This window comes from Symsagittifera roscoffensis, chromosome 5, assembly GCF_963678635.1.
Source record: "Symsagittifera roscoffensis chromosome 5, txSymRosc1.1, whole genome shotgun sequence".
NCBI lineage: Eukaryota > Metazoa > Xenacoelomorpha > Acoela > Convolutidae > Symsagittifera > Symsagittifera roscoffensis.
Genome location: NC_087066.1, coordinates 12,282,244 through 12,354,332, shown reverse-complemented (window position 1 = coordinate 12,354,332; position 72,089 = coordinate 12,282,244). Strand labels below are relative to the sequence as shown.

Genomic DNA, 72,089 nt, shown 5'->3' with positions numbered 1-72,089 from the left:
TTGATTCTATATAAGAGGCATACTGTGATGATTTCATTAATTATAAATTCTGTACCGTTGTCTGTAACTAGGATTTCGGGTAATCCGAATTTGGCTATCCAATGTTCATAAAGTGTTGTGTAAGCATAATAAGCATTACAATGTGGTAATGGGTTGAGTGCTACATAATGTGTGAATGCATCAACAATGACCATAATGTAGGAGTTTCCTTCAGAGGATGGTGAGATTGGTCCTTTTGTGTCGAATGAAATGCGATGGTTAAAAAATAAACTTTATTCTTTAAAATCTTGTTTCTGTGCTATTTGTTTTTGATTTGGATAGGGTTTGTTCAATTGACATATTTTACAATCATTGCTTAATACTTTTATCCAAATTGGTGCATTTGGGAAATAAAAATTTTGTGTAAAGTTCGAGTATGTTTTTTTTCTGATCCGGAGTGTCCCTTTGTATTTTGTGTATGGGAGATGTTAAAAGCTATTAGTATCATACTTAAAGGTAGACAGGGAACTTTAGAATCATTCAATTGATATTCTAAAAGTTCTGTTTTTTCATTGATTGATGTGTTATTAAATTTTCTGAAATATCGGAGCAGTGTTTTGTTTCCTAAAATTGTGGTATCAGCTTTTACGGGCTTAGTTTTGTATTTGTGCCATGATTTTAGTTGTCTAATTACTGGATCGAGATTTTGATATTGTTTTTATCCATTGTGAGTATGGAATTGGTTTAAAAGTTGATGTTCCTTGTAAATCAACTTGATAGTGATTATTTTGGCAATCTAAGTAGAGTGGAAAATGTTGTAGATTATTTATTTGTGATTGATCAATGTCAGTTTTTACTGCGTATTTGCATTCTAATTGGGGTGATGTTTCATCTTTTGCGAGATAGAATTTAATATTTTGTGGTATTTCAACTGTAGTTTTTCGTGTGAGTAGTTCAGGTGGCGTATTTCTACTTAATGTATCTGGTAATGCAAGGTTTTTTCCTGCTGTCCAAACTATATGTAAGTTTGGAAATTTCATTAGAATTATTTGAAATCTATAAACTCTATGATTTGGATTCGACTTTTGTGTAAAGAGAAAAATAATTGGTTTGTGATCTGTAAATAGAACTGTTGGGTGTTTTGATCCAAGTATCAGAAATTCATATTCTGTAAGTGTATAAATTATAGCTGTACATTCTCTCATTAGAGTTGAGAATCGTAGCTCTGTTTGTGTGAATAATCGTGAATTTGCTGATATAAGATTCATTTTATTTGTTCCATTATGTGATTGTAGCAATGCTGCGCCGATGCCAAAGTTTGAAGCATCGCACATTGCATAGAATGGTTGATTTGGATCTGGAATTGTGTTTGAAATTTGTTCTGTCAAAATATTTTTAATTTCTTCAAATCGTGATTGATGTTCAGTGGTCCATTCAAAATTATTTTGTTGTCTGAGGATGTTATAGAAAGGTATCAAGTATAATTGCATTTTGTAAGCATATTTACTTAAGAAATTCAACATTCCAGGGAATTCTTGGATTTTCTTTTTATTTGTAGGTGGCTGAAGTTTTTGGATTGCATCAATGCGTGATTTTAATGGAGTGATATTGTTTCGTCCAATATCATGTCCTAAAAATTTAACGCGTGTTAAAAAGAAGTGTGATGTATCAGGGGCTGCTTTCAGATTTTCGTTCTGAAGTATTTTATGATATTGTTCTAAAACTGTAATCTTTTCGTTTTTGGTTTGTGATTGCATAAAAACATCATCTAAATAGATGATTGCATTTTTCTTGAGTTTTAATGGTCTAAAAGTTTTACTCATGAAAGCTGAAAAAGCTGCTGGTCCTGTGCATATTCCATAGAATAAGCGATTAAATTCATATTCTTGATTTTCAATAACAAATTGTGTTAAACGTCGTGATTGTTCATCTAGTGGCATTTGATTATAAGCACTATTCATATCTGCGGTTGTGAAGTATTTACCCTTTATCTTTGTTAAGATAACTTGTATGGGTTCAATAGGCCAATTGCATTTTGATTTGTCAATTAGTTAATTGAGGTATCTAGCGTCTAAAACTATTTTTAGTGATTAAACTTTTGCTAGAATGATAACAGGGTTAATGAAGGTGTTACCTTTTGGTTGTTCTTCTTTATTTACTGGTGAGATAATTTCGTATTGTTCTAAAATACCAAGTAATCTATTTACCTTGTCGTGTAAATGAATCGGTGCTTTACTTGCTCTTTGTTTTTTGAAAACTGCGTCAGGTTTTAATGGGAGTGATGAATTGATTTTTCCAACGTCAAATTTTGATGTTGCGTAGACTGTTGCATATTTTAACAGTTGTTTTGCTAATTTATCAAATTCATCTTGTGTGATTTATAGTGTTGAAAATTAAACCTTGTTAAAAACTTTTCTTGTTCTTTTGTGTAATTTGTTATATTGAATGTCGGTTTAAAATATGGTGTTTTTGTGAAATATTCTATATTTTTTTTCCATTAGTTATTATATTTTTTATGGATAATTCTTCGTCAAGAATTGTTGATTGGCAAATATCTAATAATTGTAGTATATTATTAACTCGGTAGGCTATTTCATTTACAGGTGAATTTGTAGCATTTGTTTCGCAATATCCTAAAAGTCCTAGGAGTAATGTTATTTGATATGGTCTATTGTTATACACATGTAACGAAATATTATCGGAATTCGTATTTTTTGAGTATTTTATGGATGAGATTGTAATTTTGAAAAATTTGTGAATAGATTTAAATTCGAAATCCGACATGAAAAGCTGTTGTTTGTTTTGACTTTTGTCATACTGATGAACTTGTTTTATTGAAAAATTATATATATTTCCTGATAGTGGTTTCAGGTGTTTCCGTTTTTGATTATAAATGGGGTAAAATTTTGAGAAAAATGGTGGTTGTTTGTTTAATCTTTGGAAGAATGTTAAGGCTGTGTTTTTGTTTTTGTATATTTGTCTTTGATATGGATTTTACTATTTAAGATGTTTATTGTTGGTATATATTTAGTAATAAATGGTATGCCAGTGAAATTGTGCTTAATATCAGTAATATGAAATGTTTGTTTAAATGGCTTGTTCGGAATCTTGTTTTGTTTTATTGTTCTTGTGGGAACAAGGAATAGTTGGATTTTTCCATAGTTTACTAATGTTGATCTTTGTGCTATTGCCAATTTACAAGATGTTTCAAGAGGTGTTAGATTTGGGTGCAGTGTTTTAATTTCATTCCATGTGGAAATATTAATTATATTTGATTCTGCTCCTGAGTCGATTAAAAAATCAATTTCAAGATCTGGTGGTTGAAATTCTTTACTTCTTGGACTCTCTAAGAGAAATGGAATTGTCCAATTTGTTTTCTCTTGGTTGTTTTTTTTGTATATTTTGATAAAGATTTTTTGTGTTTGATCATTGTGTTTCATCTTTTTTATTTTTTTATCAGGTTTAATTGCCGTGTTAATTTCGTTTACTTTTTGTGTAAATTGTGTATTATTAGTATTGGGTCCAATGTAGTAATTATGAAGAAGTTCCAATTGATTTTCAAATATATGTGAAGTAAAAGGTTGTTCGTATATGATAGGTTCATAGTCGTTTTCGACTGTTATCATATTTACAGAGGTGATATTATCTGTATCACTTTCAGTATCCGATGATTCAAAATTAATGTGCTTTAGTTGTAGTTCATTACTTCCTGTGTCATCAATACCTGGGGGGTCTGAAGTTGTTTCTTCATTTGTTTGCACTTGATTAATGTGTCTTTGATGTTTCGGTGTGTTACTTCTGTATCGATGTTTAGAATCGGGATAACGGTTATTATTCCTATGTGGTGACTGGGAATAATTTCTGTATCGATTATTGAACTTGAGTTTCGATTTTGTGAATTATTTCGTGATCTGTTTTGATAGTTATCATTTAATCTGTGATAATTCGATCTATTGTATGAATTATTGTTTGATCTATTGTTTGAATAGTTCTGATTTCGATTGTTTGAATAACTTCTGTTTCTACTGTGTGAATAGTGTCTATTTCTGTTGTATGATGAGTTTCGTGATCTACTATTGGAATAGTGATTATTCCTTGGGTTTGAATGGGAACTGGATGCAGAAACAAACTCTGTTGTGTTTGAATTCGATCGCTAATAGTTATTTTGGTTATTTTAGCTATTCGATCGGCTATATCTGTTTTGTGAGAAATTTCGTGAATTTCTTCGTTCGGGCGATCTATCTCTATAACTTGAGTTATATGGTGATTGATTTCTTGAATAATTTGAGTTACTTGGAAGTGGTTTTCCTGAACTAGTATTACTATATATATTTTTGTTTGGTAGATATCGATCTTTTTTCATGTATTGACAGAATGATTTATTTGGTTCTTTGTGCTTTTGAGGTTTGTTCTGATTGTCTTATTGTTTTTGTCTACATTCGGCGATACTGTGTCCGTATCGTCGGCAGTAATTACACCATTTTTTGAAAGATGGTTTGCCTTTAAAGTTTGGTTTTCGATCGTAGATGTTTATTATTCCAGTAATTTTTTCAATCAGGTCTGTGTCTGATTCTTGTATAATATTTATATGTGTAGTATTTGTTTCAATCCGATTAACATATTGTAGTTTTAGATTTTCTGTTTCTTCGAGTTTCATTGTGATTTCTGCTTGTTCTAGTTTATCTACTAAGTTTCTAAATTCTAAATCTGGTTCTCGAATTGAGGAAGGATGAGATGCTCTCTTTTTTCTAGCTATTTTCCTTAATTGAGGTGATAGGGTCATCATTAAAATTTCTGTCATTTTTGTGTTTTTGTAGTCATGTGTATTAAGTGAATATGCTTTTCGAACTAGTGTTTCGATTCGAACTGCTAATTGTTTAATTGTTTCGATTGGTAATTTGCGTATTTCGTTGCATAAAACTCTTTGATGTTGTTTGTTTCTTTCAGAATCAAACATTTTTGAAAATTGTTGTGTAAATTTTTTCCAATCTGATTTTATTTCTATGGGTAATACTGAAAACCATTTTTGAGCTGCGCCGTCTAGTGTTGTTTGTATTAACGCTGTGCGTCTATGTATCCAATCTTGATGGAGTGGTGTATTAATTGGTTCGGGTCATATTATTAAGATTAAATTTGCTGTTACTGCATTTAAATAATCTTCTATAGAATATTCAGGGTTTGATCCTGTGAATACCATTAATGGTTTTTTCGATATTATTGACGATCCACCCATGAGGTATGGATTCATAGTCATCTGTAGTGATTCTGCGGCATTTGGCATTTGTGAAAAGTTTGAAAGTTGATTTTTTGTTGTTTCATGTTGCTGAAGGTAATATGGAAGCGGTATTTCATTTTGCATTTGAGTCGGCTGATAAGAATGCATAGTCATTGGGTTTTGTGGCTGTATAGGTTGAAAAGATTGTGTTTTAAATGGGTTTTGTATATGCATTGGCTGTTGATTTTGCATATCTGTTGGATTTTGTGGGTAAATTTTCAAATTTTGGGATGGTTGAGAATGTCGCGGTCTCTCTGTGCGATATACTTTAATATATGGTGCAAAGATATCTGGGTGATGATAATCATCATCATCAGATGACAAATAGTTTGTGTTATATGGTGTATGTTGTTTATTTCTATTTTATTGAAAAAATGGATAATTTTCACTATAATCCTGTGGAGGGTGTAGATTATCTGGAAAATTTACTGAATTGGTTGATGTATTTGGGAGATTCGAAATGATGGGAACATACGTGATTTAAATTTTGTGTGTTTTTTTGGGGGGGTTGATTTGTTTTTAGTTGGTGTGCATAATTATAATTGTGTTCTGCAAAAATGTTTCTTGTGAACGTTTTTCGTGTTTTTGACGGTTTTGTCATTGGTCTATACGTCTGATAGTCCAAATGTGAGTATTTTGGAGCAACCGATGGTTCAACGGTCGATTGTAAGGTTACCTGTGTTAGTGATGCATTTGTATTTTTTGGTGTTGTCAGATTTGAGTGTATTGGTGAAATACTTTGTTGTGTAGTTGTTACTGTTGTTTGGACGATTTCTTCATTAATGAAATGTGATGGTGTTTGAATGTCTTGCTGTGTAAGATTTCTGGTTCCATTGACATTTTCATTATGTATGACTGTTGAGTTTAAGCTGTTATTTCGTGTATCAGGTAAAAATGTATTATAATTTAATGGTGTTGCGTCAATCGTTAATGGTATTACTTTTACACAATCTCTGTGAAAAGATATTGTACTTATTGCTTGACTCGAGATATCTTGTGGAATATTTATAAATGCTGGATGAGACCATTCAGGGTCCCAAACGTAATCTGATTGTTCTGCATTGACAGTGTCGTCATTGGTACTTTGGTGTCTGAAATTTTTTCCTGCTTGTGAAATTAAATCTAGGTTGTGGGTAAAATAATCTATTATAAATCATGCTAAAATTTTTTGCGGATTATATGTAAAAATGTTGAAAATATTGTGATTTCGTTTCTTACTTTTGTATGTTTGGATGTTTCGGTTGGAACTTCAGTTTTTTCTAATATAGATATATAACTATATATTATTGCAAAAACTTCGTTAGTGAATATGGAGTTTGCTCTTTGTGAATTATGATATTGTATGCTTTTGATATATTCTATGAATACTTTTGAAAATTCTAAATCAATATCGTCTGTTTGAATTACATATTTGTTATGAGCTGTTCGTGGTGTGCTGAGTTCTATGGTGTAGATTCCGTATTGTTGTGTTAGGTTACATATGTTTTTCAGATAATGTTCTATAATTTGTCTTTTGATTTTTACATCAGGGAATTCTGCTTTGCATGGACTGATTCCTGGTTCAAACAAATTTACGAGTAAGTTTTTACAAAATTGTGTTTGTCCTCTATCATTGAGTGAATCTATAAGAAAGGGAAAAACTGTTTCTTCATCTGGACTTTCGTCACTTTGAGTGTGGCTCATTTTTTCGTTTGATGACTGTTAATATATAATTATCAATATGCCTAATTGGTTGATTCCATTTATATAGGTGTACAGGTTTGTGTTTATATTGCTTTTTTATTCTTCTTTTTCCTCTTTTTGATGAGTTTGAAGTTGTTTCTGAATCGGAAAAATATAATTGGTCATGAATGGGGCAATTTTTATTTATTGATTCCTTTAATTTGTATAGTTCGTCTAAACTGCTGGCTTCTGATTCGGAAAATGCGTTTCTACTTTTCGAAAACCTTTTTTGGGTTATTTGTCTTTGTTTGCTTATAATTTTTCTTTTTATTGTTTGTCGTTTTGTTCGAATGTATCCAACTGTTTGTGTATGTGGGGTTATTACAAGATCGTATTTTTGGTTGTTTGTTTCACAATTGTGTAAAACGAAGGTTTGTTTATTTCCAATTTTTTGATTGACATAAGGTTTAGGATGAGGGATGCTAGAAGTTGCTAGTGATTTCTATTTTCCTAGACTGTTAGTCCTTACGATTTTTTGGTTAGCTTAACCTTGGTCTTTTTGTTCAGGGTTGGAGAGGAAAGTATATCAATTCCGAAGAATGATTTTTTATTTTCTCGTGGCTAGTCTAAGTTAACGTGTTAACTTACTTAATCTTACTTAGGGGTAGTGATTGTGTTCAAGGGTTGGAGAATAGTAAATTGATCCACAAGGTTCAGGTATAATTAGAACGCAAGTAGTTCGTTAGATAATATTTTAGACTTACTAAGTCTAAGATCTACCTGGGTCTGGTAAGAGGAGGGTTCAAGTGAAGGATGAATAACCGAAGTTCTTCACTGTTTAACCTCATTTGAATGGTTAGTGTTATTAAAAACTTCCATTAGCCGTGGGTCTTTTGAAAAGGTTGGGTAGTGAATCGACGTTTGAGGTCGTTAGACACTTGATAAGTGGGTGGGGGAGAACAAAATTGTTCTTTTTGATCCAAGGATAAGCCATGATGATCAGAATTTAAAATTAATAAGATAGAAAATTTATTAAGATCCAAGGATAAGTCTTGATTATCTGGTTTAAAATTAAGCAAATTTAAGTTTAAAATGGTTTAAATTAATTTAATAAAAAGTTTTAGTTTTTAATGATGTTAGTTAGCTTATGATTGCTGTTATGTTTAGGTGATGCAGCTGGAACAACAGGATGATTTATAATTACTTACTATTTATTGTCATGCTACTAATTTCTATTTTTTTTTCAATAATTATTTTTCAAATATGTTTTATATAATACTGCAGAAGTTGAGAAAACTATTCGAGATCTTTTTATCAATCGTTATTGTACATTAATATCTTGTTTAGCGCCTGAAATAATCATGAAGGTTTTACTTTAAAATTTTACGTTTGCAAATGAAAATCTAAATTCATTGCTAATAAGATTCTAAATATAAAAGTTTGCGTTGGTTTTTGCCGTACAACCAAGAAACTAAATGGTAAGTTTCTACGTAGTCGTATGTCGTCTCTTGTCCGAGATCTTTTTCCAATACCGAGTAGTTCTCGTGTTGTGCAGAATATCGGCTCTGATCTATTAAGTCGTAGAGACATTTCAATTAAGTTATTATCGTGTAACATTTTGAAAATGTTTTGTCTATTTTCTAATCTATATTTGGTTAATTCTAAGCTATTAAGATCTTATTCGAGACTTATGGTCGCACCAGATGAGTTATGTCCTTGTGGTTAACTCATAGAGTAATTTCGGATATGGTACACCGTCTGCTCGTCACGCTATCTTATTTTCGGCCGGATAGATTCGTGCAACTTCTTAGTCTAATACCGGTCCTAATCTTACTCTTATATCTACTAGTCTCAGGGTGTTTAACTAGTCTCTGCTAGGATCAATAGATCTAGAGTATACTGGCTTATTGCGACTGCTGAAGTTCTCTTGGAGAGGTAACTAATTTCTAAGTTAAATTCAAATCTCTCTGGTGCTGAAATTACAAGTAATTTCAGCACTTACAAATAAGTGGGTTGTTAGTTGGATGGATTATGATTGGTTAATTTTAAACATCTTACAGTGGTAAAATATCTAATTTATCCAATAATAAAATGTAGTTTAGATCAGGTTCCGTTTTTCAAAAAAATGAGATACTGGAAAAAATCCAAAGTCACCTTATAGAATTATGACAAACTTCATAAAAGTGCAAAAACAAAAGACAGCTCTCTACTTAGGTTGGTAGCTGCAGTTGTCTCAAAAGGCCAATTTTCCATATTGCATTTTCTCATGGTTCATTAAGCAAATTCTGAAACGTTTTCACAAGGATGTTTATGAAGAACAAAGTACGTTTGTCTTTGCCTTCTTAGTCCGCATGTTGGTTTTGATAACAATCGGTTAATGTGAACAAATTTTCAACTTAAAATATTTCAGGGAGGAGGAAATGATTTCTAATTGATTTGATTTTGTGGCTTTGTTCCTCTTCGTCTCCCCAAAAATTTAAACTTCATTTTTTGTAATTTTGTGATTAAGCCCAAAATGTCAAAAAACGGTGACGCAGAACTTGCTCAGCTATTAAAGGCTTAAGCATTTATTTTAACTCAAAACGAAACACCAAGAAAATGGCTCAGTTCAGTCGTCACTTTCATCTACGTTTTTTTAACCCACTGAATTAGTTTGGCACAGTTTAACGCTTATTTCACTATGTCATATAGGCATATAGGCATTAACAGTCAATGTCTCTCTATAGCTCAATTAAACTGATAATTAAATACTTACCGTGACATATTGGCGCAGTTATTGTTGTCAAAGCTATGGAACTGATGTTGAATTCAAAAACCAATCTAAGCCCTTGATTACATCAAAAATGAAACATAATTTGTTAATCAAAAAAATATAATGCTGAAAACCCGTTTCTCAAAACAAAAGCAAAGCAGCTTTATCAAGAACACACCATTATTATAAAAGTCCCATTGACATTTTTGTGCTTAGATAAAAAATGAAGCAATAAAAAGAAACATAATCATAAAAAGCGAAGAACACAACTCAGAAACAAAATAAAGGAATAGAATAATGATGATAATAAGCAAAATTATGAAAAAATGATGCACCCGCATTTAAACAAATATTCTATTTGAGCATTGAAATTAAGGTTTTATTTGTTTCCTACTTTCAAACTTAGGTTAAAAGTAAATTGCTGTGATCACGATAGCTTCAGTCATTTTTTTACTTAAGATATACTTTTAATCTTAAATTTACTGTTCGACCTCTTAGGCTAAGTAGGAGCAGTAACGTTCTGACGCATGTTTTCTTTTTTTCATCATATTTATTCCTCCGTATTGTTTCGAAAGCTTCAAATCGAATTGATTTTTTTGCCTCGGTGTTATTGCACAGGGGTTGACTCACCTTTCGTTTCTTTGTCAGTATCGAAACGGATTCCTCATCTCCTCAAGGTGTCAAAACAATCCCTCGCAGCAACTAGTGACATGGCACAGAAAAAAATCAACTCTTGGCTGGAGATGAACTAGTGACAGAACAAAAGATGCAACATAATTACATCAAAGAAGTTATCGAAAAGAGCCGCTGCGATATGAAACTGCAGCAGATATGTAATTGCAAAGAATACTTTCAAAATATCGCCTCGAAAAATGAAAAAGTCATTGAAAATAGAGCTCAATTTCATTATCAAAGCTATAACTTGTTCCAAACAAATACAGTGAGACATGATGACCTTTCGTCTAAAAAAGTTTTGTACAAGTAAAAAAAAGCCAATGAAAGAAAGGGAAAAAGTTATAGACACTCAATCACCTGAATGATGTGCTCTTTACATTAATGTACGACTGGTAATCTCGTCGATTCAAAAAAAAAATTATAAAGCAACATGAATATCAGATAAGTTTGCAGAAATACTAGCTGGAGCTCGAAGAATTGGCAGCAGAAAAGAGATTGAAATAAGCCCAATGCACTCTTAAAAAATTGAAGAAACATAAATCGGGCTTCGAGTTGAAGATTTCGAGATCGAAGTTAAAAACATGAAACTTTGGAGTTTAACGGTTTTTATAAAAAAAACTAATTTTTACCTTAATTCACTGAGATAAAACTGTTGGGGCTGCTTTCACGGCAATCAGGCACCGTTCTTCATGTCTTAAGTATAATTGAAAGTTCTTGAAAGTAAGAAAGGTCTTCAGTATAATTGCATTTTGTAAGCATATTTACTTAAGAAAATCAACATTCCAAGGAATTCTTGGATTTTCTTTTTATTTGTAGGTGGCTGAAGTTTTTGGATTGCATCAATGTGTGATTTTAATGGAGTGATAGTGTTTCGTTCAATTTATGTCCTAAAAAATTAACGCGTGTTAAAAAGAAGTGTGATTTATCAGGGGCTGCTTTCAGATTTTCGTTAATTCTGTATCGATGTTTAGAATCGGGATAACCGTTATTATTCCTATGTGGTGACTGGGAATAATTTCTGTATCGATTATTGTAACTTGAGTTTCGATTTTGTGAAGTATTTTGTGATCTGTTTTGATAGTTATCATATGATCTGTGATAATTCGATCTATTGTATGAATTGTTCATTGATCTATTGTTTGAATAGTTCTGATTTCCTTTGTTTGAATAACTTCTATTTCTACTGTGTGAATAGTTTCTACTTCTGTTGTATGATGAGTTTCGTGATCTATTATTGGAATAGTGATTATTCCTTGGGTTTGAATGGGAACTGGATGCAGAAACAAATTCTGTTGTGTTTGAATTCGATCGGGAATAGTTATTTTGGTTATTTTGGCTATTCAATCGGCTATATCTGTTTTGTGAGAAATTTCGTGAATTTCTTCGTTTGGGCGATCTACCTCTATAACTTGAGTTATATGGTGATTGACTTGTTGAATAATTTGAGTTATTTGGAAGTGGTTTTCCTGAACTATTATTACTATATATTTTTTTGTTTGGTAGATTTTGATCTTTTTTCATGTTTTGACAGAATGATTTATTTGGTTCTTTGTGCATTTGAGGTTTGTTCCGATTGTCTTGTTGTTTTTGTCTACATTCGGCGATACTGTGTCCGTATCGTCGGCAGTAATTACACCATTTTTTGAAAGATGGTTTGCCTTTAAAGTTTGGATTTCGTTCGTAGATGTTTAGTGTTCCAGTAATTTTTTCGATCAGGTCTGTGTCTGATTCTTGTATAATATTTATATGTGTAGTATTTGTTTCAATCCGATTAACATATTGTAGTTTTAGATTTTCTGTTTCATCGAGTTTCATTGTGATTTCTGCTTTTTCTAGTTTATCTACTATTTTTCTAAACTCTAAATCTGGTTCTCGAATTGAGGAAGGTTGAGGTGCTCTCTTTTTTATAGTTATTTTCCTTAATTGAGGTGTTAAGGTCATCATTAAATTTTCTGTCATTTTTGTGTTTTTGTAGTCGTGTGTATTAAGTGAATATGCTTTTTGAACTAGTGTTTCGATTCGAACTGCTAATTGTTTAATTGTTTTGATTGGTAATCTGCGTATTTCGTTGCATAAAACTCTTTGATGTTGTTTAATTCTTTCAGAATCAATTATTTTGAAAATTGTTGTGTAAATCTTTTCCAATCTGATTTTATTTCTATGGGTAATACTGAATACCATTTTTGAGCTGCGCTATCTAGTGTTGTTTGTATTAACGCTGTGCGTCTATGTATCCAATTTTGATGGAGTGGTGTAATAATTGGTTCGGGTCCTATATTTAAAATTAAATTTGCTGTTACTGCATTTAAATAATCTTCTACAGAATATTCAGTGTTTGATCCTGTGAATACCATTAATGGTTTTTTCGATGTTATTGACGATCCACCCATGAGGTATGGATTCATAGTCATCTGTAGTGATTCTGCGGCATTTGGCATTTGTGAAAAGTTTGAAAGTTGATTTTTTGTTATTTCATGTTGCTGAAGGTAATATGGAAGCGGTATTTCATTTTGCATTTGAGTCGGTTGGTAAGAATGCATAGTCATTGGGTTTTGTGGCTGTATAGGTTGAAAAGGTTGTGTTTTAGATGGGTTTTGTATATGCATTGGCTGTTGATTTTGCATATCTGTTGGATTTTGTGGGTAAATTTTCAAATTTTGGGATGGTTGAGAATGTCGCGGTCTCTGTGTGCGATATTCTTTAATATATGGTGCAAAGATATCTGGTTGATGATAATCATCATCATCAGATGATAAATAGTTTGTGTTATATGGTGTATGTTGTTTATTTCTATTTTGTTGAAAAAATGGGTAATTTTCCTTATAATCCTGTGGAGGGTGTGGATTATCTGGAAAATTTACTGAATTGGTCGATGTAGTTGGGAGATTCGAAATGATGGGAACATACGTGATTTAAATTTTGCGTATTTTTTTGTGGGGGTTGATTTGTTTTTAGTTGGTGTGCATAATTATAATTGTGTTCTGCAAAAATGTTTCTTGTGAACGTTTTTCGTGTTTTTGACGGTTTTGTCATTGGTTTATACGTCTGATAGTCCGTATGTGAGTATTTTGGAGCAACCGATGATTTAACGGTCGATTGTAAGGTTACCTGTATTTGTGATGTATTTGTATTTTTTGCTGTTGTCAGATTTGGGTGTATTGGTGCAATACTTTGTTGTGTAGTTGTTACTGTTGTTTGGACGATTTCTTCATTTATGAAGTGTGATGGTGTTTGAATGTCTTGCTGTGTAAGATTTCTGGTTCCATTGACATTTTCATTATGTTTGACTGTTGAGTTTAAGCTGTTATTTCGTGTATCAGGTAAAAATGTATTATAATTTAATGGTGTTGCGTCAATCGTTAATGGTATTACTTTTACACAATCTCTGTGAAAAGATATTGTACTTATTGCTTGACTCGAGATAGCTTGTGAAATATTTATAAATGCTGGATGAGACCATTCAGGGTCCCAAATGTAATCTGATTGTTCTGCAATGACAGTGTCGTCATTGGTACTTTGGGGTCTGAAATTTTTTCCTGCTTGTGAAATTAAATCTAGGTTGTGGGTAAAATAATCTATTATAAATCATGCTAAAAATTTTCGCGGATTATATGTAAAAATGTTGAAAATATTGTGATTTCGTTTTTTACTTTTGTATGTTTGGATGTTTCGGTTGGTGACGTGCTTTGAACATCTGTTTTTTCTAATATAGATATATAACTATACATTATTGCAAAAACTTCGTTAGTGATTATGGAGTTTGCTCTTTGTGAATTATGATATTGTATGCTTTTGATATATTCTATGAATACTTTTGAAAATTCTAAATCAATATCGTCTGTTTGAATTACATATTTGTTATGAGCTGTTCGTGGTGTGCTGAATTCTATGGTGTAGATTCCGTATTGTTGTGTTAGGTTACATATGTCTTTCAGATAATGTTCTATAATTTGTCTTTTGATTTTTACATCTGGGAATTCTGCTTTGCATGGACTGATTCCTGGTTCAAACAAATTTACGAGTAAGTTTTTACAAAATTGTGTTTGTCCTCTATCATTGAATGAATCTATAAGAAAGGGAAAAACTGCTTCTTTATCTGGACTTTCGTCACTTTGAGTGTGGCTCATTTTTTCGTTTGATGACTGTTAATATATAATTATCAATATGTCTAATTGGTTGATTCCAATTATATAGGTGTACTGGTTTGTGTTTTAATTGCTTTTTTATTCTTCTTTTTCTTGTTTTTGATGAGTTTGAAGTTGTTTCTGAATCGGAAAAATATAATTGGTCATGGATGGGGCAATTTTTATTTATTGATTCCTTTAATTTGTATAGTTCGTCTAAACTGCTGGCTTCTGATTCGGAAAATGCGTTTCTACTTTTCGAAGATATTTTTTGGGTTATTTGTCTTTGGTTGCTTATAATTTTTCTTTTTATTGTTTTTCGTTTTGTTCGAAGGTATCCAACTGTTTGTGTATGTGGGTTATTACAAGATCGTATTTTTGGTTGTCTGTTTCACAATTGTGTAAAACGATTGTTTGTTTATTTCCAAATTTTTGATTGACATAAGGTTTAGGATGAGGGATGCTAGAAGTTGCTAGTGATTTCTATTTTCCTAGACTGTTAGTCCTTACGATTTTTTGGTTAGCTTAACCTGGGTCTTTTTGTTCAGGGTTGGAGAGAAAAGTATATCAATTCCGGAGAATGATTTTTTACTTTCTCGTGGCTAGTCTAAGTTAAGGTGTTAACTTACTTAATCTTACTTAGGGGTAGTGATTGTGTTCAAGGGTTGGAGAATAGTAAATCGATCCACAAGGTTCAGGTATAATTAGAACGCAAGTAGTTCGTTAGATAATATTTTAGACTTACTAAGTCTAAGATCTACCTGGGTCTGGTAAGAGGAGGGTTCAAGTGAAGGATGAATAACCGAAGTTCTTCACTGTTTAACCTCATTTGAATGGTTAGTGTTATTAAAAACTTCCATTAGCCGTGGGTCTTTTGAAAAGGTTGGGTAGTGAATCGACGTTTGAGGTCGTTAGACACTTGATAAGTGGGTGGGGGAGAACAAAATTGTTCTTTTTGATCCAAGGATAAGCCATGATGATCAGAATTTAAAATTAATAAGATAGAAAATTTATTAAGATCCAAGGATAAGCCTTGATGATCTGGTTTAAAATTAAGTAAATTTAAGTTTAAAATGGTTTAATTTTATTTGATAAAAAATTTTAATTTTTAATGATGTTAGTTAGCTTATGATTGCTGTTAGGTTTAGGTGATGAAGCTGGAACAACAGGATGATTTATAATTACTAACTATTTATTGTCATGCTACTAATTTTTATTTTTATTTTCAATAAATATTTTTCAAATATGTTTTATATAATACTGCAGAAGTTGAGAAAACGATTCGAGATCTTTTTATCAATCGTTATTGTACATTAATATCTTGTTTAGCGCCTGAAATAATCATGAAGGTTTTACTTTAAAGTTTTACGTTTGCAAATGAAAATCTAAATTCATTGCTAATAAGATTCTAAATATAAAAGTTTGCGTTGGCTTTTGCCGTACAACCAAGAAACTAAATGGTAAGTTTCTACGTAGTCGTATGTCGTCTCTTGTCCGAGATCTTTTTCCAATACCGAGTAGTTCTCGTGTTGTGCAGAATATCGGCTCTGATCTATTAAGTCGTAGAGACATTTCAATTAAGTTATTATCGTGTAACATTTTGAAAATGTTTTGTCTATTTTCTAATCTATATTTGGTTAAATCTAAGCTATTAAGATCTTATTCGAGACTTATGGTCGCACCAGATGAGTTATGTCCTTGTGGTTAACTCATAGAGTAATTTCGGATAGGGTACACCGTCTGCTCGTCACGCTATCTTATTTTCGGCCGGATAGATTCGTGCAACCTCTTAGTCTAATACCGGTCCTAATCTTACTCTTATATCTACTAGTCTCAGGGTGTTTAACTAGTCTCTGCTAGGCTCAATAGATCTAGAGTATACTGGCTTATTGCGACTGCTGAAGTTCTCTTGGAGAGGTAACTAATTTCTAAATTAAATTCAAATCTCTCTGGTGCTGAAATTACAAGTAATTTCAGCACTTACAAATAAGTGGGTTGTTAGTTGGATGGATTATGATTGGTTAATTTTAAATATCTTACAGTGGTAAAATATCTAATTTATCCAATAATAAAATGTAGTTTAGATCAGGTTCCATTTTTCAAAAAAATGAGATACTGGAAAAAATCCAAAGTCACCTTATAGAATTATGACAAACTTCATAAAAGTGCAAAAACAAAAGACAGCTCTCTACTTAGATTGGTAGCTGCAGTTGTCTCAAAAGGCCAATTTTCCATATTGCATTTTCTCATGGTTCATTAAGCAAATTCTGAAGCGTTTTTACAAGGATGTTTATGAAGAACAAAGTACGGTTGTCTTTGCCTTCTTAGTCCGCATGTTGGTTTTGATAACAATCGGTTAATGTGAACAAATTTTCTACTTAAAATATTTCAGGGAGGAGGAAATGATTTCTAATTGATTTGATTTTGTGGCTTTGTTCCTCTTCGTCTCCCCAAAAGTTCATACTTCATTTTTTGTAATTTTGTGATTAAGCCCAAAATGTCAAAAAACGGTGACGCAGAACTTGCTCAGCTATTAAAGGCTTAAGCATTTATTTTAACTCCAAGACCAAGAAAATGGCTCAGTTCAGTCGTCACTTTCATCTACGTTTTTTTAACCCACTGAATTAGTTTGGCACAGTTTAACGCTTATTTCACTATGTCATATAGGCATATAGGCATTAACAGTCAATGTCTCTCTATAGCTCAATTAAACTGATAATTAAATACTTACCGTGACATATTGGCGCAGTTATTGTTGTCAAAGCTATGGAACTGATGATATTATTGAATTCAAAAACCAATCCAAGCCCTTGATTACATCAAAAATGAAACATAATTTGTTAATCAAAAAAATATAATGCTGAAAACCCGTTTCTCAAAACAAAAGCAAAGCAGCTTTATCAAGAACACACCATTATTATAAAAGTCCCATTGACATTTTTGTGCTTAGATAAAAATGAAGCATTAAAAAGAAACAGAATCATAAAAAGCGAAGAACACAACTCAGAAACAAAATAAAGGAATAGAATAATGATGATAATAAGCAAAATTATGAAAAAATGATGCACCCGCATTTAAACAAATATTCTATTTGAGCATTGAATTTAAGGTTTTATTTGTTTCCTACTTTCAAACTTAGGTTAAAAGTGAAGTGCTGTGATCACGATAGCTTCAGTCATTTTTTGCTTAAGACGCACTTTTAATCTTAAATTTACTGCTCGACCTCTTAGGCTAAGTAGGAGCAGTAACGTTCTGACGCATGTTTTCATCTTTTCATCAAATTTATTCCTCCGTATTGTTTCAAAAGCTTCAAATCGAATTGATTTTTTTTGCCTCGGTGTTATCGCACAGGAGTTGACTCACCTTTCGTTTCTTTGTCAGTATCGAAACGGATTCCTCATCTCCTCAAGGTGTCAAAACAATCCCTCGCAGCAACTAGTGACATAGCACAGAAAAAAATCAACTCTTGGCTGGAGATGAACTAGTGACAGAACAATAGATGCAACATAATTACTTCAAAGAAGTTATCGAAAAGAGCCGCTGCGATATGAAACTGCAGCAGATATGTGATTGCAAAGAATACTTTCAAAATATCGCCTCGAAAAACGAAAAAGTCTTTGAAAATAAAGCTCAATTTCATTATCAAAGCTATAACTTGTTCCAAGCAAATACAGTGAGACATGATGATCTTTTGTCTAAAAAAGTTTTGTACCTATAAAAAGCCAATGAAAGAATTGGAAAAAGTTATGGACAACCAATCACCTGATTGATATGCTCTTTACATTAATGTACGACTGGTAATCTCGTCGAGTCAGAAAGTTTAGGAAATGATAATCTCCTACTAAAGGAAATCATAAAGCAACATGAATATCAGATAAGATTGCAGAAATACTAGCTGGAGCTCGAAGAATTGGCAGCAGAAAAGAGATTGAAATAAGCCCAAAGAACTCTTAAAAAACTGAAGCAACATAAATCGGGCTTCAAGTTGAAAATGTCGAGATCGAAGTTAAAAACATGAAACTTTGGAGTTTAAGGGTTTTGATTTAAAAAAACTGTTTTCTTACCTTAATTCACTGAGACAAAACTGTTGGGGCTGCTTTCACGGCAATCAGGCACCGTTCTTCATGTCGGCCGAGATTTTTCAAATTTTTTTTTATAAATAACGAAGTTGAATAAAATGAACTGACTCAAACAAGACTGCTTGTATTAAGTTGGTGCTTTGAATGTTCCGACTGCCCATTAATCCCAACCAACTGTTCAAAGAGTTATTTAAAAAGTGTTGAAAATTCAAAAAAGACTGACATTTCTAACAGATTTTGAAATAAAATATCACCACAGGCTATCTTAACTGCAAATAGATGCTTTAAGCTTTAAGCTACTAGGAGAGCTTGCATAGTTCTTAATAGCTTGTTTGGAATCAAATTTTTTGAGCAATGACATAAACCGTTTGTGAAAAATATTTGAAAAAAAAAAATGCCTGAAAAAAAAACCGAAACAATCATGCTTATCTTGAACGAACTTACCTATCTGTTAATAACGAATAGATCTAAGTTTTGAGTTTTATTTGAAAAACGTCTGCAGTGAAACTGCTACGTATTCATCAAACGTAGTTTCTGCTGTTCATAATTCATATCGTTTTTAGCTTAGAAGACTGCCCCTCCCTCAACTGCGCAACGTTCTGTGGCTTGTTTGTTTCTGATATTGGAAAAAAGTTATCATTTTCTGATTTTTATAAAATAGTAAACGTATTCTGATGTTAATAAAAATATTATTTCGTGGACCTCAGTTCACCGCTGATATCACAATTTGAATGATGATCAGTGAAAAAAATCATGGTAAAAAGATGACAGAAGTCTTAGCGCTAAAGACTTTTTCTTCTCTTTTTAGTTGCTGTCTTCTAGCCTTTGGTAAAAATTAAAGTTGAAGACGCGAACGATTCGTTCTGTGCGTTGAATGCTGATTTATGTTTCGGATTCCACTCTAACGAGTTCAGGGCACATGGGATTGGCTTTTCAAGTACCAGCGACAGTGTTTTTAGTTATGGATTTAACCGAAACTCTATTAGATGATATTTATTGGCTGTTTCTGTGTTATGCTTCAGAAATCTGCGGCTAACTCGTTCCTTTTTTGCAAACAGCTTATCTAAATTACTTGTTTTTCTTCGCTTACGGAAAGACAGGCCACATTTATGTGATGAAGTTGCCCTTTACTAGCGTGTGACAAGTCAAAGTTTCGAAGTCCAGTCGTATCTGCATGTCTTAAATCATCTTCATTTTCTGGTACGGAATGGTTTTGTCATCTCTCTTGACTGCTCGAAATCACGTGACTTGATTTTTTTCTGATAATTTTTATCGCTTGGTAGATCTGATGGTAGATTTTGAGAAACCTGGCATCCTGTTCTTAGACAGTCATTACAGAGTACTTTAATCCAAATTGGTGCATTTGTGAAAGAAAAAATTTGTATAAAAATATAATATGTTTTTTTTTGTAAGAAAATGTCCTTTCTGTAACAAAATATTTGAGGATTGGATGTTATGAAAAACGATTTGAAATAAAATTAATGGTAAACAGGGTACTTCTGTATCGGTGTAATGATATTCTAAAATCTCTGTAATTTAATTAGAGAATGTATTATTGAATTTTTCAAAATATCATGATAGGGTTTTATTTCCTATCATAGTGATACCGGCTTTGACAGGTTTCATTTTGTAGTTGTGCCATAATTTCAATTATCTGACACTGGGTCTGATACTTTTAAAGTAATTCAGTTGTCAGTTGAGGTGTACATGGTTCAAAAATCGTTTTGTATTCCTGATTGAGTTAAGGGAACATTATCGAAGGCATCTCTAAGATCTGAAACTTTTTAATTGAGTGTTTTTTTCGAACCTAATGATCCTGTAAGATTTATTATGTCGACTAAATCTTGTTTTTTTTTAAGGGAAACAGATTCTTTCGTTGAAGGATTTGCCTAAGTTTTTTCAATTTCTGTAATACTTTAAATTCATGAAGAATGTGGGATAGAGTTAAATGTGTTTTTACCCGATAAGTGTGCTTTCTAATGATGGTTTTGATCGTACCTGAAACAATTGTTACTGGGTATTTGCATTCTAACTGTGTTAAAAATTAAATTTTTGCAAAAAAAAAGATTTTTTTTGTGCAAATTCAATCGTAGTTTTAAGTGTTAATGATTCAGTTGGAGTATATCAACTTAGTGTGTATGGAAGAGCAACGTTTTTCCTGCTGTCCAATTGTATAGTAACATTGGATTTTTATCGATATCAGTTTGAATTTAAGTATTCTATGATTTGGGTTGGATTTTAGTGAGAGAAGAATAATTATGGTTTTGTGATCTGTTAATAAAACTGATGGATATTTTGATCCCAGTATGAAAAACTCAAATTCTGTAAGTGTGTATGTGATGGCTGTGCATTCTTTCATTAAAACAGAGAGTATTGATTCTTTTTGGGTGAATAAGCGTAACATTGCAGATAGGAAATTCAATTGTTCGTTGATGTGTTGTACAAAGACTGCGCTTTTTCCAAAACTGGATGCGTCACACAAAGCATAGAATAGTTGATTTGTGTCTTTTAATACTTTTTCACTAATAAGTTATTTTCAATTTCATCAAATCTTTTTTATTGCTCAATTGTACATTTGAAATTATTCTGTTGACATAAAATAAAGGAAAATGGTCTGAGAAACAAACACTTTTTTTATACATAATTTGTTTAAAAAATCTAAAATGCCAAGGAAATCTTTGATTTTTTTTATAGGGTGGCTGTAAAACTAAATTTCATTTATTTCAGTTTCAATAAGTGTTATCGTTTTTCCTTTGGTTTTATGTCCTAAAACTTAAACCCGTGTAAGAAAAAAATGAGTTTTATCTGGGGCTGTTTTTGTATTTGCTGTTTATGAAATTTTGTAGTGTGTTTCTAAACTATAAACACTACTGCTTTTGTTTGTGATTAAACGAAATCATCGTTTAAGTATGTGATCACTTTTGTGCTTAAAACTCTTGGTTGAAATATTTTACTCATCATTGCTGCTGGTCCTACGGATATTCCATAGAATAAACTTTTAACTGTGTATTGCTGGGTTTCTATTGTTCCAATCGTCGTGACTACTCAACTAGAGGCATTTGATTGTTTTCACTATTCATGTTGGTTGTGTTTTTTTAATTAATCTTGGTGCCAGTTTCTTGTTTTGGTTCAATTAGCCAGTTCAATTTCGGTTCGTCAAAAAGTGATTTAAGGTATGTAGCGCCGAGTACGGTTTTTAGTTATTCTCCTTTTGCTGATTTGATAACTGGGTTTATGAATTTATTACATTTTGATTGTTGGTCTTCATTTATAGGTAAAAGTTTTTTGTGTTGTACGAGAACATCTAGAAGCGTATTCGGTATATCTTGAAAATGTATTGATAGTTTGCGTCTTGATTTATTTGCGAATGTTGAAAGGTAAGCCTGAGTAAAAATTTCTGTTGTTCTGATGTGTTCTTCATAATTTGAAATGTAGGTTTAAAATGTGATTACTTTGTTATTAATCGTTAGTTCGCTTTTGGTCCTTGACATTGTTTTCATTAGAAAGTTCTCCTTTAAGTTTAAGGGATTGGAAAATATGGAAACTTAGAAGTTTATTTTATTTATGTATGCTTTTTTCTGGATGTACTGTGATATTTGATTCACAGTGTCCTAGAAGTCCTACAGAAAGGGTGACTGTGTATAATGATCTGTCGTACACATGTAGTTTGATGTCATCTGTTCTGGAATCAATTGTATGCTTTGCTGATTTTACTACGCAAAAAAACTTTTTGAATTGTTTGGAATTTAAGGTCAGACATATAAAGTTTTTGGGCAATTTGATGATTCTTTTATTGGTGAATTTTAGTTTTTGGGAAATTAAAGATGTATCCATTTAATAGTTCAGATGTTTTCTTTGTAAATATGATAGAACCCTGAAATATATGCTGGTTGTTTTTGAAGTCTTTTAGGAAAAGGTTTTATACGCTGAAAAAAAGTAACAAACGGTAAGAATTTGTAAAAGAAGTCAACAAAGAGAATCAGAAACCAATCGAAAACCAAAAAATTGAAATTTTAATGAAAGTTCCTACAGAAAGGATTCATGTTTACAAATGAAAAACCTTATAGAATAGGACTACCAAGTATAACTTAACATACACCAACAGTTTTTATACTAAGTTATACTTGGTAGTCTCATTCTATAAGGTTTTTCATTTGTAAACAGGTAACGTGTCTGTAAAAATTTTTATTGGAGTTTCGATTTTTTGGTTTTCGAATGTTTTCTGATTCTCTTTGTTGATTTCTTATACAAATTCTTATCATTTGTTACCTTTTTTCAGCGTTTACATTTTGAATAAATTATTAGTTTTTTCGAGAGTTGTTATCTGGTTTGGAAGATATGTTGTATCCGCTACTTGAATTTTTTCGAGTTATCGGCGTTTCCATCTGGCTGATCAATTCAGTAATTTTTGTTCATATTATTTCAGTAAATGTAATTTAAATGTAAATTTGGGGTTTCATTTGTTGAAACTCCGGGGATTTCAGTAAGTGTTTCACAGTTTTTTTGTTTTTAGTTAATTTACCAGTGATGTTTAGGGGTGTACTTTTGGGATTTTGGGATGGTCAATTTGCATTTTTGGGAATCATTACTTCAATGTGGTGATTTTAAGAAATTTCGAGATGTTATATTAATATAAATATTATTCCTATTTCTATAAATACTAGATATTACTCAATGTCGCTGATTTTTACTCCTACTTTTGTAAATTTTTTTTGGATTATTTCTATAACGATTGCTTAAATAATGTTCATTACGCTTAGGTCAGTAGTTTATAGAATGGTAATTTGAGTAATTTCTCGTACGTTTTTTTGGATATGATCGATACCTACGGTAATTAAAACAATTACATCTATTCGAGTTTGACCTTGAAAATTTTTTTCCATATTGACTGTTGCGGCTATTGGAAGGGTTATAATCGTTTTTTGAATTATAGTACAAATTTCTTCTCTCTAGAATCTTCCTTGGGAGTTATAGTTGTAGGGCGATTTTGATTTACAAAACTTAGACTTAGATTATAAGGGTTTTCCTGAAGTATTCTTACTTTGAAAACTACTATTAGATGAAATTTGATCGTTTTACACGTACTGCTAAAAAGTTTTATTTGCTTATTTATGTTTTGGTGGTCGACTTGTTTTATCTTGTTGAGTTTAAAAACTTTCGGCGATGCTGTGTCCGTATCGTCTACAAAAATTACACAAATTTTTGCATGGGCTTTTTTCTTTATAAATTGGTTTTCTATTGTATATATTGAATAGATTGTAATTTTTTTGTAGTTCTTTTTCAGAGTCTTGAATATTGTTTGTATGTGATGTATTTGTTTATTATTTGAAATTTTTTGAAGTTTCTTTTTTCTTCTGTTTCGTCTACTTTCACTGTGATTTGTGCTTTTCTAGTTTGTATACAAAATTCCTAAAATCAGAATTTGGTTCGCGTATTGATAGAGTTGTTGATGCACTTCTCTTGGTTGCTAATTTCTGTAATTGAGCTGTTAAAGTCATCATTTGAACTTCTGTTACTTTTGGTGTTTTTGTTTTTATGTGTATTTGAAGAGTATGCCTTTCATACCAATGTTTCTTTTCTTACAGCTAGTTGCGTTTTTGTTTCGTTTGGTATTCCGATGAATTTCTAAAACAAAAAACTCTTTGATGTTTTATATTTCTTTCGGACTCAACGAAGTTCTTGCACTAAACGCTTCCAGTCGGTACTTGTTTCCATTGGTAAAACTGAGAAAGTTCGGACTGCTCAGTCAATCATTGTTTGTAATATTGCTGTGCGTCTATTAATCCAGTTTAGGCGAAGAGTTTTGTTTATAGGTTTTGGGCCTATATTAAAATTTAGACCTGCTGTTCGGCATCTGAGTAACCTTCAACAGAGTATTCATGGTCTGTTTCTGTAAAAACCAATAGGGGTTAATTTGATTTCATTGATGACCCACCCATGAGATATGGATTCATTTTTATTTATAGTGATTCTGCTGCATTTGTTAGTTGAGTGAAGTTTGAAAGCTGGTGCCTACTATTTTCATGTTGTATAAAGTAGGATGTAAATGATGTTTCATTTTTCATTGCTTCAGGACGATAACTTCGAGTAATTGAAGGGATTTGTGTGGGTTTTGTGTGGGTTTTGATTTGATAATGTGGAAAATGGTTGGATTGGATGTTTAGTTTTTCGTTGTTTAGTTTTTGTAGGTCTAAATATGGTTCGTAAATATCTGGTCGTTCTTCGTCGTACCATTGATATTTTATTCGAGTGAAGTGTTCTGGTGGTTGTTGGTTTTGACAATAAATTGTTTTTTTTTCCGAGAAATAGTTTTGATTTTTTGTCCATTTTGTTTGTTTCGTTTGAAATTGGGTTATTATCAGATTGGTCTGTTTGACAAAACTTTTTATTGCGAAAGAAGACTGAATGTGAATTTCTTTTTTAGGTTAATGGTTAATGTTAATAAAAGCTAGTATCAAGGGACTGTGGATTTTTGTTTTAGCTTGATTTGCAAAGAATTTTTGATATTATTAATTGCGAAAAAAAAAGTCATTATTATCTTTTGAAGAATTATAAATGATTTTTTTTGATGTTTCGACGTTTTTTGATTATAGGTCTTTCTGTTTAATAATCCATTTTGAATACTGACCAAATGAATTTTTTTTAGTCGATGACTATAAATAAGATTGCTGGGGCGACATACGGTTTTTATTATGTGGTATTGCAATTGTTGGGTGTTTTGGTGAGGTGCTTTGCTGTACTGTTTCTGGTTTTATTGTAACAATTTCTTTATATGTAAATTGCGATGGAGTTGTAAAATTCTGTTTCGCTTAACATTATTTCTTACATGAATGAATTTTGAGTTCAAGTTGGTTTTATCTGTTCTGTTTATAAATTGTAATTGTTGTGGATTTGTATTTTAATTGTGTTTTATCTGTTGTTATTGCAATAATTCTCAAATATTTTTCCTGAAATGAAATTTTTTGAATCGCTTAACTTGAAGTTGCATTTGGTGTACCAATAAAAACATCATGGTGTTTTTCAGGATCATAAACATAATCTGATTGATCTGCTAGGATTGTTTTATCATCTTAGCTTGAGCGAAAATGTTTTTAAGAGTGTTCGATGGAGTACCGCGAGTATGCGATGGAGTACCACTACATATATATGGCGGTAAGATTTAAATTGTGAACATTCCATATAGTTAGGTTAAGGCGCAATAGTTTGATAAAAAGTAGTCAAGTATCAGCCTTTTCGTCTCTACATTTTGAAATTCATCTTTGGATGGACTATGGCCTTTGTAAAATCAATTGGTTGTGAAATTGGGACAAAATTGTACTTGTCCTCGTGATTTCGTTTTTAGCCGCAAAAAACAAAAATTAGAATACGGCATGGGGATGTTTTGATTGAGTTTTATCAGAACAAAAAAAAACAATTTTCTTTGAAAACACAAAATTCATTCGGCACAAAAACCAAATTTGATGCATTTGTTTTTAACAAAAATTAGAACTGTCTTTTTAATGACATTTATACTTTCATATTTTTGACAAGACTCAATCTTGAATTATTTTTTTGACCTGAATCTAAACAGTTTCATGCTAATTTTTATGAAAACAGTTATTTTCAAGCAATACAGAAACCACTTTTCAACCAATCGTCTGAGAGTTTGGGAAATGAAAACGACTTAACGACCATTCAAATCACAATTGAGAGATAGCAAAAAAGGCGGAGTAGTTGCTGTCATAGTTAGGTTACTCTAAACTTTTCAGGTTTAAATACTTATATTTAAAAAATTATACTGTCTCAATGCTTTAATTTTTTACATGAAAAAAAAACAGTGAAAAAACCGAATCGAACTCTGAAATTATACTTTTTGAGTTGATTTACGGGGAGGGGGGTTGAGGTTGCAGACGCCTTTTCCTCATGGTTTGGACACCCTCCCCACTAATAGGGAGTTCCCCCTTTTATTATCTTATGACATCCGTTTTTGGTTGACCGACCCTTAAATTTTCTAGAGGCGCCTTTGAAGCCATTGTATGCTAATTTTGAGGAAGAGTCCGCGCCGAAAAAAACCTCCACCCCATCGAAAAAGTTTTAGACCCGCCCCTGCTGTTCTTCAAGTAGTTTCAAAAGAAATCGAAAAATTTTGACCTAGTTTTTCAGATTTTTAGCCTAAATTACACAACGGTAGTAGATGAGAAGGGCTCGTAACATAAATTGACTATATGGCTCCTCTATTATAGTTGGTTTATTTAAGACTTTGTCTTGTTTTTGAAACGGATCTTGAATTTTTCTTGTGTTTAAAAAAAAGAATATTTGAAAATATTGAAAATGGTCGAAAAAAATGAAAAAAAATTTCTAACCTTTTTATATAGTTCTTCTGTTTGCAAATTTTTTCAAATAACCGGATACCCAAGTTTAGTGTTGACATCTTCTATTTTGTTCCAAAAAAGCAACAACTTGAATTTGGTTTACATTGAATGATAGCGCATCATTTTCAACCCCGCACCAAGACCCATCCCACTCCTCTCATTTTAATGGCTCTCACATATGTAGTCTTAATTCTTGCTTAATTTTTAAACTTTTATTTGTAGCAGTATATGGCAGTCAGTGCAATTGAAAATTTTCTATGCATTCTCAGAGTCAGCGGATGGTTGGGCAATCTTAACAACTTTCAATATACAGATGTCATATTAAGAAAATTTCCTTCTAACCAAATTAAATTAAGTGCTATTTATGAACGAATTTTAGATTTCCGAATAAAAAAGGAATACAACGAAACTGCGCAGTTTTTGTCAAATTAGTTTCTGTCTTTTGTATAAATGGGACTTGTTCATGATGGCACTTCAAGAAGCAGTTCATTGTTGATCGTAGAACAGGTATACTAAGTGATCATTAAATTTGTTTCCATATGACGGTTTCCTTTTTTGTTCCAACTTTCGATACGAAAATAACGGAATATTTGTGCTCAGGGTGGGTTTTTTTCTTCAGACAAATTTCGACTTTTTAACTAGCCATTTTTGACGGATTTTTCTAATATGATTCGAAAGCTATTGTTGTCCTGAGCTTAAATTTGAAAAAGTATTTTACCTGTGATCTTTTTTCATAAAGTTATGAGAATTAAAGATTGTCATTTTGGCCATTTTGACCAACTTGGGACAATTAACGCGCGATATAATTCGCGCTATTAACGCGTAAGCGGAGATTTAATCCGTTTTAGAAATCGTTCCAAACTGGCTGAAAGAAGCTTATTTGCCATAATTGATTTGTTACAAGGAGCGAATTCTATTGTTTTGTACTTTGTATGGCGTGCGGGGAGATGATTTTCATAGAAAAATTTCGAATTTCAGAAAAGCTTTTCATTTTATTTTATATCATTCATTTTTTTATGTTGTTTATGTTATTACTGCTCCATAAACGTTAAAAGGCAGTCGGAACTTTCAGGGCTTTGCCCTGATACGAACAGTCTTGTTGTTCCGATTTTCGATACGAAAGTAACGGAATATTTGTGCTCGGGGTGGTTTTTTTTTCTTCAGACCAATTTCGACTTCTTAACTAGCCATACTTGACGGATTTTTCTAAACATCATTCGAAAGCTATTTTTGTCCTGATCTTAAATGTGAAAAGATATTTCACTTGTGATTTTTTTTCGTTAAGTTATGGGGGTTTAAAGAGAGCCATTTTGGCCAATTTGCGGCATTTAACGCGCTATATTTTTCGCGCTATAAACGCGTAAGCGGAGATTTAATCCGTCTTAGAAATCGTTTCAAATTGGTTTAACGAAGCTTATTTGCCATAATTTATTTGTTACAGGGAACGAAATCTACCTTTTTGTACTTTATATGGCATGTGGGGGGATGATTTTCATAAAAAATTTAAAAAACATTTTCATTTTATTTTATTTCAATTAATTTTTTAAATGTTATTACTGCTGCTCCATAAACCTTAAAAGGCAATCGGAACATTCAGGGCTTTGCCCTGATACGAGCAGTCTTGTATCAGTTTTTGTAGCTAGGTTGTAAGCTTCGATAAGTAATAGCAAATAAGAGAATGAGTACATTTTTTTGTCTACGGGGCCAACAAAAACTAGTTTTAGGCATGCTCGGGTAATCATATTATGGAAACAATACAGCATGCGACCGCCACATCCAATGCCATAGAATAAAATCACAATTCTAGCAAGTTCTATACCTTCAATTTCATGAATATCTAAAAAGTAAAATAGGGCAAAGCATTTAGTAGACTTTTCAAGTTCCATCGGTTAGTGATGTTCACAAATTAACCATCGGTTAGTGATGTTCACAAATATTTTTTTTTGCTTCCAAAAACTCGATTAACAATGAGATGTGCATTCGGACTTTTTGTTGGTATTTTGCTCAGCAGTTGCTTGCGTTTGCTAAAAGGAACATCGGTTCAGAATCAACTATCAAGGTTTTTTCTGTCTGGGTTCAGGCTGAGAAAAATTTTAGAAGATGTGACACGCGATATTACTTTAGGTTTTAATCGCATATGTCGAATCGAATATATGAGTTTACGAACACTTTTAGTAAAATTACATAATCAGTAAGAGCGCAGCCTGTCAACGAGACATTGAAATTGAAATTGTGTGAAGGAATTTGTCATTTTGTAAATAAGTTGTGATGCCCGAAAGAACTCTGAGGTTTTAGGATAACAAGTTTGCTAAATGTTTAATTCAAATAGTTCTCAGAACATCTAGTTGTTCTCTTAGAGATTTTAGCAGCTGAGTCGCGCTTTAGCATATTGAAACTCACTCTGCCAACTACGGTTGGCGATAAGGTTACATCTTGCTTGACCTTGACCTGATAAAATAATAGATTCATGCATAAATAATATTATTATCATGGTTACTGCCTGAGAAGTACCACACTCCCCTTGGCGACGGGAAAACTTTAGCTATGGTAGATACAGTTTTAATCAGAAAAGTGGGAGTTTTATCTCAACTTTTGTGTCCATTGTCAAATTATTTGGCGAGTTTTTGATTTGTTTGATTTTTATCTCTTTTTGCCAGCTTGGGTTCCAGCTTACGTCCTGTATTTTGTGCCAAATTTGTGCTTGCAAATTGTCTGAAATATGCCATTTGGCCTTCTTTATAATTTTTATCTGTTGTAGCTTTTTGCATTTATTTATTATATCCGATAGTCAGCACTTAATGATCTCTTAGTTAACTGCTAAAAACAACAAGACTGCTCGTATCAGGGCGAAGCCCTGAAAGTTCCGACTGCCTTTTAAGGTCTATGGAGCAGTAATAAAATGGAAGATTTTAAATGTAAATAAGTAAAAATAATTTTTTTTTTCTAAAAAATTGAGATTTTTTGTGAAAACATCCCCCCACATGCCATATTAAGTACAAAGTGATAGATTTTGCTCCTATTAACAAATCAATTATGGCATATAAGCTTCCTTGAATCAATTTGGAACGCTTTCTAAGACGGATTAAATCTCGCTTACGCGTTAATAGCGCGAAATATGTCGCGAGTTAATTGTCCCAAATTGACCAAAATAGCAATCTTTAAACCCTCATAACTTCTACATTGGATTCTTGATCAGATAATTTTTTAGCGTATGATTAAGTAAAACTATGCGCCTTCAAATTTCTATCTCCTATCTTAGCGTTCAGGACAATCGTATATCAGGAGAAAAAATCCACATCGGATCGAACTCAGTCGATCACACTTTTTTCAAAAGTCAAGCTACAAACTTTACAAACGGTTCCTCATTTTCAAGGGCAACTGCTGAAGGGACAGCATTTGAAAACGGCTCACAGGGAACTTCTTGGAGGTTATTGGCTCGCAGTGAACTTCAAACCACCTTCGTTTTGACTTAGAAACAGATGTTCAAGGTATTCTCTAACTCTACTCGGGTCCGGGTCTGTAGATCGCATCGTAGATCTGTTGGGTTATCAAATACTCACAAGTTTTGTACGAAAACACCGATGTATAGCAAATTTTCAAACCCAATTCATCGGAAAAATAGAAAAGAGAAAGAAATTCCTTATAAGAACAAATACACCAATATCAACGTTTCCAGTGAGCATAAAAAACATAACAAGACTGCTCGTATCAGAGGGAAGCCTTGAAAGTCCAGACTGCCTTTTAAGGTTTATGGAGCAGTAATAACATGAAAAAAATAAATGAAATAAAAAAAAATGAAAATTTTGTTTTCTAAAACTTGAAATTTTTATGAAAATCATCCCACCACACGCTATATAAAGTACAAAATGGTAGATTTCGCTCCTATTAACATATCATTTTTGGCAAATAAGCTTCCTTGAAACAATTTGGAACGATTTCTAAGACGGATTAAATCTCCGCTTACGCGTTAATAGCGCGAATTATATCGCGCGCTAATTGTCCCAAATTGGTCAAAATGGCCAACATGGCAATCTTTAAACCCTCATAACTTTACGAAAAATGGTCACAAGTGAAATATTTTTTCAAATTTAGGCTCAGGACAACAATACCTTTTGAATGGTATAAAAAAAATTTCGTAAAAAGTGACTAGTCAGAAAGTCGAAATTTGTCTGACGAAAAAAAAACCCACCCCGACCACAAATATTTCGTTACTTCTGTATCGAAAGTCTGAACAATAATTGCACGTAAATTTTGCAGCAACGTCTAAATGTAAAACAAAACTGCTCGTATCAGGGCAAAGCCCTGAATGTTCCGACTGCCTTTTAAGGTATTATGGAGCAGTAATAACATAAAAAATTTAATGTAATAAAATAAAATGAAAAAAAAAAAAATTCTAAAAATTGAAATTTTTTATAAAAATCATCCCCCCAGACGCCATATAAAATAGAAAAAGATAGATTTCGCTCCTTGTAACAAATCAGTTATAGCAAATAAGCTTCTTTCAACCAATTTGGAGCGATTTCTGAGACGGATTAACTCTCCGCTTACGCGTTAATAGCGCGAAATATATCGCGCGTTAATTGTCCCAAATTTGTCAAAGTGGCAATCCTTAAACCCCCATATGTTTACAAAAATTGATCACAGGTGAAATATCTTTTCAAATTTGAGCTCAGGGCAACAATATCTTTTGAATGATATAAAAAAAAATTCCGTCAAAAATGGCTAGTTAAAAAGTCGAAATTTGTCTGAAGAAAAACAAAAACTCAACCCGAGCACAAATATTCCGTTACTTTCAGACCGAAAGTCGGAACAATTAGCAGCCAAAAACATGTGTATGAGTTCAGACAAGTTAACTGAATGTTTATACGAGCTTCCGTAGTTTTAACCTAGTTACGTAAATTTCACGCATGTTTTAAATAACTATTACGTACAAATAAACACAATAGGTCAACCGAAACCTGTTTTGAAACTTGTTCTCGATTACTTGAAACAATTGCCGTTGGGTATGGCGGTTGGAACTCGAACCTAAGCCGAAACGACCGACCTAGATTTGGAATATTAGCTTGGAACGCTCGGCTATCTGTTCTTTCTTAGGTTGAGTTTATACTGCATTTATGAATCAAGCTATTTTTAATTTTCACCCAAGCAATTTGAGAAAAACCGTCTTCGGGCTCAAAAGGCAAATTTTACTTCAGGATGACCTAATTTTTTGTGCGGTTTTCTTGTGTGCAGAGCGGGCAATTGCATTTCTGCCATGTACAAGGTTTAGATGACTGCTAAAGGTTGGTACCTACGGGGCTACGTTACCCGAAAACCCAAACAAGATCTCCGCGCTTGAAATCATACTCGGCGGGTGTATGTCACTTATTGCGTTTTTTGAGAAAAAGCAGGTAACTTTGATGCATCGAAACCATAATCTGATTGTGCGCGGAAGTAGCGCTTGCGGTGGTCAAAGTAACTGACCATTGCGACTGAAAAAGCTCACGGTATGCAGTTCCATTAAAAATGCTTGAATATGAGTGCTTCTAATTCATTTGAATCACTGCGGATGTGTATTCAAAGACTGCTCCACAAAACAGAAAATTGTATGAAGAAATGATTCTGTCATTAACGAGGTCTGAGGATCAAGTAGTAGATTTTTTCTGGCAACTACTACGTACAAGCCGTTGCCACCAAGCAGCATCGTCTGGTGCGTAGAGATTCTTGTATTTCCTTTCTGTGGTTTTATGTAGAAAAGACCGTGTGTGAGGTCACTGAGGATCGAGTGGACAATAATTTCGTTCTATTGCCGAACTAAATTATTGATGCGGCGCCACGCCAAGCGATGAACGTTTCCACTCTCAATACTCATGTGTCAGGATCCATAGACGGAAAGTATTCTAGGCGGATGGCCCTTGTGTTCAAACAAGTAAGCTGAATGCCCAAATGTTTTTGGAACTCCGGCGAATCTTTTCATACAAGGGTTCGAAGTAGTCAAAACTGCAGTTATTGCACGGCTCTGGTCGGTACTCTAAGTGCTTGACTGGCTACTAAGACAATAAAAGTGTGGCCTTTTTTAGTTTCCGCTGACGGTACAACACGCAGTTATAAATACAAATGACTTCAATAACGATGAAAACCATCAGATCTGATGGGATGTTTTGTTCTTAAAATGATTTCAGAAAGAAATTTTCTGCTGTCCATGGACCAGAAAGAACCAGGTGAAGCAATGAAAGTAGAATGTTTAGTGGGACTTAAGATCTTCACATAATTCTGGGAATGTAAATTATTGCGACAGAATCATTTGCGTTTTCGGGCTTAGCGGGTTTGACGATCCTAAGTGTTAATTCATGGTAAAGAAAGAACTTAGGATCTAAAATGAGAATGAATGGTACAAGGCGTATCAGCTAAAAAAAGCCTTTTTAAGGCCAGTTGATGACGAGTTTGGTTGATGCCACTTTTGCGACAAAATCAAAGGCGGTATCAAAAGCATTATCAACGGGGCCGTTGAGTCTTTCTTAGTGAATTTCTGACTATTTGGACGGAGAGGTCAGTCAATGAGTCTTAGGAAGCTTGGATGTTTAGTGGAATAGCAACTGGTGCCCGAGTCTGTTTAATTGTTTCCGGTGTCGACATTATACTACTCGTCTACGGTGCTGACTACAAGTATTTCACCTAGTCAGTCAGCGACGAAAATTGGATGCTTTGATGAAAAATGCAGCCAATGGAGCGCAGTGGTGCTGTTTGTCCTCATAAAATATTTTTTATCAGGATGGTAGATTCTCTAGTTTTTTCTCTTCCAAGGCGTGTAATTGCCATTCTAGTTTAGGGATAGACATAGCTTCTGTTGGTGCTACTAGCGCTTTGCCCAGAGCGCAGGAGAGTTTGGTCGGTTGGGTATCACAGTGTGCTAACGAGAAAATCAAACTGCACTGAAAATTTTCTGCGAATTATGCATTTGAGTGTTTTCAACTGAAGTGGAAAATTATCAACATAGAAAGGTTAGCTAACCTAAGAATTGTCAGACAGAATGCCATTCGAGGAACTTTTCATTCAAATTTTCTGGAAGGGAATCATCCCCCTTGGTTCACTGTCTACGATTTCATCGGTTTGACCTACTTTGTCGCTTGACGAACATACGTCATTCTAAATAAAATTTCCATTTGTTTCGGACTTTGTCATTTTAACACCTAGAAAATTAAGAAAATCTAAAAAGTTTATAGTTTATAGTGAAAAGTTTTTTCAGGGTAATTAAGAGGAGTCGAGTGCTGCTTCTTGAAAAGAGGCTTGATTGTCACGAACGGTTTGTGAAATGCGAAGTTTGTACATGTGTTGCAGTGAGTAACTCCAGAAACTTTCGAGTGAATTGCTATGATATAACATCGGTTGTGTTATCCATCCGCAAGTATGTCAACCTGAAGTAACATTCCATCTATATCAGCATATTCTGCATATTGATGCTGACGGATTCCTGACGGAAAATACAGAAATTCTAATTATATTATAACGTCATTAGATAACGAAGCTATCTCAAACAAAACTGCGCGTCATAGGTTTGAGCTTTGACTGTCCCGACTGCCTGTTTGACTTTTCCGACTGTTCCGACAATTTATTGTACCCGTCTACCAACAATTTATTTATTTATGATAGGCTAAAATTTGATGGGCTAAAAACAAAACTGAAAGTTTCAACAGACTTTTGAATGAAAATACAACCACACGCTATCGTAACTACAAATGGATGCTTTTAGCTTCTAGCAGAGCTTAAATCTTCTTTATTACGTTGCCTCAAATCAAATTGGAACTACTTTTGAGCCATGTCATAAACATTTTGCAAAGATTATTTGTCATGTCAAAACATGTCTGAACAAACCTGAAAATTAATGTCTAAATTTAGCAAGTTTGCCTATTCTTTAATCATGAATAAATCTAAGTTTTTAAATGTAATTTGAAAAACGGCTGCAAAGAAACTGCTACAAATTGATCAAACTTTGTTTCTGCTGTTTGTAGTACATTTTGATACTAGCTAAAGAGACTGCCACCTCCATCAAGTGCTCAACAACTTGTGGCTTGTTTGCTTGTTTTTAAATTGGTAGTAAACTTTTGTATTTTGGTAGTGAGCGTATTCTGCTGTTTATAAAAAGACTATTACTAGTTCAACCTGGATCTCACAATTTGAAAACTGGTCAGTGTAAATTATTTCAATAAAACGATTAATGAAGTCTGCTTCCAGCTAAAGACTTCCTCTTCTCAATTTTAGTTGCTATGTTGTAGACTTCGTTCAGAATTAAAGTGTAAAATGCGAAAGATTTTTTGAGTACATCAAATGCTGGTTCGTGTCTCGGATTCCACTCTAACGATTCCAGGGCACAACGGATGGGCTGTTCAAGTACCGCCGACAGTACTTCTAGATAAGGATTTAACCGAAACTCTATTACGTGATAACTAACACCACTTTCTGTTATTTGATTCAGAAAATCTATGGCTAACTCACAAGTAATCTCAGCCAATTCTTTCCTTTTTGCAAACAGTGTATCTGAGTCTGCTTCGTTTTCATAATCTTTCCGCTTCAGGAATAACAAGTCACATTTTTCTGATAAAGTTGGCCCGATATTAGCGTGTAACAAGTCAAGATTCCGAAGTCCAGTCGTATTTGCATGTCTCAAATCCTCTTCACTTTTTTGTATGGTCTCGTTAATGTCATCTTCCTCAAGTTCTTGACATCCGGAGGCTTGTTTGTTTGTAATAACTTTTATCGCTCGGTAGATCTGATGGTATGCTTCAACGCACCTGGCATCTTGCTCTAATACAAAACCAGCAGTCGTCAATGCTCCAAAAGCAAAACATTGAAAAGAATTGTATTCTTCAGAATCTATATCTAAGTCTTTTAAGCTATACACTGGTTTCGAAATTTCCGTCAAATATAACTGGCACATCGCAACGTACAACTTTATGTATTTTTCGGGATCTTTAATGCTGCCTTTTTGCATTAGATTTAAGCAATCATTGTATATGGCAGACACACGGGAAGTTGGCAACGATAGTCGACGACTCTCTTTCGCTTTTTCTTTCCAGTTTTCCCATTTTAGGTACGGCTCGTTAAGCTTGAGCAGCTGGTCGTCCTTAAAAATGTCATCCGATTTTCCAAAATTTTGTAATTCAAAATTATCATGGCTCTCGTTTTTGTTCAGGGAACGCTCTAACTGGATTGAAAGCTGGTCATAATTATCGTGCAGAAACAACAAACTTCTAACTTCAAATTGCCCACAAAACGCGTTTGAATGAAGAATTCTATCAGTATGCCAATAAAAATTCCAGGACCAGTAATTACTGTGTCTAGCACCGACAAGAATAATTGTCCGTAATCCAATTCTTTTCAATTCTTCTAAATGCTTTTTTTTGTATAGATCTTCTAATTGCAGAATGATGACATTATTTGGCCCGTTGAAATATTGAATTCTTTTTATTTTTGGCTGGCAATTACTCCTGTTTACAACTTCGGACTGTGTTATGGGTGTTATGAAATTGAATCGGAAATAGGTTCCCACCAAAAGTACAAGGCTGTTAGATTCAAACTTTTCCAGTTCACCTTTTAGATTTTTTCCGAATGTGTAATTTATTGCTTTCTTCCGCTGTTGGTCTTGTTTTGGCTTGTCTACGACTTTGACGATGACAAGTTTCACACACGCTCTGGTTATCATGGTATGGAAGTAATGAATAACACGCCTATCACCAGAACCATCGTCATACAAAAGAATGACGACTACTGCGAACTCCAGGCCATCTATTCCCTGAATATCTAAAAAGCGAACGACTGGCAACTCGCTCTCACTGCCATCAGAGGAGTCATTGTACCAATTCTGATGACAAAAGTATTTAATCTTTTTACTTTCCAGGTCTGACGATATTCGTGCCAGGATCTCACTGGGCACATGCACTATGACAGGTAGAAAAATTGAGCCGCTGGATTTGTGCACGTACTCTTCTATTGTTGCCACACTGGTCTGAATGAAATCAGATATTTCACTACAAGACCGAATATCTGCTTTTTCACCATGAAAGTTATGTGATGGTGAAGATTTGATCTCGAAGGTTCTTGTACTGATACCCTCCAATCGATACCTTTCGACGAAGTTTATTATTTCGGATGTTGATCTGAGACAAGCATTGAGTGATAAAACCTGGTATTTCTCATTCAGGAGACCAATTTTTTCCTTTTGAGAACTGAATAAAATACAATGCTGATTTTCGTTCAGAATTCCCAGCGGTATAAATCCATCGTCGCTGCAACAAAAGTATAATTAAATGATTAGTAAGCTAAAAATTTGAATGAAAAACCATAGTAGAAAAAAGGTCCAAGTTAACAATCCTCATCTAGAGCGGTGTGTGTGTGTGGGGGGGGGGGGCGTGTTTACTTGCATCTGCACTGTGCTGAGGGGGTAGTTATCTTGATTGTGTGCTGTGCTGGGGGGTGCTAATTCGGTTAAATGTTGGAGGTTTCAGCCATTCAGTATTGAGCATTTTGATCGCCGGGCGAATTCTTTCTAAAATAAACTTCGAAGAGGAAGATCTAATATACCTAGTGCTAGTGTATGGTCCAGTTGTTGGAGGATTTTATCTTGATCCTCAAAAAATGGTATCTGCAGTACTCAGATAAAAAACTTTCTCTTTTGAAAAAATTTGGCGAAATATTAATCTCAGAAAATAAAGCAGCAATATGAAGCGCCAATATCATTTTATTTAAAAACACTAATTTAAGAAGTGTAAAAAACCACTATATCCTAACCAAAAATTCAAAGACTTGATGAACCGACAAAAAATTTACGTCATATGAATTAAATTTGCATTGCTTTCATAACTGTCTTATAATTGTTATATATTTATTATTAAACTGTTGCGTATTTTTGGCTGGCCACCAATTTTTAGAGGTCTATTCTGCAGAGTGTGATGCTTTCAATGATGTCTTAATTTCCCCGTGCTAGGTTCAAAACGTTAAAAATGTGAAACTTAACTACTGCAATAAAGTGTCCTAATAGAAGCACATTTTCTTCTCTTTTTGTCCGTGTAATTTTTTTTTGTGCGGACCTGGATTCTTTGTAAAAACACAGCTAAAATTTTGAATAGTTGAGGGAAGACAAAACATACTTTGCATTGATGTTTCTATCCGAATGGAACTCGTCACACAAAAAAATGTGTGTCTTCTGTAGATGATGTTCAATTAACTTGCGGCGTTGCTGTTGATTTGTCACTTCGGTTTCTTTGTTCTTCTCCTGACTTCTTTTGAGCTCATAACCTGAAAAATCAGTTTGATTATATTTGCATTAGAAAAAGACCAAAAATTTTGGCAAAATAGAAAAGCTTGTAATTATCTTCAATGCCCAGTTCCATGAGTATAATCATACTCGAGTGGGCAAACAATAAATCACACACAAAAAAAAGATTGTTGTGAAATTGGCATAATATTAACATACCCGATCACGGTCACTTTTGCAAAACGAATAGATGGCAGTTTTTAGTATCTTTTTTGTATCGTTACTTTTTGTAGGGAAGCAGAAGTGAATTTTTTCTGAAATGAATAGTAGAATTAAAATAATATTAGTTTTTAAAATCTCAGGTTTTTTAATTGTTCAAATTTTTTGCTTAAAACATAGATTATTTGGGCTCAGGGTTTTTTTTGTTCTTTAAAAATTTAAGAATTTCCAACTGCCTTTTTGAAGGAACTTGTGATATGATCTTAAAATTTTGATGCACTGAGCTCCAATTCAAAAGGCTTATTTGTATTTGTAATAACTGATAGTTACCACAAATATGCGATGAACTAATTGGCATTAAAGATCGAATTCTATAATCAGTCCTCATTTCGCCTCAACGACATTGCTAATTTCATCTTAGATTGCTCGGAAATTATTTCAAAACCATGGTTTCACAACATTCAAAATCCAGCCAAATGATTGTGCAAGCAAAAAACTTATCATTGAAAAAGTTTAATTTCGAAACCCTAAGAAAGATAAAAATAAAAACTTAATAATCATTATATTTATTTTTCGTAGCTACATTTTGCAAAACTGGAAAAAAATTGTGAATCAGAACAATTTCGAAAGCCTAAGAAAGATTTCAAAATAAAAACTTAATAAACATTATATTTATTTTTCGTAGCTACATTTTGCAAAACTGGAAAAAAATTGTGAATCAGAACAAAGAACAAGACTGCTCGTATCAGGGCGAAGCCCTGAATGTTCAGACTACCTTTTAAGGTTTTTGGAGCAGTAACAACATAAAAAAATTAAATGTAAAAAAATGAAATGAAAAAAAAAATTCTAAAATTCTTACGATTTTTAAGACGGATTAAATCTCCGCTTGCGCGTTGATAGCGCGAAATATATCGCGCGTTAGTTGTCCCAAAATGGTCAAAATGGCAATCTTCAAACCCCCATAATTTTACAAAAAATGGTCACAGGTGAAATATCTTTTCATATTTAAGCTCAGGACAACCATACTTTTTGAATGATATTTAAGAAGTCCGTCAAAAATAAGAAGTCGAAATTTGTCTGAAGAAAAAAAAGAAACCCCACCCCGAGCACAAATATTCCGCTGCTTTCGTATCGAAGGTCGGAAACTTAAAAAACACAAAATATAGGATCTTTGCATAAAATGTGTGTTATCTAACTCTGTTCCCGCCATACATTTTTGATAAGAAATATCGATTTAAAATCTGAATTCAAAGATGGTTTGGTCTTTCGAATTTTTCAATAAAATGCTTTCATTTAACACTAAAAAATTCGTAGTTATCAATGACAATTTATTTCAACATCAATGAGCGAACATGTTTTTCTTTCAATTTATAAAAAGTTGCATGCTGATAGGCAAAACCTTAAGCGCTTGACCAATTCTTAAAACTTTTTGAGTCAATATTCATTATATGGAAAACAACAACTTTTTGTCATATTTCTGAGAATAATAGATTCCAGTTAACCAAAAAGGTATATGTAAATGCTTTTTGTTATTCCGAAAAAATTGATGTCTTCAAACAAATAGGTGCTAACACAGATGTGTTTTTTCTTTGTTTTTTTTATTAAAAAAATAAAAGGTGAGATTTTTGACCTCATGTAGAACTTTTTAGCCCAATAGTTTTTTTAAAATTGATGCATATAAACGCAAAGGCAATGTTAGGGAAGCAGAAAAGAGCTATGTTTTGCTCTTAACGGCAATTGTTCAGTATTGGCGCTAAAAAAATTTCCATTTCAAGGGTTTTTTAACCAAAAGTTCTGTAAAAAATCTACTTCAAAGGAATAATTAACGAAAAATTTTGCAGAACCTTCGTAGAATGTAATGTTTGTTTCATGAAAATCAGTAATAAGTGAAGTATTTTGGAAGTAGATTTTTCTGCAGCCTAAATTTCAGTTTTATTTTATACTCTTTGTTCTCTGATTCTTAAAATAGAATTGCTTAAGCGCCCCTCAGTTTTTCTATGACAATTATTTGAAGAATACAAAATAGACAATTGCCGAAATAAAAAAAATTAGAAAAAAATTAAAATTTAAAAAAAAAAAACGAACTGCAAGGTAACTAAGACGACTTGATATGCATATGACATGAAATTAGGAGAACGTTAAAACCTTTAATATGAATGATCAAACTTAGGTGGTTTCAAAAATACAACTGGTGACTTGTGAGTAGCGTCGTCTTTAATCTCTAACTCCTATCGAAAGCGATTGTCCTTTTAATATCTGTCGTCTGACTTGCTGTACACCATTTTTCCATTTTACTTTAATAATTTTTCATTTAGGCCTTCCTTATTAGTTTTTACTGACCCAAATTGCAAATAGTGTCGCCAGAAGATTCTAGGAGGTTCTGCATTTGCTCTGTGTGCAGATAAGAAGCCACCCAGTTGCCACTGAATAAAGTTACAACGCCTTGATTGTCTTGACCAGGAAGCTGATTTTGAATTAATTTGGCTGCGATTTTGGCCAGAAAAATTAAAACCATTGTTTTTCCCGACCCTTTGCATCCCTTGACAATCAGTTTCAAAGCCTTCCGATTAGTATCTTGCAAATGCTCAACGACGGTCGAGATTATCTTTAACTGTTCTTTTGTCCACAATACGAATCTCGTTTTTGTTCTATATTTTGCTTTTGAGGCCTCCATCAAAACTGATTTTGATTCCTTTTCACTAACGAAAGCGTCAAAATTTGTCTTGTTTTTATTTGTCGCCTGAAGGTAATTTGAACTAACTTGATCGTGAATCAACGCAAGAGAACCTTCAATTGAGTTAAGTGCGACTAATCGAGCAATGAACACCTCAAATATCTCCCATAAATTTGGATCTAAATCTGGAATATCTTGAATTTTCTCAGTCCATGAAGCGGCAAATTTTTCCGGTTTCAAGTCTGATTTGGTAAAAACTAGAAGTTTGCTTTCGTTTTGTTCTTGTTTAATATTGCGCTCAAACTTTTCTTTATTGTCGTCAAACAGATGACAATAAACTGAATGAATTGGAGGAAATTTTGAAATGTCTTTGCAGCCGTATTGCATGAGCGTTCGCAGGAAGGCCGAATGATTTCTGAAATCTTCTTCAATTTTGTGTGGCGTCAACCCTTTCCCTCCTTGAGCTTTTATATTGAACAAAAACACTCCTTTAGTCGGTATAATTAATATCGTGTCAATTTCTACCTTCGCTGACTGTGTTTTAAAAATTTCTGTTGCATTTACATTCGGAAACAACATAACACCACCCCGATTTTCGTCATATTTTTCCATTAGTAATCGGTAGATTTTTATTTCACCATCCTCGCCTTTTTGAAGAGATTTGAATTCTTTTTGCTGTGCTGAGCTCATCTGGATGTTTTTCAGGAATAGTCTGGGAACTCTGGCAGGAGGAACTGATGTTATTTTTCCTGCGTCGGTCCAGTTTCTGTATTGACATCGCAACATTCTCAGGAGGGTCTCGTTATCACTGAAATGGACTCTCTGTCTTCCTGGCATGTCCAGCTCAAACCCATCGAGCTCCTGATAAAAATCACGAAAACAGCTCTCCGCCATTTTGAATGGATAATTGAAGCAGGTAAAGAAAAAATGAAAGTAACGCTTCGATGATTCAATAAAACAAAACTTGTGTTTTTTTCGAACTGTACACTTTTTGTTTTTGTTGTTTTGCTGCTGTTCAATAATGTGCTGTAATTATTCATCAAGAAAAGTTACCATCAAAACGTTTTAAGCAACGACTAGCAGCTCGTCATTATCATGTGATTCAAGTCTTATTTTAATCATACTTCAACCTCAGTGGCAGTAACATGTTAAGTCGTGTTATTAAAAAAATCCCTCAAAAACCTAGATCGATGTTTATGTTATAAGACATCAATATTAAATAGCAGCACAAAGACATTTTTAAGCGAAGCAATTTGATCTAAGGTAGAAGAATGATAAGTTTGGTTCATGTTTGCATCATATTTTCTCGCGGATCTGGTTTCTCGTTTGAATTTTTTTCAATATCACTTAACTAGAACAAATTTTGAACATTGCAATTTACGATGTTAATTTATTGCATTAAAAAAATTATATATTTCCGGGTTTCGGTTGATTAGCATTCAGTGATCAGGCGATAAAAGTTAAGTCTGTACAAGACCTTAATACTGAAAACATCAATTACTTAGAATTTCCACTTGCCCTATACAAATATTTCAATAAACACTTCAATGTCGCTTTTTCAGTATAAGCAATTAATATAGAGTTATCAGGTATTTATATACCAATCAAATGGTAATATTTGTGAGTGAGTATAAACATTTGAAACAGAAATGAAAACAGAAGTTTCAATCTTAGTTTTCAACCACTGAAATGAGCAGAAAAAGAGCAATTTTGTTTCAAAGCGTAGTTTGGTCTTTAAGATCTTCAAAATCGATTTCTGGGTGCCGTCCCGCACCGAGCACCCTTGGATTCTAATTGATTATAATGGATTCTCGAGACAAAAATAAACCATTATGATCGATTACAGATGTACAATTTAGACCACGAAATCGATTATTTTGCCATTATAATCGAAAATTTTTGAAAACAAGTAATCCATAATAATCTATTATACTCCATTTATTTTGACACGGAAATCGGTTATTTCTGCTAAGATAATCCATTATAATTGATAATTTTTGCAACAAAAATCCATAACAATTGGAATACTTTTTATTTTTTAAACTAAAAACTAAATTCGAATACTTTTGCAGAATTTTTATAAGTTTTGCGGGAAATTTGCGGAAGTTTTAGCATATGTCTTACTAAATACCATGTCTCAACGTTAGCCTCTCAAGTATTTTTTAACTTCCCCAATTAAAGAGGGGGTAAAATGGGGGCTGTCAATCATGAACCTCCCAATCAATCATGAAAATGGGGGTGGGGTGGTTGTTAAGTAACCTGGGATGGGTGGACGGGTTGAAGTAAATGGAGGAGGCGGGTTGAAACTGGAGAGGGGGGTTGTCGGGGGGTGGGGGGGTATTTGACTGGAGAGGGGGATAAATGGGGCGGAGGGTTCTGCCATCGAATATATCCCCCCTAACACCGTTCAAACCATAATTTACAAACATATCAATTTTAAATAGAGACATAAAATAAATAAATTTCATAGCAACTGCACCAAACAGGAAATGAGATAACTTCAAAAAAAAGTTGTAAATTTCACAAATAACCTCTCAAAAAAATCCATTATAATCGATTATAATCGATTATAACGGGTCATATTTGCATAAAAATATAAGGATTATAACCCGTTCTTAATCGATTATAATTTTTTAATACTGGATTACATTGAAAAAAAATTATTTAGTTATAATCCATTTTTAATGGATTATAATCATTTATTTTGTAACTTTAGAGATACTGTTATGCCAGTATATTACCATGTTATTTATGCCAGTATAATCGGTTATGATGTAGGGGCGCTCTTTGCGGGTTAGAAACCTGTAAACAGCACAACAAATTAACTTTTTTTGGTACACAAGTTATCAAGAGAAAGCTAAAAATCTTAGCTAGACATTATTCTTAGGTTGCGTAACAATAAAAAAAAATTCAAATTTATGAATAGCTTGATATAAAAACTGCTCAGCTGCTCCCCGCACCGAGCTCTCGTGGATTCTAATGGATTACAATGGATTGCTTAGTCAAAAGTAATCGATTATATTCCATTAAAGATGTAAGTTTCGGACCACGAAAAAAAAAATAACCCACTAAAATTGATTTTAATTCTTTTTTTTTGGTAAAGAAAACAATCATTTTTGCCAAGATAATACCTTATAATTGACTTTTATTGAAATGAAAGTCCATTATAATCCATTATATTTGATTAGAATCCAATTTTATTTGTAGAACTAATTTTGAGGGGGCCTAACTAAAATGGGGAGGGTGGAAGGGGGCTAAACTGGACAATGGGGGCTAAACTGAACAAGGGGTGATGGGTTGAAAAAGTAGAGGTAATAAAAATAAAAACTTTGATGTGAAATGTTTTTATTTTATGAAACGATGTACGTAGCAACTGCACTAAACAGAAAATGAGATAAGTTTGAAAACATATTTGTAAATATCATTGTTAACCGCGCAAAAGATCTTTATGTTCAACTATAAACGATTGTAATCGATTATATTGGCATGAATAATAGGAAAACTATAATCAATTTTTAATGGATTATAACCAATTATAAGGGTTTATATTGACATAAATAATAGTAGGACTAATAATCAATTTCTAAAGGATTATAACCGCTTATTTTGTTATTTTGTTATTGAGATCCTGACCAAATTATGACAATATAAACGACAATGATCCCTGGGCGCTCGGTGAGGGTCATTAGGGCAAAAAAACTCAAATTTTTAATAATGTACTTAATAGATGATCAAGGTTCAGTCAATTTTTCTCGAACAGCTTAACCCAATATCGAGATCTATTGTATAGTCAAAAAACTTATAAATTTTGAACAGCTTAACCCAATTTCAAGATGTTTTGTGTGGTAAAAAAAAGAAGATTGCAGAGCAAGGAAACAGTCTGTTATTTTTTGACCTTGATATTTCGCTTTCGAAATTAGATCTTGCGTTTTTCACAAAGTTCAATGCGCTACAGACTGTATCAGGAGCGTTATAGCGTGGAAGCCCCCTTTAACTATTAGAAGTCAGCCCTCTGATACTGCAAATAAATCGATGCTGCTGAAAATTACCTTGGATTTTTTGGGAAATTTTCCAAAAACACTCATTTGCATGGTGATTTTTTCAAAATATATAGTGTTTCTGCGGGGATATGAAAGGCTAACAAAAGTGCCATTTTAATCTGTTATCATGAAATTCATTAAAAATGATAATGAACGAACTGGTTGTGGATAGGGCGACAGAAACTAAATGTGTTTGCAATGAACATGACAGAAAAAATAAGTTATTCAAATAATAACCAAGAAAACAATTTTTGTCATCATTCAGTGGGGGTTGTGTCATCAAATATATCCCCTAACACCGTTCGAACCAAACAGAGGGGGGGGGGGTGGGGTAAAGTAAACCGAGGAGGGGAAGAGGGGACGGGGTGAAGTGAGCGGGGTGAGATAGGGTAGACAGGGGGGGGGGGTAAGCGGGACGGGGGTTCTGCCATCAAATATATCCTTCTAACGCTGTTCAAACTATAATATACAAGCAAATAAACTTTACTAAGAGACAAAAGTATAAAAGTTTTTTTTTTGGAATGTAACTTTTTATGGCACGTAATTTGTAGCAACTGCACCAAACAGGAAATAAGATAAGTTTGAAAAAATATGTAAGTTTCACAAATGATTTCTCGAAAAAATCCATTTTAATCGATTATAATCAATTATAAAGGATCATATTAAAAATATAACTGGCAATAAAAACTCAGGATTATCATCGACTTTTAATGGTTTATAATCTATTAAATGGAGTACCTCGACATAAAATTAATAGAACTATAATCCATTTTTAATGAGTTATAACCGATTATTTTATAGTTTTAGAGATTCTGATTATGATATGACAAAATAATCGATTCTGATCCATGGGTGCTTGGTGTGGTATAGAAAACTGTAAACAGCGCATTGAATTAACTTTTTTGGTACACAATTTATCAAGAGAAAGCTAACTATCTGAGCTAGACCTTCTTTTTAGGTTGCGTAACAATATAAAAGCATTTAAAAGCGTTCTTTTTCCCCGAACTGAAATGAAACAAAACAAAACCAAAATTAGTTTTTGGTATATAATGATTTTTTCTCGAACAATCTTGGAGAACTACTGGAAAATTTTCACCGATAATGACTTCCAATCCATGTAAATGGTATAAAGAACCAACAGCAAAATTTTCAGTTTTAGAACATTACTATCATTATACTTTATTCATTTTTGTGAAACTCTAAGTCATGGCTTTGTCTAGATTTTTTGATAAAAAAAGTAAATAACCTGTTTGGTTCTTTGATCTTGTGTGCGCCGCAATATCCCCTGCCACTAAAAACGGAAACTAAGGAGTGCGTTTAACGGTTGGCCGGGTTATCACCCACGCTAGATCGCTCTGTCAAACTTGTTCCGTTTTTATCAAATTTGGTCAGCAAGTTATTATGAAGAATATATGGCTCTTTTCCACTCTCAGTCTGATTCGGAGCAATCATGTTGAATATAACTTACTCCTTATGCCTCACAAGTTTTTTTGCTTTCTACCAACGTTCAAGTTCAAATTTGCACTCTGAAACAAAAAAAAATATTTTTCAAAAACAACCGAAAGCAGGTGGAGGACGGAGGAGAAGAGCCATCCTTTTTTATGGTTAGTTAGCGTTCCCCATGCTTGTCTTCCACCCTGAGTTCAGCAACCTGCCGAGATAGAGACGACAGTGCTCCTTCTTTTCAAGCTTCCAGATTATCTTGTTTTCATCAACCTTTTGGCGGACGCCTTCTCTCACACTTGGTATTAGTTTATGACACCAACTTAATTTCAATTAATTTGTAAGTTGCTTTTGGATCCGATATATAACACTTGGTTAAAACTTTTTTTAAAGTTCCAAACATCAATTCTAATTTTTTCTTTCAAGTTTTGCCGAACAACCGTGATGTTGTATACATCATTTTTTTTTTTCAGAATACAGAATTTATTCATCAATTTTTTTAAACGTTTTTAGTAATTCATAATATGGGCAATTGAACAAACTCTCATCAATCTGAAGACTTTGTGAACGATTAATTGTTTCATTAACTGAATTAATGTTGATAAAACGTTTCGTAGGAACGTATCATACAAAATATATTATCAAACTACATTAGAAAACGTGGTTTTAGCCAACGGATAATGGCTTCTTGCACCATTGTCCTTAATCATCCCAACAAGGTTAACAGTTTTCAAGTGTGTCTCTGGAGTAGAAAACCATTCAGCTCGTTTTCTTAGCATTAGAATTGTTTAAGGGCACGTGTCTCCATACTCGCGATTGAGACAAACCGACTCCTCTCTGAACTTCGTCGAGTCGTTTTGCGGCAAGCGAAAATACGGTTGTCGATAACTCAATCGCTCGGTCGGAAAGTCAGGCATCACAAGCGAATCCCTTTTTGTTTTTCGTTTCGGGATAACTCGCAGTGGTGCTATAATGGACGGATGGTGGTGCGTAGCCGCAACACAGCCAACTTAGGTCTATAACAGCACGTTTATAATCGACGTTTAAAATTGGTGAATAAACGTTAGAAGGCTCAGCACGAATAGATGACGACTATCTAAAATGACGGAAAGCTGAACGTCAATCTCAACGGCAGTGAGACTGCAATTACGGCCAGCGTATAGTGAATATTAAATTCAACGGCAGCGAGGCGGCAAATACGGCCAGAGGAACGGACTATACCACTAGCTCCGATAAACGACGAAAAGGAAACTATCCCGATAAACGTCTTAACGCATTATTTTTGTGATTTGTGTTAATTTCGACGGGAAGCAACTCTAACTGAGCCCAAACCAATTAAGTTCGTTTGGCTTTATCTAACTCGGAGGGATCGGTTACCGAACACGTTTTGCGGCTTAAAAAGTGATGAAGCGATATCAACAAATTAGGGCGACTTCTTTTTGAGCTTTAGAACACAAAAAAAAAATTCCATACAAAAAAATGCATCGGTGGTTTTAGATTGCCAAATAAAATTTGCAGCATAATTAATACCTACAATTAAATCATATGGATAAATGCTGGTAAGAACTTCTAACTTAGGCTCGAAATGCCAACCCTTAATGTGCAAAATGTGTTGGATTTCCCTCAGCTGCTTTTTTGTAGTACTTCAGCAGTGTTACCGAGAATGCGGGTATCTTTTGGATTGTTCTCTTTGGTCAAACGGAACAACTAATCAACTAAAGTGGATTAAATCACTATTAAAAACGGCTGAGCCAGAAAGGTAGGCAATTTGTACAATTGTGGACCAGTGCTATTGGTACACTTTTATAGAACTTCTACTATTTTTGTCAATGATTTTTCTATTTTATGTCCAAGATGGCTGTAAAGCTGCATGTAACTGAATGATTTTTTGTCTTAGATCTGTCGCAAAACATATGCAACCGACCTGTAGAGTTTCTAGACGATAAGGAGTTCGTAAACCAGTAAACCGTTGTACGAATTATTTTTGAAGCTCACCTGACAATGGCCTAACACACTGCTGGTCAGAAAAACGCCAGACATTTTTCGGTAAAATCCGGGTAAGAACGGTGTAGGGTGCAACTAGAGCGATCGGGTCGAACACCAAAGTAACGTAGTTTAAGTCGGTACGTTGCATTATATCTTTGTTCACGCCACAAAAAAACTCTTAAAATTACATTTTTTCTTTCAATTTGATTTTTTTCGGCGTCAATATCGCTGCTCTCTGGATTCAAATTTCTCTGGTTTTAACTCTCATCTTCATTTTTTTGTGTCACTTTCGCTGTTCTTGGGGTTTAACTTTTCTGCAAAGCCTAGGAAATTGCTGACAATTATAGTCAAGCTAAGTTCTCTTAGACTTAACCAACTTACAAGTTCTTCACTGAGATTTAGTGATTCACTCGGATCGGCGGTGGAACAATCATAGACTCTACTTGCTTGAAAATTATCAAGCACGGCAGAACTTAACTCAATTGTGGGTCCTCCCGTCAGAAAAAACTTGAAGTCAGCTTGTCAGCTGGAAATACCACTACTCAAAAAAACATTTCTTGAATTTCTACTAATACTGAAAATAATGCATCCTTTTTATCAGATCGGGTCCCACCGAAAAAATTGTTCAAAGAGACACGTGAAACTTTGACGCACCGTTTAAAAAGCACCTCATCTTTTCTGGTTTGTTCGTGCTAATCACTGGATGGAGTGGGAAAAACCATCAGAGGTCGGTAGTATACACGGAATACCAACCGCGTTCGGCGCGTGCTTAAATCATTGGAACTCAAAGGACCGATTTATGCCATATCTTAGTTTTCTGAATTTTAAATGAGCAAATTCAGAGTAGTTGTTTGGCGGGATCTTATCAACACAACGCTAACCGCTTCGCGAAATTCAGCATGTAAAAAGTGTCATTTCAAGCTTGATTTTCTGATTCGCAATTACCGTGGGACTCAGATTCAAACCAAATTGTACAAACAGAGAGGTGTCCTCAACAATACAATTGAAACATTGAGATTGCGAATTTAAGGATGATGTTAGAGCACCAGTAGGAAACCAACCGATACATGAACGGACGGCAAACTGAGAATTGCGGCTTTTATCACAATGATCTTTTTTCCGCCGAATGCCGTGAAAACTGGTTTGACCTGAAGCCAGTTTGCCGTCCGCTCAGTTTGCCGTTCCGACCTAAAGTCAGAAAAGCGGTATGTAAGGGAAAGCACTGGATCTAAATGTGGATAACCCTTTTAAGATCACCGACAGTTATGGTATCAGACCTGAAGTTTGATTCATCCTTCGAAAAAGTCCTTGATTGACAATTTTATCATTATGAATTGAGTGTGTATCATTATTTGAAATCCTTAATTCCACTTGTTCTGCACTTATTTTCTTTCCCTCTCAATGATAGGTTCATTTTTTTGATAACATTTTTCTCCTGCCTGTGGTTAAGGAATTTATTTAGCAGGGTACAATCGCTCGTTTCTCTGAGAGAACAATATGAGTTTTGTGGCAATCAAGCGTTTATTGATTTTGGACTTTTTCGATAAAATAATTAGTCCGACTGAAGTTGAAAAACAGAAATTATTTTTGGCGGCAAATTTTGCTCTTTTTGTTTTAAACTGTTGTACTGGGATTTTTTTATTTCTAAAATGATCTGTACCGTTCATGTAAAACAATCAAAAACGAGATCTACAACAAATTGTTGTTGGCATTGACGTTACAACAATTAAAACTTCTATCTCGGGACCAGGAAACTTGTTAAGCGTTGTTTTATTATACTCAAACTCTGAAAAGATATCAAAAATTCAAAAATCGTGTTCGAGACAATTTTGCGGCAATTTTGTTCGACAGTTGAGTTAGACAGAGACTCTGGGTATTTTGCGTGGTTTGACCAGAAAAAACTGGCAGCAGAATTGACTTAACGGATCTTTTTGCGGAATTTCTGCAATGGAGTTAATGTCACTGGAACAAAATTTTCTCGGATTTACAATCACTTGCATTTGCGATAACAGTGTCAGGGTCCTAAAACTGACAAGACAATACGGAAATCGCCGATTGGGAAGAAGGATTTCAGTTGGAATTGTGTTAACAAGGACCGGTTTGAAACCAGCAGCACCCGGTGACAGATCAGTTTTTGTGAAGACTCAATATATTCAATAATTTTGTTCATTCAGTTTTTAGTCTTTTGACATACGGCAAAACTCTCCTCGGGCAAGTCTAACGATTTTGGTATCTCTTTTCTTGTGTCCTAAAATGTTGCATTCTCAATTAATGCGGCCTCAACCAATTTAGCTTGATTCTTCTCGGCCATTTTTTTTTCAGTTTTAGTTAGTTGTTATCCTGTTTCATTAAAATTTACCCTCATATTGTTGTTCTGCTTTTTCACGGCGTAGTTTTTGCACTTATCGGTTCTCAACTTCTTTGGCTAGAAATCATTGACGCAGATAAGTACTTCGAAGTTTCACCATGAGTTTTGTTTGATGTGAATGCAAAGCTTCGAGATTTAGAAGAAGCTAAGTGGCTAAGGATCTGTTGGCGTCAAGCTATTGTCGTTTCTAAGCGAGAACTCCATCGTTTATGTTTTTAATTAGCTCCAACGAATGTTCCAAGGCGGCTTTGTCTGAATCTTGATAGGTTAAAAAGAGGATTTCTTTTATTTTAAATTGACTATTTTAATTTCGAAGGTTTAAAGCCATTTTACAAAAATAATAGCTTGATATTTCTTATCAGTGACCTCGAGTATGCCCTAATGATTTATGGCAAGCTCCTTTTCTTGCTTGGTTTTTGCTAATGCAGGGCGATTAACCATCTCGTCAAAACTGGATGTCCTTGCTGGTAGAGACGAGGGGACCTTAGAGGCAAGCAAAGATCCATATCCATTATCAAACGAGTAAATACTGTGAGCTTTAGTCATTCGTAAAAAACGAGGTAAGAAACTAACACAATTCGAATTAATTCTGGTTGAAGGAATTCTTGTTATAAGCAGCCTAATCTGAACAAAAAACCTAAGGTTAACAGTTAAAAGACGCCTGCAACTCAATAGTTTTTTTTTCAATCAATTGAAATAGTTGAAAGCGCTTAATTGTTAATTTAAACAGAAATGTTTGATTAAACTTTAAAAAGTTCTTTAAATTAAAACGGAAAACCTCTTTTATCCGGGCATTTTGGGCGGCCAGTTAGGTTTATTTTCTTTTGAAAGCTTTCCAATGATTGTTGCCTTATTTTTTAATTTAACGTTTTGAAATACGGATTCGAAGTTTTGGATGTATCAGAAAGTTTGCCTAGATTTCAAAAAGCGAGCAATTCGATTCAAAGCTTTGTTTTGTTTTGGTTGTTTTCATCTTCGGAGTTTTATTTGGAGAAACCAAGTGGTCTAACACTGACTTAGCTAAAGGAAGAGATTATTGAGATAATTATTAGTTCTCTTCTGTTAGCAAAAAACGATTGCTATCATGAGGTTTCTTCTTTATAAGGAGACAGTTTAATTGCAAAGCAAATAAACCTTTTAAAAGTGTATCTATTAGGATACAAAAGTTATTTTCAACCTATATCTCAACTTTAAGGGTTGAGATTGTGTAGCATTAAATGAAGATCTTGATTTGGTGAACGCTACGTCAAGTTAGATAACTGTGAAGGTAGGACTCATAGAAGTAAAAAAACTTGAGTTTGAAATAGTCCGCGGATGGAATGTTCGCCTAAATCTAAGCTTAAACAGTAATGTACACTCAACGGTTACGAGCTAAAGCGGTACTTTTACGGACTGAATGTAAACAGGCCGGTTTTGAAGCGGCCAAGTTAAGCATATTGATCTGAAAATCAGCCAACCTCTGCGAGTAAAACAAAGGTAAGAAATCATTCAAACAACAAAAAAAATGGCTGAGGCAAAAATTTTGAAAATTTTGGAACACCAAAACCAAAATTTTTGGATGTGTTTCTACAGTGGGCGACGAAATTGAAGTTCTGGTCGAACTTTTTCTTGTGTGCTTACAAATTATTTAACTCTCTTGATAATTGTTTTTTGAAAAACGTTTTTTTTTTAGGTTTTTGGAGTTTTGATTCAAGTTAGTTGAACGAATATTTGTTTCGGCGTGTAATCAAATTTCATGTTGTAAAACTTACTGCATTAAAAACGGATCGAAACTCAACGTTCTTACTATTTTTTTTTACTGTTTTGATGCTAACGTTCTTCAATCTCTTTGGTGTCAGCCGATCTCAATCTGATGATGGGTCTGTGTTTTCGATACTTTCTTGACCATGTACAATAACCGTTTTGATGTGACCTTCAACAACATACAGTATTTACTTTTGTAACGCGATATTTGTTGCTCTTCGTTAAGTTTGATTGAGGGTAGTCAACGCAACTTGTAAATTATCAGGAAAGCCGGATGACGGATAAAAAGATTTTGGCACATAAACATTGACTTTTCACAGCTAATGGCCACTTTAACGGTCTATACTTGAGTTTTGACATAGTTTTCATTTTAACCAAATTTTCTGTTTTTGTATTCAAAAAAACTGCCTTTCCCCCCTAAAAATTACTTTTTTGTCCCAATAATTAGCCTGACTCCCGAGCATCATTTTTCGATATTAGGGACGGGAAAAGATTCAAGTAAAGCTTTTTCCAAAAAAAAATCTAGATGTTTTCGAAACTACTTTTTTTTCATAGTTTAACATTTCTTTACAACATTTCATGATTTCAGTAATTCAGAATTTGGGCTTTTGAACAACAATTCATCAATTTAAACATTTTTTAATTTGAACAATTCTGTATTTCATAGGTTGTTGCGTTAAGTAGAGGCTGAATTAAAACCAATTTCATCAACTAAAAACAATAAGTTACAAATTTTAAGCAAAAACCGAAACCAGACTTAATTTAGTTCATGTTTTAGAACATAATGTTAAAGGGGTTTTCTTAGGACAATTTTTTTTAAACCATGCCCAAAGTTTTCATATCAAATGACTATATTGTTATAAAACGTACGGTCTCTTTTACTTTTCCCCACCTGAGATGTTTCTTTAGTCAATCTTTTGCTCACATTCTTTTAATGTTATACTATAAAATGTTTTATGCGAACTTATTAGGCCATGGCAAACATAATTGGACTTTTTATTTAACCTTGTAATCCAACTGTTAGACCGGAAACTTGATGCATACATGGGGGGGGGGGTCTATGGTAGGTATACTTAGCACGCGTTAACTTATCTGAAAAAATCCTAGATCCGTCCGTGATAAAAAAAATGCATAAAAAGTAATTGTCGAACTAGACTTTAGTAGTCAAATCGCTGTTTAACTGGCGAGCGCTCACCAGCTAAATTTTTTGTTTAACAAAATAGGTTCTCTAATCCAACACTATTCGATCAGCATTTGCAAGATTATTCAGTGGTCTCTTTTGCATATTCTATGTTTCATCTAATATGCGTAATTTCGATTTTTATCAATAAAATAAGTCTAGCTAAAAAAGGTTCTGGTTTTTGCTGTAATTTCAACTCTGACATTACGTTTAGTTAAATTATTGTTTTGTATCCACCTTTAGTTGTTAATGAGATTTTTTTGCTTCAAGCTGGTAGTTCAAAAAATTGTCATCTTTGCTTAGATTCTTAGGCTGCAGTTTCTGCCGAAACAGGATGCGTTTTAATGAAACAGTCAATTGTTTATGTGTTAAAAAGTTTTGAGTCTATTTAGCTTAAGTAGCTTTTAATTAAGTTTTCAGAAATGGGTTTTATCCTCTAAATTGGTATATGTTTTCAGCTACTTCAAATGGGAATAGTTGAGTTTCAATGATTAATGATTATTTAAAATTAGTCTAGTGTTCTCTGTGTAGATGCAAGTTCCAAGTAATTTTACCATAGCAGGGCAGCCTATATCTGATTGTTCATTTTTGTTGAAGTTTTTTACTCTTGTTTATTCATTTTCTTTTACTCGCAAAATAAACCGTTTTTTGAATGTTTTCCATTTTTAACTCTGACTATAACTGTGTATCGAAGGCTTGTATCACAATTTTTTTGTTTATTCCTTTTGATTTGACGAAGGATTATTGTACTTTTGGTTTTATGATGACTAAACTAAGTCTTTTGATAGTGCTGGTAAATTGGCGTTACGGAACAAATCACGCGAACAACGGATAATATAATGAAAGGCTTTCATCGAAACTTTCTTGTGTTTCTCTTTACTGCCCTTTGAAGTTTGGAAGCAGTAATTTTTTTGACAAGCGTGACAGGTGATTTTTTTTACCGAATTTTGATTACTTGAGCTCACTTTTTTCAAAATAATTCTCTAATACTAAAGGTGAGAAAAAAAAGTATTTTAAATTTTTGATTGAATTTTTTCCTCCTTTTACTCCTTTAGTTGTTTCTATTTGTAAAAGAAATTAAGAATTAAATTTTCAAAAATAATTATCATAATATAGATGAGAGCAAAAGTTTTTTAAGACTTTTGACTGAAATTTTTTTCCTGTTCTTATTCCTTTAGTTGTTTTTATTTCCAAAATCAATTTTTTTTCAGAAATAAAGTACCACTATCGAAATAGTTTTATTTTATCAAAAATGTTTCGATTTTGATTTTTGCCATTAATTGTCATTGAGACGTTTGAGAAGTCTTATTTTCCAATTATGGCTTTATAAGGTCTTATACAGCCTTGTTGAGCACTATTTAATTATGGCTGCGTTCTGATGATATAGAATGATTTCTATAGAACTCACTGTATTTTCGTCCCAATGTCTGAGATCTCCTCATTTTAATGCTGCGTTTCACGTTTTCTTATTGTTCCGACTTTCGTAACGAAAGTAACAGAATGTCTGTGCTCAGGATGTTTTTTTTTTTGACAATTTTCGACTTTTAAATAGCCATTTTTGACGGAAAAATTAAATATCATTCAAAAGGCATGGTTGTCTTCAGCCTAATTTTAAAATGATATGTTAAATTTGGTATTCTTTGTAAAGTTATGGGGGTTTAAGGATTGCCATTTTGACAAATTTGGGATACTTAACGCTCGATATATTTCGCACTTTAATCGCGTAAGCGGAGAATTAATCCTTCAAAGAAATCGTTCCAAATTGGTTGAAGGAAGCTTGTTTGCCATAATTGATTTGTTACTAAGAGCAAACTTGATCACTTTGTACTTTTAAAGACAAGTGGGTTGATGATTTCTTCTAAATCTCAAATTTAAAAAAAAAATCATTTTAATTTATCTTACATACAATTCTATCATGATTTACTGCTCCATAGATCTTTAAAGCCAGTCGGAACACTTAGTGCTTCGCCCTGATACGAGCAGTCTTCTTTTCTTTGTCCTAAAATATCTCCGAAAAAATTGCCAAAGGTCGTTTAGGTTTGTAAACGTGTTTAATTCAACGTCTTTCATGGTGTTCTGATCAGTAAAACTGATCAGAATAAATAATTAGTTAGGAATTACTTATGTATGTATCATGAGTATCTATGTTAAGCGTTTTGAATTTAAAATCTAAGAACAAATAAAGACTGCTCGTATATCAGAGCAAAGCCTTGAATGTTCCTACTGCCCCTCAATCTATATAAAATTTGGAAAGTATCAAAGATCAAGACTGCAAATTTGAGTCGTAGCAATTTAAAATGACCAATTAGCAAGCCTCATATCAAATTGGGAATCATTTTGTTTTGCGGGATAAACCGCGACGAATAAATAACTTGCTTTATCATTGCAGAATTATGGATAAATCTACAAAGTGTGCATAAATTAGTCCAAAACTTGGCCAAAAACTTTTCAAAAAATGATCGGGGGTAAAAATATCCTTTTAAATTTGGTTTCAGGGAGTCAAGAAGACATATAATTTTGTGTTAAAAACTATCATTTTGATCGCCAAAAAATGACACCATAAAATGATAAGAAAAATCACACCAAGCATAAGTATTCCGCTTTCAATAAAAAAAATTTACGAAGTATTTATTGTTTGATAAATTCAATTTGAGTTATTTTTAAGCTTAAAAAACACTCGTGGAGTTTAGTCGTATCCTGCAAAACCCGATAAGCAAAGAGAGTGCCGGAAAAACCTATATCAAGTCAATGTCCTCGTCCCGCCGTGTCATTAAATAGTTTTACGATATAATTTCTAGCTATATAAGCTTAGAGATAAAAGAGCCTAAAATATAAAAGTTTTTATGCGATGCCATAATGCTTACAGATATTAAAATAGTTGGTGACGAATATCCTAATTTTCGTCAGAGTATGAACAAAAAGCGTTAATTTTAGCTCCCCAATGGGAGCAATAATTGATCGCTAAAATTGTTTCCTGAAATTGCCTTTCAAGTTTGCAGTCATAAAATTGTTTCTAAAATTGCTTTCAAAAATTACTCACTAAAACTGCTTTCCAAAAATACTTTAAATGAATTGCGGCAATTTAAGTAGCACTCTACAGTTTTTTTGCTTTTAATTTGATTAGTTTCGCTGCATTCACGTTTGAAATAAGTTTGGCGCCAATTTATACTGATTTTGGAGTGGGAGGCGCGCCAAAAAACGCAAATGTTTGGTCAAAACATTTTCAAAAAACCCAAAAACTGCCTTTTGACCAGTTTTTCAAACATTTAACAAATTATTTAGCCAGCCAATAATAATAAGCACTTAACAGTCTTTGCTTTCATTTTGGATAGTTTCCTAGGTTTTACGTTTGAAAGAACTTTGACGCCAATTTATACTAGTTTTAAGGTGGAAGCGCGCAGACAAAACGCAATTTACAGGTCTGATTTTTTTCAAAGAAATCCCAAAAACGGCATTTTTGACTTATTTTTAAAACAATGTTTACAAATTCTTAAAAATGTGCCATATTGGGGTCCTTTAAAGTGTTCTGGGAGCAAATCTATTTTGTCGACCTAGGAAAAAAGAAAAATCAAATTTTCTAATATTCGCGAGGGCAAAGCTTTTCGCATCTGCACCGGAGGCAAAGCTTTTTCTGGCAAGCACTACGCTTCAACATCATTATATTATGGCACCAATTTTTCCTTTTACAAAAAATTGGTTGACATAAATTCCTGGTTCAACCTATTGAAATGGCTCCTGGTTTGCAAAGACAAAAAAAACGATTCATAAATAAGTTTTCTCGCTTTCTGTGGTTCAAACTTGATTGGATGCAGCAGTACATTTTTGCAACGTAATCGGAACAAATAGAAAAAACTTGGCAGCAAATAAAACGAGTTTGCAAAAATTTAAGCAGAAATTACAAGACCTGACATTTGAAACATATTCAATAAAAATTAGTTAAATTTAGACGAAATGGCGTACTTCATTATCAGTTGAATTTTTTAGATTTTGATATAAAGCAATTTTTAGTCTCTGAAATTATCAATAAACTTCATGTTTTTGAAGTTTTTTGTGATTGCTGCAAGAGCGATCTACAAGATGAGATGGGTTCTTTTGTTAACAAAAAAATGCATCTGAAAAACCTGCAATCAGTTTTCACGAAACTACAGAAACACTTTCTGGTTGTACCACTCTCAATGTTCTGATCTCTGAAAATGGGTAGTGAGTTAGTTTTCGGGTGGTTTTTTTTCCAAAAAAGTTGACCAATTTCAATAAAGTTCAGATGGGGTTGAATAATGTCATAGTATATTCAAGACCGTTCAATTGTCCTTTGATCGACGCAGAAATGAGTCTAGCTAATTAGTGTTTTGATAAACAGACTGTCCCTTTTTCTCCCTTTTCGTGCAAAACGTAGCGAAAAGTTTGAAGATAACTATCGAAATATATTTTGTACCCACTTACTTATCTTGACACTGAGATCAATTGTAACGAAATTCCTTTCATTTATTTTTGATGATCAACATTTAGACAGTTTAGTTTGAGACTCGCGTCTTAATCCAATTGAGACGAGTGCAAATAAACATTACAAGCTGAACTGAAAAAAAATATCAGCTACAGTAGTTTCCATATGCAACCAATGTGTGTTATTAAATTCATGTTATCGAAGTAGCTGAAAGATTGTCAAATTCTTAGAGTGGATTATTGTTTGCAGTTTACAGTTTTTTAATTTATTGCGCTATTTTTTGATGTTATGTCGCTTGTGAGTGATACGTGCATCTTCAACTCGTCAGTGATTTTAATCCCTTTTCTCTTCTCAAAAACACTAAATTTTTGTCCAAACTAATTTTACAAAGAGTTTGCAACAGCTTGTGATTTAAAAATATAATTGTTTTTCATAATTTTCACATATATTTGAAAATAAATTGGATTAAAATTTCAAATTGTCATTCTTTCCAAACATTTGAACTTACAGAAATTTGAAAACAATTAAAAAAAAAAGCGGTTTAAAAATTCAAATTGTATTTTTTTCCGAACATTTAGTTTTCAATGAAAGCAATCTTCAAAATTCATATGGAAGGTAGCTTTTGAAAAAGGTGGTTTTTGAACTTGATTTCTTTCAAATTATGGCAAGCAAACTTGACTTACAAAACAATTGAGAATTATTTAGTCAAAAATGATGCTGCAACCCATCAAAATAAACCTAAACCACTCACTGCTTGAGAACAGTTATTATTGCGGCTACCATTTGTATTGCAATAGACAATTTGGCTTTTTCAAACTGAAAAATTGCTTCTCTAATAAGCAAATATTCTCAGCTGTATTTTTTGTTCTGGCCTGAAGAAAGCGGAATATTTATATTTGGTGTAGTTTTTCAACTCAGTCATTTTTCGGCGATCAAAGTTACAGATAAAAAAATTATGCCCCTTTGAGGAAACTCTCTGAATCAAATTTAAAAAATATTCTACCTCTGATCAATTTTTGCTCAAGTTTTGGGAGCTTGAAGATTGCCAATTTGTCTATGAACTGGACTAGTTTATGCACACTTTGAGTATTTTATCCATAATGCTGAAAGGGTAACGCGAATTATTTATGCATGGCGAATTATCCCACAAAATAAAAAATTATCCAAATGGAATTGAGGCTAGCTAGTCGGTCGTATTAATTTTGTACGACTCAAGTTTTCAAACTTGATTTTTGATTTTGTTGACAGTTTTTCAATATTTTTTCCCAAAAATCTAATCGATGTAGTTTGCGGGGCAGTCAGAACGTCAAGGGTTTTGCCCTGATAGAAGAGCAATCTTTTTTTAAAAAAATAATTTTTATCAAGCAGAACATATAGAAAAATTAAAGAAATAAACTAGTCTAGACCGCAACAAACAATTCTTTAATTTTGATTGTCACGTCTCCAAAATACTAAAACTGGAATAAGTATTGTTCAATGTTTTTGTGCAATTCAAAAAAACGAATATTTATTTTTCAATTTTTTTAATGATTCTTCAATTATTTAACAATTATTTTTCGAAAGAATTGTTATTCAATTTTTATGCAATTCAAAAACTAAAAAAAAAACAATTTTTGAGCGATTCAAAAAACTGCATTCGCAAAATAAATGAAAAAACGTAGAAACATATATGAAATGAAAGAATTCAGATCTGAAACTCAACAAAAAGTACGATATTGAAAAAGCTGGAATTGTGTGGCGGATTTAGGGCCGGGGAAAAAGGCGAGTGGTAGTCTAGGACCTCCTCTTCTTAGGGATTTGATCCCCTCAGCAACCAAAGAGTACCCTTTGATAATATTTTATGACATGCCAATATAAACTATTTTTGAAGGGAGCGCGCGCCGTAAAAACGCTTTTTTTTGTCAAAAACTCCCATAAATGTTTCAAAAATTTTTTGAACTGTTTTTCAAAGATTTGTCCTTTTGTTCCTTATACTGTTCTGGGATTGCTCGAAAAATTATTTTTGGTCGGCCCTAAAAAGCTCGACAAAGATTTAGAAAATGTTTTACGCCTGCTTGCCCCGAAATTGGGGGACAAAAATGGTTGAGCTTTCGACAAAATTTAGATGTTTTTACAATGTTTTATATACGATTATATTTCTTCATCTTGAAAAAAAGTACGTTAATAGTCCATTTTAATGCCATTATGATTGATTCAGTCTGATTTTAGTGGAGACTCTCAAAGAAGAAACTAAAATAACCTTTCATTATCCATGAAACTCTACAGTGCGCATGGGCCGCTTTAGGGGGGTGATATTCAGACGACCCCCTGCTAATTCAAAAGGTTCCCCCTTTGTACTAATTTGAGATATCCATTTTTTAACCAAGAAAAGCGCGATTTTTGATAAAAATTTTCCAAATTTTTCGTTTTTGGCTTATTTTCCCACTATTTTGCTTGCGGCGTGGCCAAAAAAGTGTCTTTTAAGTGGTTTGGGAGAGCTCGGAAAATCAAACAAAAAAAATCGACAAATTTTTCGAACTTTTTTGATGATCCGCCCCTTCCCATTGAGAAAAACCTAGATCGGTCCCTGACTGTGGGTACAGGAAAGAAATTAAATTTGGAGCCTAGAAAAATATCAATGAAATTGAATTTCCCTCAGGAATTAAAATACTTTTTTTGTAAACCAGAAATGCTGAAATATGTTTTTCCAGAGTTCGTACAACCTAGATATTTTGCAGAAGTGTTATTAAGCAATTCCAAATTTTTCAGTTATTACCCAGAAAAGCCAGCTTGGAATTAATAAACAGTCTTGATAGTTGTTATTATTTACAGATAAGACTTAGCTTCCTGAATATTGAAGAAGGCAAATGAAAGCAAATTTTGTTTGACAAAAATTGTTCCCTTGGTCAGATCAAAACCGAAAAAAGTTGCTTTGACATGTTTTCAAACAACAAAAAATTTGGAAATTTTTTGCGCTGAATCGTTTTAAGGGGAGGATTTACTCGGTAGGGAGAGTGTGGAGTAATTTGTTTGTTCGTAATAGATTATACTATTGAACTATTATCTTTTGAGTTCTCTAATTTGAACAAAAAAATGATTGCTCGAACAACTGTGAACATCAATATTTTGATCTGAAATTAAACCTGATAATGAAATTTTAGTTACTTTTGTAAGTAAGAAACTCAACGAGTGGTAGATTATTACATTATCTAACAGAGAGCTGCAAATACATTTACTTCAAATTTTTTCGTCTTTATGTTTGCAATTGCTAATGATTTAGAGTTTGAAACTCTTTACTTTTGATCTACGTTTCATATACAACTTATTACTAATTTGCGTACCATTTCAAAAAAAAATGTATCTGATTTTGTTTATTTTGAAAACAATTTTTTCCTTTGGTGATTCGTATTTACTTGTTAATCAGAAAATGTCTCAAACTCCGATTACCAATAAAGCAACCATAGCAGAAGGGCGGTTCAAAGGTATCCACCCGACTGGAACTTCACGACCATTTCTCCGGATTACGAGGCTCCGTATAATAAATATTTCCAGCCGTACAAACCTAGATTGACGTTTGGATTCCACATTCAAAAGATGCGGACTGTTTCTGAGATTGAGAAAATATTCTCGTTTGATGCATCTGTGACGGTATGGTTGTTTATTTGCAAAATTCAATTAGATTCCACATTAAATTTATTGGTAATTTTTACTTAGTGAATGGTAGTTTGTGTGTTTGTGGATAGTGGATCTACAGTTTATGTAATAAAAAAAAATTCAATTTTCAAAATTGTTTATTCGAGGGCTTTGTTGTATTCAAAAACTTATTCATTAATTTTCTTATTTTCCTGGAACTGCTAGCGTCACAATCCTGAACAAACTTCATTGTTTGAAATAAAACTATCGAACTGTTTTGTAGGCCACTTGGAACGATGCTCGCCTGCCACTGTATATCAGACAAGACCGCTGGACCCGTTCTTCTGCTATAGATTCTGACTCTAGCATTCTTAACGACATCTGGCACCCGAACATCAAATTTGACCCACTGGTCTCAGTTGAAGAATCAGAAGCAAGCAGTAAAGTGTTAATTGGTACAGATGGCACAGTTAGGATGTCTAAATTTGGACGGTATACTTTCACGTGCGACATGGACTTGATGTATTTCCCTTTTGATTGACATAAATGTGTGGTAATTGCTGATTTTTGTAGAAAATTTTCTGTTATTTTGTCAGAAAAACCAAAATTCACGTTTTTTGTTATTGATTAGGACGTTTTTAATCAAAATTTTGCAATGAAAATATGCAGTTTTGTCTTCAAATAAAAAATTGTACTATTAGGAGCGATAAAACGATTAAATGTGACCAGTATTGAAGCTTGTCAGTTAAGTTTGCTGATTCCCAAAATATCTTGGTTTTTGAATATAAGAAACTGCAGTTGCAATAATTAGTATGTTTTTCTCTTAGCTTATTTCTAAATTTCAATATACATGACACAAAAGTATCTATATGAATTGACTTCTCATTCAGTTTTCAAGTATTTTGTTTGTAGTCCAGTTTTTCGCACAACAAATTTGAAAAACGTTTTTTATTGTTTTTCTAAATTTTTCTCGTACAACGATTTGTTGTGCAATTGAATGAGTGAAACTTGACGTCGGCTTTAATTAAAAAAAAACTTGCTCGGATTAAGGCAAATCATCAAAAGTTCTGACTAGCCTCTAAACTCGAGAAAACATTCTGCTGTGTTTGGCCACTGCAGTGACACATTATGTGTCTTGTAGCTAGTGAAGAAAAATGCTTGTATCAATTTAATTCCGATTGAGCTGTTTTTCAACTTTCACTATAGTAAAAAAAGTACATGCATTTAAAAATGAGTTTTTTTAACCCATTCTGAAATGCAGTTGTCAAATTAGTCTCAAACTGATATTTTTTGCGAAAAACAAGACAATGTCGTTTCAACTTTGAGCCCAGTAATCCATGTGGTTCAGACTGTTGAAAAATTTTTGAAAGTTCCTGATTAAAAAATGTCTGACGAAACCACTTCAAATACAATTATATCACCATTTTCTCCAACCAACAAAATTTTTCTTAAATTCAAGAAAAACTCTTCTGCGAAACCAACTTTTTTGTGGTTTAGATAATGATTGCTGCGTACAAAATTGACATCGACTTGGGCCTTATGTTGAAGAATTTTGAGCAACGGTTCACTATGAGACCTGATCAAATCATCGGGAACTTACAGTTTGACAACCTAAATTACTCTAGGGATCACAAATGCGAGGTCGCTGCTATTGTCGAGTACACAAAGTACATGGAACATGCATTGTTTTTACGATTCAGCCGAAACCCAGCGTATTATACGCTAACTCTTTTTGTCCCAAATACAGTCCTCACTACTTTAAGGTTAGTCAAAACTGGCTTCAATGAAACACATTTCGAAAAAAATATAGCTTCAAAATAGTTTCCAATAGCAGATTTCAAATTTTTAGTCTTTTTAAATAACAGAAAAATTTGTTCTCAACTATCAACCATCTTTTTCAAAGGGAGTTAATTTTCTATAAGAACTCCCAAATACTTGAAACAGCAGGCAACAATAAATTATCTGTTCCCTAAAAATGGGGACTATTCTCATGCGAGAATAACGGAATGAGCGAAGGACCGAATGCGCAAAAAACTCCTGTTTGAAAGACCGAATACAGTCGAAAGTCAATTTTTGAAAAGAAGCAATTGTCATTCAATTTAAATTAATTAAATGAAGCAACATTTTGCTTGTTTCACAACAAAATCTTTGAAATATAAAATTGTTCCAATTCGGCGGAGGTCAGTAGTGACAATTTGAATATTTTGCATTTTACTGCCATTTTTATATTCGGCCAATATCAATTTTCAGTCCCTGGAAATGTTTACTTTCTTTCCAAATTTTGGATTAATGAAATCTGATTAGCTGATTTTTAATTTCGCGCATTAGGGTCCTTCACGTATATGGGATTACACCCTGAAAATTACTTATGTGTAATCATTTTGGCTTTAGAAGTTTGCACTCTGTAAAAATTGATAGTTAGTCGGTTTTGTGTACAACTTTTAAAAGTATAATCCATTTAAATTATCGTGATTACACAGGTATCCGGAGTGTCAGGCGTTTCTTTTTTTTTGTATTATAAGCAAATTATACTTTCCTCCTGCAAGGCTGCAAATGTCATTGACATAGAACATAGAACATAACAAGGAATCCAAATTATAGAACTTTTCAAAAATTGAGATTTATTGTCTTGTCTCCAGTTACTTAAGTTGGGTTGCAGGAATGGCTAATTTTTTTTAACGAGTTCTGAATTGATTGATCGACTGTGTCAAAAATTTTCTCATTTACATCAACGGAAAATCGAGATAAAAACTTAATAATTCTAAACTATTGATATTTTTTTGGTTGGGTTTGATTTTTCAAAAGTATTGATCAACTAACCTAGTTAATTTAAGGGTCTAAATATAATAAATTTTATCTGTTTTCTGGTTGTGTTTTTCTAACTTTACAGCTATCGTTTAAAACATCAGAAACTAAACAATTGGCTGAAGAAGAATTAAAAAACACAGAATTTTCAGGTCCCTAAATTTGTTAAATTTTGTAACTGCTGACTTCGTGGCATCTAGATTTTTTGATTTGTAAATTTCTTTTTATTCTACTGGAGTTGATTTATTAACAAACAAATTGTTTCATATAGGTCTAGTTTTGCATAATTGAAATTATGAAAGCTTCTAATTGCCAGTCCATAGTTTATTCGCCTAATAAACTTTCGAGTTTTTTAACGTATCTTTTAAAATCTGAAGTCGAAATTTTTCTTGAATAAATATCAGCGCCGTAAAAAATTTTGAATTGCTTTCTGAACTGGTTTTTTATCAATTTTTGCGTTGTTTTCATTTAGTCGATTTATTACAGAGCACTGGTTTTTGCATCAATTTTCTCGAATTTTGTTCGATCACCTTTGTGACATACTAAAGTTTATCTTTTTTCATGATCTGTTTGTCGAATTCATGATATTGCGAAAAATGATATTGGGTTTCCATTCCAGATTGCACGCTGTATTTGTATTTAATATAACAACTAATATCATGATAATTTGTTGAACGTTTCAGTTCGAACTGAGGATCCAGATTAAAAGTCGATGAGGCGAGTTGTTTTCATTAATATTATTTTGACTTTATAATGTAAAAATGTTTTCAAACAGGCTTGATCGAGGTATTTAATATTTGTGTGATTTTCAGCAGAGTCCTGAATCAGCCAAATGGTCACTGTAAATTTCAATAGTTAACTGATGAATGAAGTTGCCTAAATTTTAAACTTCAAGATCTAGGCTCAACAAATTTTGTGTGTCTGTTATTTTTCTGAAAGTTTTCAATATCATTTACTACTTTTTGACACTTTTCTTGCAAAACAAACAACTCTCTTTGTTTTTACAAACCCTACTTTCAGTAAAGATAGTCTGATAATCATGTATTGCTTGCAATTACAACTGATTCCTATTTCAAATGTCCACCTTCACATAAAACAACAAAAAGCGAGCTTTAAAGAATCAGTATACTTCGACTTCTGGAAAACCATCATGGCATCTACGTTAATGTACAGAAAATGTGTTCTTTTTTCTGAAAAATACCACACTTTTTACTCATCAAACTGACCGCTTTTTTGGAAAAAATAGAACAAAAAGCGTTTCTTCTCAGTTTTGGAGGGTCAGTTTTAGAGTTTTTGTTTACTGTTTTAAGCGTTTTTGTTTTAGAGCATGTTAATTTTTTGTTGGTTATGATGAATGTAGACTTTGCACTTGTTAGATACTAGATGGTAACAATGTCTTCAACAAGTTTACGCTTTGCCTTCAAATTTTTTTCAGCCTTCAGCGTCACTTTGTTTTGACACTGCTCGGTGGTTCATTTTCAACAGTTTTCAAACTAAACTTAGACATATCTGCAGAAGTTTGCTTGTTGTTAAACCGTGGATGAATAAAAGTGATTCATTCTAGAATGATGTCATTAAAACAGGCTAGAAAAAAATTGTTGACCACATTGTCCACAACATAGACTTCACTCAATGCTAGGTCTCACCCATTTTGAAATCCTGGCTGACACTTGTTGGTTGCTTCTATGTTGAACTATGGCATATTGTTCAAAATCACTCTATTATTATATACCAACAAAAAGTGTGATTACGATATTGAGGTTTTTTATTGAGTTCTTGAGCATAACTGATTTTTACGCACCGTAAAAAGTTTATCTGAAATGGTGAAATTAACTTTCAGGGAAAATTAGGGTTGGTTGTTTTGTCAAGATCTCTGCAAAAACTTTCTATAATAGTTTTTCTTTAAGAATCTTTCAGATCAATTTTGCTTACTTTTCTGCTATTTTGCAGATTAAGTTTTCAGAACATGCATTTTTTTTCAGATAAATTGCTGAAAATAGTGGCATCCATTTTGATGGAAAACGAGAATGCTGGAAAGTTATGAAAGAAATGATAATTCGAAAATCTCGAACAAAGCTCTAAGTATCCAGGCAATTGTAGTACTGACTGATTATATAATAAGCAGATACGCTTTTGTTAAAATTGCGAAAGCAAAATCGGGTAATTGAAAAATATACATTGCTTCAAAAACACCAATTTTACAAAAGGATGACAAGGAAAACAAAAATTCCATTGTGTTTATGCACGGATTGTTCAGCATATTTTGATGTGCTGCTATCTATATTTTCTGATAATAATGATATCATTTCTGTGCAAAAATCAATTAGCCTATAAGAACGTATAGTGATTCGAATTGGTTGAACCTTTTTCAGCATTTCTACCCTTCGTCACGGAGCTACAACCAGTGGAAACAAGTTTTTTCATAATTGTTGCAAATAAATGCAAAAAGCTGAGATAGCTAATCCTTCAATTGCTGATTAATTTTCCACTTCAAGGTTTAGACGACAATTTGCTTCTACTAGACGACAATTTGCTAATTTTTAAGCAGAGTTTTGTTTGTGCGCCATACTAAAACAGTGTGTCATGGGGTGCACCAATGAATCAGGTCTTTTAATTTTATTTTTATTTTTGGCACAGCTGGGTTGTACTGTGGATAGAGCCATCAGCTCTACCCGAGAGAGCCAGTATCTGCATCGCTCTCATCTTGGCACAGGTCATCCTCATCGTTGGCGAGGAGCAAGGGTTTCCCCAGTCGACCGAATTTAAGGTACAAAACATACTGCTCATTTAATTGGGCTGAACTCAAAATAACAAATCTGCCTGTCTTACAAGTGCACGTTTTTTCTATGAAAAAAAAACTATGATTACGATTGAATGACTTTTTTTGGAATAACTTTTTTTGGAAGAACGAAAACTTAAGGTTGAATTGCCTCAAAACAAGCTTCGAAAAGAAGCAAATGTTTTTTTTTGTTGCAACTTTTTTTTCAGAAAATAGATCAAATTTTTGTCAATAACTTGTGTGCTGTAACTGAAAACAAACACAAGCACACAGCAAAAAATTAAAAAAATCACGTTTTTTTTTCATAACTTATCGTAAAAAGCTAGTTAATTTAATGAAAGAATGCTCTGGTCCTTTATTTCGCATGTACAAAACAAAAACTGCATTAAGAGATTAAGTCAAAAATTATAATTTAATTCTTGAGCAATAAAGTAGCACTAAGCTTCCAACGATTGGCGCCAAAAAATTAGGCTACAATTTTTTGCAGCCGATCGCAAAAAGTACTAAATTTTGAAAAATGAAGAGCACGCAACCCATTTCAAAAACAAGTTCCGGTGAATCCGAAAAACAAAGCTTGAAAAAAAAAGATTTTTTTTTTAAATTTCCGAGCCAGTTGACTACAAATTTAAACAACAAAAAGTTAATTTGCATGCAAATTATATATTTTAGTTTTTTGATAAACGGTTTCTATGTACAAAGTTGTTTTCGCCTCACAAAAATTTTTTATTGTTTATTTGATGAGTTCTTGAATATATTGGATATTTTTTTGTTCTTCCTAAAAATGCTATTCATACAATCATCATAGAATTTTTGCATAGAAGAATGTTTCAAATTATTAGACTGGCTTTTTGGGTTGATGTTGGTCAATCAAGAAGGCTGAAATTGAAAAATACTTTTCATCGCTTTCTCATTGAAAATTCAGAGAATGTTGAATTGCAAAATCTTCAATAAATTAGCAATTTTCCATTGATAATTCATTAGAAATTAGAGCTACGAATCTAGAGTTTTCGTTTTACTGCTAGCCAGCCAGCCTTGATTTTTTTTGGTGCCAGAATAGGCTTTAAACTCGTTGCTTTGATATATTGAAAGAGAGCACTAATTTATAGCAAATTTATCGGAAAAAAATTCTTTCAGCGCTAATTTATAGCATTTTAAGGATATCATTTGCTATATTCGAAGCAGAAAACGCTAATTCAAAGATGTTTGTCGTTGTTTTGAGCATTAGCAATGCTAATTTTCTAAAGAAGGCTAACACGGACTACTTTAAACAAATTTGATTTTAGATTATCGATGCTTATCTCATCGTGAATTTCATGTTGAATGTGGCTTCTTTGGTCGAGACACTAATGGCTTCTTGTGTAATGAAGAAAGTGTTGGCAAGGAAAAATCCAAAACGATTTAAGCTGATGACATTTGGAAACAATGAAGATGACGGAGCATCGGGAATTAAACCAGAAAATGTGAGCATCCTAATTGAAGTTCTGCTGCCATGTAACTTTAAACTTTAACTTTTGCTAGCGTTTAAGCTTCCTATAAATAAAATTAATAAAAAATTAAATTCGGGATAATTGCACGTCATGGTACTGTCCAGCAAGTTTAGTACTCTGAATTCTCAGTTTATTACATTTTTGTTATGCTAATACTGACAGCTACATTCAGATTGGCAACGCAGAAAAAAAACAAGGTAAAATGACTTCTTCTGTTCTAGGGATCATCTGCTCACGTTGTTAATTGCAGGCATCCAGAGCACCCTTCGGAACATTCAGTTCCAAAAGACGTAGAATTAAATGATCTGAATGGCAACTCGGATCTGATATCGACTGTGGATAGCCTCGATAGAATCTGCAGAACAATTTTTCCGATTTCTTTTGTGGCATGGAATGTTTCGTTTTTTATTCTATCCAAATATTTCTCAGATAAAGCGTACAATGAATTTGAACCGGATCCGAACTTTTCTCTGTACTAAAAACAAATTTTTTAAATTCAAGTTTAGCCGCCAACCATCCTCACTTATCGGAAAAATATAACTATACACATTTGTTTATTTTTCTGATTATAATGTTGAGTTATTAAGCAAATTTATCACTCGTTTCCAACTACATTGTTCAAAAATAATTGCACCCCAAAATTGACGCTTATGTGAGGTTGGGAGGTGGAGGTAGTCTAAATCATAAAACACCTCAGATGAAAACCAAATTTGATAAGATCAAAACTGGAATTTAAAGCATGATTAACTTCGTATCGCGCATTTCAAGCTTTCCACCCCCTCCACCTTTCACAAATGTTAATTTATTTTGTTCACCGTGCCAAGTGTCACTGAATTATGACTAAATCGCAACATTATATGATAAAAAAATGTAAATGAAAGGCGGGGGAAAGTGCAAAGTGCCAAAAATCATTTAATTTTCTCCATTACAAGGCTAAACTGTATATTTTGTGAATTTTGAGCGGATTCCGCCACAAGCACGCTCCTTCTAATCTTTTTTTGTTCTTTCATTCTCTTTGATCGTTCCGACAGAAAATTAACATTTTTAAAGACTTGTCTCTGGAATCTAGAAACATACAGACAAAAAATTGTTCGCCTATCCAGTCTACAGTTTGGCCTCGTAATGTCTAATTTCATTGCAATTGCTTTTCGAGCTTGGTAATTTAGCACTGTGAAAAAACATATTTTGTTTGCTTATATAAGTGAAAATTTAGAGAACCAATGAAACATTATAAAAATAATTATTAAACTTTGTCTTTTATGTCTGGCTCACGCTAGAGCAATGCGCTCGGATCAAGCAGTACCTCTAATCACCGAGTTTTTAATAAAAATGTGAAAATTTATCAACTCTATCGCCATTTTTTTTAAAGGAAGCACTTAAAAAAGCAGAAACTTAAGAGTACCTCCAAAAAATGGTTTTATGATTTTCCTTACGTTTAGAAGACGAGAATGTAATTCGCTTCGCTAATACTTCTACGTTTCCACTTTTGAGCAACCGTCCTTTAATTTTTTGTACTGATGGCTTTTAAACTATTGCATTTATACAGAAAATTTTAGAATGTAGACCGCAAGATATAATTATAATCAAGCAAAAATACAGTAATTTCCCAAAAAAGATAATTAACAAAAAAATTATTCGAAATTGAATTAAATTTGATTTTTTGAAATACAAGATCACCAAACAAATTGATTCAGAAAAAACACTTGACATTCTATGATTAAAATAGTTTTACTTTTTTAACCCTTTTTCATTGCCACATTTGAGTTTTGACAATAAACAAGTCCTGTTTTACATTTCCCGCTCAAGATTTCTGTTATGTTCCGTTGTTTAATATTGGTCTTATTCATACTCGCAATTATCTGCTCTCAAAAGATATTTGAAAAACACTGGCCTGATCAAGATTAGGTTTGAAACCAATTTGACATTAAAAACTTTTAAAGCCCTCAATATTTTGAGCTTCCCAGAAATTTTCAAAAACTTGAAACTTCTTTTTCCCAAAAATGAAAATGTACAGAAAAAATTATTCAAAAATTATTTGAACTTAAAATTCTGCAATTCATCATCCTTGAAAAAGTGATTTAGGCAAGTATTTTTATTATCTGTGTGTTCAATTAGCTGTTTCTAGCGTTTTTGGCCTTTTTGATTGCAACAGATGTTTTTTGACTGAAACCTCGTCCAATAAAAAGTCGCTGTTCCGGCCCGATAATTTTGTGCAATATCGTAGTTCAATACAATACTGATCTTTTTTTTGCACTCAAAAGATCTGTTAAAAAACACTGGCCAGATCAAGACTAGGTTTAAAGCCAATTTGAATTTGAAAATTTTTGTTTTTCCTTAGTGCTGACAAAGCTAGGATTAGTTGCTTTCAAAATTTGAAGCTTTTTTTTTCAAAAAAATGGATAGAAAAAATTATTCAATATTGAAGTGAACTTAAAATTTTTCAATTCAGCATTATTAAAAAACTGACTCAGATAAAAAGTTCGATAATTCATGTGTTCAATTAGCCATTTCGTTTTTCGGCCTTTTTGATTGCATTATAAGGTTTTTACTGAAACTTTGTCTGATGAAAACTGACTCTATAAATTTCCGACCCAATAACTTTGTGCAATTTTGTAGTTCAATACTGATCGTTTTCCTAGTCCTAAGTTTCTGCTCTCAAAAGACTTGTAGAAAAAACACTGGCCAAACTAAGATTCAAGATTAGTTTAAAAGCCAATTTTAATTTTTTCGTGTTGCAGACAAATTTATATATAGTTGCTCTTAAAAAAAATTCCATAAAGCTTGAAAAAGATTGAATTTTTTCCCGAAAAACAAAATTGGACAAAAAGTTATTCAAAATTGAATTGAACTTAAGCTTTGAGTTTCAGCATCCTTGACTGAAATTAGACGAAATATTCGATATTCTATGTGTTCTATCAGCTATTTTAGTGTTGTTTTGCAATTCAGCATTATTTAATAACTGACTCAGACAAATTGCTCGAAACTTTGTGTTTAATTAGCTTTTCTACTGTTTTTTGATCTTTTTGATTGTATTAATGAGTTTTGACTGAAACTTTGTCAAATGAAAACTGACTCTATTTAATTCCGACCCAAAAATTTTGTGCAATTCCGTAGTTCAAAATTCATCTTTTTTCTTATGATAATCTTCTGCTCTCAAAAAAACTAAGAAAACACTCTCCAGATCA

The 72,089-nt window shown here is 33.1% G+C and overlaps 2 protein-coding genes across 2 annotated transcripts; one reads left to right on the top strand and one right to left on the bottom strand.

Annotated features, from left to right (window-relative positions):
• Positions 1–35,088: 35,088 nt before the first annotated feature.
• Positions 35,089–42,052, bottom strand: LOC134845873 (uncharacterized). The gene is made up of 3 exons (XM_063862976.1): positions 40,687–42,052; positions 38,021–38,168; positions 35,089–37,159 (listed from the first exon to the last, which is right to left on the bottom strand). The coding sequence occupies exons 1-3, from the start codon at positions 41,912–41,914 to the stop codon at positions 35,089–35,091; spliced, it is 3,447 nt and encodes a 1,148-aa protein (XP_063719046.1). The 5' UTR covers positions 41,915–42,052.
• A 21,281-nt stretch (positions 42,053–63,333) lies between these two features.
• On the top strand, positions 63,334–69,667 carry LOC134846600 (glutamate-gated chloride channel alpha-like). Its single transcript, XM_063863985.1, has 4 exons — positions 63,334–63,596; positions 67,276–67,405; positions 68,701–68,877; positions 69,126–69,667. The coding sequence occupies exons 1-4, from the start codon at positions 63,334–63,336 to the stop codon at positions 69,381–69,383; spliced, it is 828 nt and encodes a 275-aa protein (XP_063720055.1). The 3' UTR covers positions 69,384–69,667.
• The last annotated feature ends 2,422 nt before the right edge of the window (positions 69,668–72,089 follow it).

Excerpts from the sequence above, each read along its gene's own strand:
- LOC134845873 (XM_063862976.1), bottom strand. The coding sequence starts at position 41,914 with ATGGCGGAGAGCTGTTTTCGTGATTTTTATCAGGAGCTCGATGGGTTT. Across the intron at positions 38,169-40,686 it reads CGACACTATTTGCAATTTGG|GTTATGAGCTCAAAAGAAGT; the intron begins GTCAGTAAAAAC and ends CTGATTTTTCAG. Across the intron at positions 37,160-38,020 it reads GATAGAAACATCAATGCAAA|CGACGATGGATTTATACCGC; the intron begins GTATGTTTTGTC and ends CTTTTGTTGCAG.
- LOC134846600 (XM_063863985.1), top strand. The coding sequence starts at position 63,334 with ATGATTGCTGCGTACAAAATTGACATCGACTTGGGCCTTATGTTGAAG. Across the intron at positions 67,406-68,700 it reads CCCAGTCGACCGAATTTAAG|ATTATCGATGCTTATCTCAT; the intron begins GTACAAAACATA and ends ATTTGATTTTAG. Across the intron at positions 68,878-69,125 it reads CGGGAATTAAACCAGAAAAT|GGATCATCTGCTCACGTTGT; the intron begins GTGAGCATCCTA and ends CTTCTGTTCTAG.